The sequence below is a fragment of the Pholis gunnellus genome (assembly GCF_910591455.1).
Source record: "Pholis gunnellus genome assembly, chromosome: 11".
Classification (NCBI taxonomy): Eukaryota; Metazoa; Chordata; class Actinopteri; order Perciformes; family Pholidae; genus Pholis; species Pholis gunnellus.
The window spans coordinates 14,519,729-14,589,943 of NC_136538.1; the positions used below are offsets into that span (position 1 = coordinate 14,519,729).

Here is a 70,215-nt window from a genome sequence, read left to right on the forward strand (position 1 = left end):
GTAAGTGTTCCACCACTCGGAGAGCTTTCTGAGGCTGCGTTTAATCTGCCTAACTTGGTTATTATGTCTTCCCTACACATCAGGTCAGCTGGACATATTCACAAAAGGCATACATCAAACCTGAAGGTGCTTTTCTATGTGGGAGATCGCTTCAATGAAGAATATTCGGGGAATAATAACCTGAAGAATGTTGAGAGAAGTGTTGAAGAAGACTACATCTCCAACCTCAGAAACAACTGTTGGAAGGAGAAGCAGCAGAGTAAGTTTGCAGTAGAGCTCTACCCAACAATTATTGTCATTATTGATTAATCTGCCAGGTATTTTCTCAATTAATCAGTTGAACTTCACAGTTCTGCCACTCTACAGTATTCCACCTTCATTTTAAGTTTGGTGTGTTCTTAGTTCATTGGTGAAATAAAATAACACTGTGTGAGTGAATTAACGGCATACAGAAGGATTATCTTAACATATGTCATATTTTTCGCTCTTTCTGAAACGGTGCTGAAACGCTTGTGTGTACGGAGATTGTTTTTCGTGAACGTTATTGGATGTAGCCTGAGACCTAGCGTGCTGACCCGCTCTCTTGTACTTTCAGAGGAAGGCTTGCTGTACCGTGCTCGTTACTTTGGGGATTCTGAGTCGTACCAAAGGGCACAGAGGATGGGGACTCCCAGCTGTTCCAGACTATCTGAGATTCAGGTTTTATTGGATGGCTAGAAACCACTTGTGCACATAAGGGTAAGTTGCCGCAACCATCACAGTGACATTACAGTATAACGGCAACTGTATTTTTTTATAGCTTATTTAATAGGGACAGGTGCCGTATACATAGACAAACTGAAAGCAGCTACCCAATGCAAGTATCGTAGTGTTTAAGATGTTAACGCCCCTCCTTAGAAGGACTTGTATGAAACCAAGAATACAGTACATGAACTGCAAAAACTACAGCATTTAGCTGTTTTTTATCCCACTATTTACACACTCCATTATTCCAAAAGCATACCAAATGTTTTTGGATTGACTCCAAACTTCCACGGCTGCTGTCGCCATTCATTTAAATTTAACTACTTGCCTCTAATATGTATCCAATTACGGCATTTATTCCACTTTATTTTTGTTGGTTTACTTGTTGACACATGGTATTGCGGTTGCAAGCAGGGACTGACACCTGATACTTAAGAATCAGCTATGTTGTCTCAGATGTCCTGTTGGTGAACTTTACTGCACCAACAGGAAGGGTCTTAAAAACAGGTTCTGCACACAGCAGAATTACCTTGTGATGGCAGAACTTTGACCGATTTAAAAAAAAAAAAAAGCCATCAATAAAGGCAACTTAATAGTCACTTTGATGGATTATCTGTGTAGAGCAAGGGTCAAGTCTCTGCAGGTTGGTTTTAATACTGAAATGAACAAAGACATATGACTACCTGGAAGGTGGGACATACTTGTTTTTAAAACATATTGTATGATTTGAGAAAGTAGTGCACAGCTATGTGAGGTTTGAAATTGTGTAAAACGTGCAAAAATGTCAGTGTGCTCAATTTCTTCTTGCAGCTGTTTATTAACTGATACTGAGCATTGCACACGTGGTAGTGATAATGAATGGTCTGTGTAGATGTTTTTTTGGTTGTCTTTGCATGTAAAAAAATCTAATCGGAGTTGTTTTTGTTTTTCCGCAGGTTTCGTCGGTACTTGAATCTAATTAGAAGAAATCGGTCGGAGCCCACTGAAATTGGAGCATATTTCTGCAGCAAACCAAGAGAATCAAAAATGCCTTACGTGCAGTGGGCAGCAGACCTCATCAGGGAACCTCTCTGCAACTTGGTGTAGATTGACTTCCTGTAGAACTGTGAGAAGCTTTCAGTTGACTGCTGACACTTTCTTACTCTAGTGTCTTCAGTATGGTGAGAGTCCGCTGGGCGTCACGGTGGAAAGTAAGAGCATAGTTGTCTATTTGAACGGTAAACAAAGCTGCTAAGATTAGCTTTCTCTGTCCCAGTCTTTTCTGTTTTTCCTTAAACATTTTGAGAAACCTCATGGCCTTCTCATAGACAAATGTCTGAGCCACTCACAAGGAAAGTGTGTAATTTTTATAGTTCTTAACCAATGTAAATATTAATCTTCCTTTTAACAGTGCAGGGTTTATTGGCGTTGATATCATTTACTATAATGTTATTTTGTGGATTTGCTTGTAGCCTGTTGGATCATAAGTATTGAAAATCGTTGCACAAATAAAAGTAAACCATATTTATTAAATTAACATGCTAAAAATTGTATAAAAGTTTCTTTGAATTAAATTTGTCCTATGGTTAACTAGTGCATATTTTCTCTAAGAGTCTACAGCCATGCTAGCGGTCGAGCGAGGCTGTACTTGTTCACAGCGTTGCTTTAAGCTAAATGTGACGTTGTAATGACAATACTAACTTGTTGCTGCAGGTGTGATGGTTTTCATGTTCACTATTAAAGTCCAGCGTGTGATAATTCTAACATTTGCTAAGAGCACTAAACACAAAGTACAGCTGAAGGTATTCGTTCAGAAACCAAAGTATTTGACACATTTTTACCTGATAATGGCAGAAGATGACAAGTCATTACAATTATTTTGTGGGGGACGTGAACATCAGAACCAGATTTAATAGCACATCAACCAATAATTGTTGAGACATTTCACTTTAAACCTTAAATTTGACCTGGCAATGGCACTACATGAAATGTTAATCACCAAAGATCATTAGGGTTCATCCTCTGGGAACCATGAGTATCTTTTAGTGCAGTCCATATAATTGTTGTCGAGTGGTGGACCAACAGATTGATGTTGCCATCCATAGTTACACACTCGCACACACTCATTTTGTTTTACGACAAGTCATTTTTTCATAAAAAAATAGTTTATTTGTTTATGTTCTTTAGGTTGAAAATACAAAACACACGTTTCAGGTCATATTTGACTATCAAATACACAAGCTGTTCCTTTAAGGGTGTGACTTTACATTCATAGGAAAGAAAGTGACCCATGTTCAGACATGAATCTTTACTGATTTATGTCACCAGGTGAGCAGCTGCCATGATTCATAAGTTGGTTCCAGGGAAAGCCTGATACGCTTGTAATACACTGTGGTAACTTAACTCACAACCCTGTTTGACATTTAACATGTGTTAGTAGAGACATAAGAGATTATCTTAAAAAAGACAACGCTTTAACCCACCAGCCTCCTCCTATAGTCGGCCTACTTGTGAGTTCACTTCAGCTAATCAGGGACAGGAGTGCTTGGTCAGCAGCACTCCTCAATCAGCAGCTCCCCTGAACAATACAGTTTCCTCTTGATGGCCCTAAAGCTCTGACTGAACCTCAGAGTGTCTTGGTGCCTTGCAGATGTCTCTGGTGACTTTCTACCCTTGAAGAGCTTCTGAACCTTTGGCCACAGTCCACTGGCCTCGGGCCTCAGCACCAGGGTCACGTGGAAGGTTGGGACCAGGGTGGCATCCACTGCTATTTGGTCCACAGTACATGGGGAGCCCTGGCCCCCCCTGTCCACACACAGGTCAATGAGTGCTCCCCTGAGGCCGCATGGCTCGCTGACAGCCAGGTGCAGCAGCTCTTGGCTGATATTGTGCAGTAGATAGTCAGGTAAGATGAGTTTGGAGCAGCCCAGGATGTTTGAGGCGTCGTTGAGACTTTGTGTCATTGTTGTTACGACCTCAGTAGCCAGGGCTTCCTCCAGGGGATAACAGAAGAAACTGCTGTCTGATTCTGACAGGGACATGTCTGCCACAGATCCTAAAACAAAAGAAAGCAGGTTAAAGTCTTGTCTGGTTTTGCAGGAATCACTAAAAGCAGGCCTCTGCCTCCATTTAACCCTTTTGTTCTTTGTCAGTTCATGCTCTCTCCTCTAACAAGTTCAAGTCAACTGAAATATAACTAAATTAGATCTTTTGAATGAACACAATGGAGCCTCCTCATACAAAAGCCTGCAACACTCACCAGTTTCACTTCTGCTCCACTGATGGTCAGCTGTGACCCTCTGATTGATCCCCTTCAGCTGCTTCAGCCTCTGCAGCAGACTGCCCCAGGACAGTCGCTTTGGCCCCCTGTCCTCCGCTGGAGAAGGAGGAAAGCTGCCGTCCAGGGAGTGATTGCAAGAAAAAGACATCTTTACAAACAAACAAAAGGATCTATTTGTAAAAAAAATAAGTGCTATGGTATCCTCCAATGGTGGGTCCCCCTCAGAGCCAGACCAACTGGAAAACACACTCTGCAACAATGGAACAAAGCACTATATACACAAGCCAGGATGCCCCTCCCTCTGGATTTATCAACCAATGAGGTTTCAGCTCACGTATTCTGCTCCCCATCCAGCCTGGTAACATTTTTTTGGTCCCTGGGTGAGGCAAAGGCTAAGCCATCTGACCCTGTAGGCACCCGACCCCCAACCAAAGTTGTATTTATAACTTTCTGTTTTTCTACAATAGTTTGACTTAAATGTAAGATTAAACGTCCAACCCGACAGACCAATCAGCACCCTTCGTCGAAATAAAATGAAATGATATTACGACACACCCTCTCAGTTTTGGGACAAAAGATATGATGAAAGAGCTGTGGAAAGATACAGCTCTGTCCATGGCATGCTTAAACTGACACGTAGGTTTTCTGTAGCTGCTCGGGAACGTGCTGACCTTTAATTTATTAATCAATGCGTAGGAGTCAGTACTTTATGAATCTCTCAAAGAGCGACTTTTCGATCCTGAAGCATACTCAATATAGTCCTTTTAGTTTGCAGACCAGTGAAGTTAGGGCCACAATATACTATTGTAATACTTGTTTATTTAGGGTAACTTTTAGGGTAAAACTCTAAAAGTCAGAAGGATTTATATACGAGGAGGTTACCCTTCAATTTATTTTATGTGGGAGAATATTTTTTAGGATTTCCAAAAATTGTTAGAGAAACTGAGAGGCTACCCAATCCTACATTTTCAGGATCAACTCTGGCTCCAGACTTTGAACACACAGACCTAAACACACACACACACACACACACACACACACACACACACACACACATACACGTTGACCCTCCCTCGCCCCTTTAAAACAATCCTCATGTCTTGCTTAGGATCGACATTATCATCATCAGTTGGTCAACGTGTTTACAGTATGTGTTTTTTTGTTTTTCCATTTGTGTGCTTTTTTTAAAATCAATAGTTCACACGGTCTCTTGTGGCCTTCTAAAGCTGTTGCTTTGTGTTTCAGGTCTGATAGAGATGAGAGTTTACGGCCTACTGTATGGACTTTAATGGGGTTCTGCAGGGCAAACGCAGGTGGTATAAAAATAAACGACTTACTGCCGCACACTATGGCTCAGCCCCAGTACCAATGAACACAAACTGGCTATACATTGGAGGATATATGACATCTAGAATTTTTTTAGATGGAGTCAGGATTTTATTGTGTTAGTATTTTTACTCTCACGCTACATCGGGTGGAAACCATAGAGGTGGAAAAGCAGGACTGCGTTTAGTCCTGTTGGGTCTGTCCTCCCTGTTGTAATACACTGCGCGTGCAGATGGGGGCGCATTTGTACCACCTGTAAAACAGACAATGAAGAAGCTTTAATCAAAAACGTATCTGTGTGTGCATGACTGCATGTAAAATGTTTGTGCCTGAGTGCACCTATTGTTATGAGTGAATGTGCCTGAACACACAAACTCTGACATGCATCCGTCTACATGCATGTGCACTTTGATAGTCACAACTGTGTTTATTCTGCTTCTTGACTGAGTCACTGCATATAGAAAAATGTGTCTTTTAACTATGCTGAAGCTTCTGCCCTACACTATTTTGGGGCAAAACATTATTTGCATGATGTCATGGGGAAAAAAATACAATGGATAAGAGGAAATAGAGCTTGACAGGCATTGTGTTTTACAGTTCAAATAGGCCTGAGAGAGCTGTTAGGCGAGCCAGCCTCGGGCTATGTAATTCATATATAATAAATCAGCTACCAAATGGATTCTCAAGAATGGATTTTTTTTGGGAACAATTTGCTTTATCTGAGGTGCTCTGTAGTGCATCACAAAGAAAACCCTTTGCTTCCTATATTAAGAACTATTTGGTGTGAAAGGAACGGGAGCCATTATGAGGTACTTAAATGGAGAATGCAATATATTTACACCTGATTTAGCTCAGATACAGCCCTCTCCTCCAGACTCTTAAATATGCTCATATTGTTAATTAATTCAGGAGGGGGTAAAAGGGTCCCTGGATTGTGTAGCTATAGCAACACCATGCTGTTTGTGAGCAGGGTCCAAGCTGTAGTGTAATAATCTTGGTTGCCTTGTGTTTTTATCATCGCTCATGACATGAAAATTGGGGCGGTGTCGGCCACGCTGACAATATGAATCTAACAAAAGAAGAAATAAAGTATCATTACATCTCCATGATAAATATTCCAGCATTTAGCATCTAATTCCTGTGTCATCTGAGCCCTGTGTTCATCTGGAAATCCTTCAGCTCTGAGTGCAGGACTCACTGCGTCACCTGAACTTGGAGCTTGTACGGCGTTCCATTTAGGTTTAGATTTATTGCTGGAGGAAGCAGAAACAGGCCTGCACTCTCGAGGGAGGCAAGAGAAACTGTGATATTTGGCGAGTTTTGCTGAGATGCACACTCCACAAAGCATTAAGGATTTACACACCAACTTCAAATAGCCAACACTTTTTAGGATATTAGCTTAATGGAGAGTTAGGACTTCATTATTGGTTGACCTTGAATTAGAAATAATAAGTGTGAGGTTTTTGTTTATGAGCTAAGATTAAACCAACTGAAAAAGCCCTTTGACACAAATGTAAGCTGCCTTCCTAATCACATTCTATTTCGTTTTTCTTGTAGTACATACTGCAGCTGCCTTTACAAAGTGTGTACTGTTGCATGCAGTATGCATTCAATTGGGACATATTAGTCATAACATGGAACCTTGAACTTTGACCCTCTTGCTCATATATCGGCCGTGCAGAGAATTGTGGGTGAAAATTGCCAGAAAATCCCGCTGGCTTGCATACTGCAAAATACGACCAGATGTAGTAGGACATTATGGTATTTTTGGCGTACTGCATATGACATACGTGTTGGGACGTACTTACTAAGTATTGTGCAGTATACTAGTATGGTAGTATGGGTATTGGAACGCACAGGTAGCCTTCTCTTGCCCCTCCCCCTTTTTCTCCTCTCTTTTGATGACATATCACTTCCTAGCTTTGGGCCAATACGCTTGCACATTGACAGATAACCACACTCCCACTTCACTGATTAGTGGAAAACAATAAATGTGCGCATGCGACTGCTGACAAAGATCATGCAGAATAATGGCAATTTAATTTTGCCATTTTGAAGGAAACCTAGAATTTATACTTTTTTTGAGAGCATTTTAAAATAATGTTTCAGAGAAGGTTAGCAGGAGTTATATAAAATAATGAATAAAACAATAGGCCCTTCAGAAGCCATATTGACATGCCATTGCCGGGTAAACACAGGTGTAACTAATCACATTAATGATGGCTCTGTTCCATTTAGGTGGACCAGGCCCTGGTATTGTGCATGCTGGCTCACTGGAATCACTCAACTGGAGCAAATTAATTTTTAGCTATTACATCTGTGTTCAACCTGCTATGACATGTCAAAATGGCTGCTGTGAAAAGGGCCTCTATGACGGAATCATGCAAAGCTGACAATTAAACAATAGTGATGCATTGTTCACCTTTCTGACATATCTCATATCAAGTTGTTTTGTCTTGTGATTTTCATTTCAGATTAACTTTCCTCTACTTGTACTGTATAAAACATTTCAATCAAGCCTTTTCTTTTTTTTTTGTCATCGGCAGGACATGAGCACTGAATGCAAATGTATTTCAGGTATTCCCTTGTTTCTCTTCTCTGACTGCCGATTTGACATAAAACATCCAAAGGAACTGGATTATTTGCAGTTTCCAGTTTGTGTTATCATGCCTCGTCATTGATTGAACGTCACACAGACGCTGCATTGATAGGTGCAGGAATGAGAAAGTCGATGCATATATGATGAACCACATGACATCAGACAGAGAAAGGGATCCTGATCATTATTTATAAGTACTCTTACTTGTCCCTGAGTGAAGCTATCTCTCATTTTAGAACCATGTGCATTATTTAGCAATGCTGCCAATGTTTTGCTTTTTGTGTTTGGTTTGGAATTAAACAAGACTTGTAGAGCTGTTGTGACTGCTCTTTGAATCTTCAAGTATTCTGGATATCATTCGTATGTTTATCATATTTTACGAGACTAATGTTAAATGTGCGTTATAGTTTCTATTATTTTACGTTACAGCAATAGTTTGACATTTAGGATTTCTTTGCAGGGAGTTAGATGAGAAGATTAATACCACTATTTGTAAGATGAATATGAAGTTAGCGCTAGTAGCCAGTTGGCTTAGCTTAGCACAAAGACTGGAAACAGGAAAAAACAGCAAGCCTGGCTCTGTGCAACATAATCCACCTGAAAAGTTGAACCCTTGTTGATATGACTTGTACAGTAGCTATTTCTCTTTAGGGTTCCTAAACATGAAACACAAAGCAACAACTTTATAATCTCAGCAGCGTCTAAGTAGTCCACCATTGACTTAGACTCAATGAGTGGCCCATGGCTGCCAAGCATTATCTTATTTCTGAGCATGCAAGGCGCCTGTTCTTGATGACAGTAGTCACCGTCTTTTCTCATTGAGCATCATCTGATATTTACATTTCTTGCCAACACAATTAGATTCCCTGTCTTTGCTTCACAAAGCATCAGACCTGGGGGCCACCACACTCGCATGACTGACAGGAACGTATTTTCCCTATCTTGTGTAAGGGGATTACCTGAAACCCCCTATGGCTCGGTGACTCTAGGATTACCCGGCCCTTTTTTCTTTAACTTGCTCCAATAAATGAGATGCACATTGTTGGCCTGCCATGTTCTGCCCTCCTCTCTCTGGATGCCTGCTCTGTGACTGTCACATCACATCTGTCTGTGGGTTCATAACCGGGCCTGTGCCTGACTCCCAGTGCAGCCACATCAAGGTTTTCCCCTAATATGTGCCTTAAAGCATGCGTAATGTTGATCACAAGGCCATTTTGCTTAATTTAACTCATTCCTTTTAGTTTGATTAATGTCACTGAGGATGAAGCAGGCTGATTGCAGCAGCTGCAGAGCGACATGTTAAAATGCATCAGTATGAACATCACTATGATATTAGTTTATAGAGTACAAACTGAGGACAGTCCAGTTCAAACCAACTACATTATGCAGATTTGTTCTTTGCACACACACATTTACTTTTTACCAATCTGAGTGCATAGCTGTGTTGTAGAAAATGAGCGTCTATCGCATACTATGTGCCTGGATTACACTAATTTTATCACGTCACAATCTCTGCATTGTGTTCAACTTCAACAACTTCCCCTCGCTTTATCTTTGCTCGTAAATTTGATTGCTTTCAGCTGAGAGATTAGATGACGCCCTGTTTCCTGCATGCACGCCTTTATTAAGAGGGCCTCAACGACACTCTCTCCAGGATAAAATAAAGATGGCATCAGTTAATCCAGCATTTCAATTACAAGCTGTGATTTACTGTGTCTCTGGGGACCGACTGAGACTGTAGCAGGGAGAGATACAGCAGGCAGGGCAGATACAGTCAGATACTGTAGCGTGGCACTATACAAAAAGCCCTGCTTCTCGGTATTGTACATCAGAAAGCACCGCCACTATCTGTGGGCAATCTGAACACAGCAGAACAGAGCTCAACAGCAAACTAATCTACTAACCTCCTCTTTGTGTCGTCTCTTTGTCAATCCAAGTAACCGTTCTGAGGCAGAGCGGCAGCTCAGACTTCACCAGTTTTATGAGGTCGTGCTCTACAATTCAGGTATGTGTCGCTGTTATAGTGGCAGCTGTAGGGCAAACGTTTGTCAAGTTATTCTCTCTTCATGCAGGGGTGGACATACTGCAATAAAATGTAGCCTAATGCAATTAACAATCAATTTAGTTTATTCCAGACCACCGGTTCACAGTAAAATCACATGTCAATACAATAGTCCTGCTAATTAATTTGTGAGTCATTAAAGGTTTAATTTCTGTTGAGATGTGTGCTAGAGATGTTGATTTAGCTCATTAATAACATTGCATTGAGGTGTTCCACTTCCAAGGCCCTGGTGTTACGACACAGGCTCCCTGTCACGGCTTACTGGGACAGAGCCCTCGTTAATGTTATTAGTTGCACCTGTGCTTTTCCTGCTATGACGTCTGCTGGGAAAAGGACTATTTCAGAGGCCATTCGTAAAACAGGGATTTTCAACTGGTCTGACCTCATCAAAAGAGTCAGGGACTGTGAATTATACACGTCAAACATAAAGCTCTTTAGATAAAGTTACAATAAATAAATCAATACGTTTTACATATTACATCTGGTGTTCACGGACAACTTTCAAATTAAAACGTAAGCGCAGTTGTGTCGACACGTCCGTCTCCATGACGACTGAGCAAATTCCATCCACCAATGAAGACCAAGTGATGTGGTTGAAAGGTCTGGAATAAGCTAGTACGTGAGCATTAATTATTTAGTATTTTGTTGTATTTCGTTGTTATGTTATGTTAAAAATAAATGTTAGATACACAAAACAACATAATGGAATATATTGCTTTTTTTGTTTTATTCAGACTAGATTGGTTGATTATCAGAAAATTAATACAATGATTTGTTGTAAAAATAACAAACGTTCTTAATTGTGAGGAGTTGCTGCTTTTCTTTGTCTTATGATGAGGGTTTTCTTTTACTGGAGAGACTGTTAGGTATTTTTCACAATTTCCTAACATCTCAAAAACCAAATGATTAATCAGAGAAAAAGGAAAAAGACCATAATTCAGACTGCCCCACATACCAAACGAGCTGTCCCACCTGAGCAACCACGAGTGGGGGTGCAGGGCGTCACGTGACTTTTGAAGGTGCAGCGTGTAAACACCAACCCCCACAATAGAATTCTAATAAATCTGTGACATATTCATATAAACATACCAAATACCATCACATGACACCAGGACCTACCCTGAATTCTCTCTCTCTCTCTCTCTCTCTCTCTCTCTCTCTCTCTCTCTCTCTCTCTCTCTCTCTCTCTCTCTCTCTCTCTCTCTCTCTCTCTCTCTCCCAGCAGCAGAAGGAGCATCCTATAGGCTAATCAGCTGGTAGTTTCAATCCAGCCTCAGCATCCTCCCCCTCCCACAAGAGGAAAGCCGACAGCCGGTGTGCGCGAGGTGTTTTTGTCCGCTACCATGGTGGAAATTACGGATATCGCGTGCCTTCTCGTCCCGCTTGTGATGCTCGTGGGGTCTACCTTCCAGACCGACGCGAAGAGCGTCAAAGAGGCGGAAAAACCGGGAAATTTCATGGAAGACGAGCAATGGCTATCCACCATTTCACAGTACGGCCGCAAGATCAAGCACTGGAATCGGTTCAGAGATGTAAGTCCGCCGTGTTGATTGTGAGATGCGCGGTAATGCGGTATAAGATGCGCTGATAGGGAATATGCACGGCCATTCAGAAACAGTAATAATAGTTATCACACACTTTCTTAGCCTGCATAATACACACAAACTTGGTTCTGTTGTTGGAACATATCCCACACAGTAGAAACACATACACACTTTAGAGCAAATGTTTAAAAATATGACATTTTTCAGTTATAACCACTGAAAGGTCTTTATTTGGATGTGAATTTAGGGCAATAAGATGGGATTGTGTTCTAAGTGTAGCTTACACATTTTGCCTGATTTTGTCCTTGTTTTAAAAGAATTATATGTTCACTTATCTGACTCTTCGAAATTCAGGATATCTAAAGTGATATTTAATATAGCTTTACCAGGATTGCTTGGTCAAAAATAAAACCACAGTTATTACTCTTTCCACTTTTAGTATACCCAGTTAATATTAAGCAATTCATGTTTCAGTCCCACTTGCACAGCAGGAGTATAGACCTATTCCATCATACTGCCCTTAATATGGGTTACCTCAGATGTGTTTCCAGACGTGTCCCGGGAGATTTCACGAACAAGAGAATTAAGCAATTAAAGCAGAGAGGTGGGAATTGATTGATGTGCATATTCACCTACTGACCAGACTGAACTGGGTTGCACGGATTGATTAAAGCCTGCAGGCTATGGACAATGATATATTGCTGTGTCTGTGAATGTATGGACATAATTTTGCCTGCAAGCTCTGTGAAATGATTACTAATGACCCCAACAGGATTTGGACAATAGTGCATTTGGATTATGTTCCTTATAACTCCTGTTAATTGGGTTTTAATAGATCCAGGGTGGTAACTATCACGTGATGGGTATCATTATTGGATTTGAAATGTGAGCAGCTGGCTTCGGCCCCAGCATGCATGAGAACAATGCCAGATCTTCAGGAGGAGAAGCCTTTACGCGTAATAACCATTGCAGAGAGGCTTTAGTGTCATTTTTGATCCGCATTCATACACCTCCTCGTGGACGTCCCTGAAGAAAAGGTGAATCTGTGACTGGCAGCCGCCCCTGCTGGGATCGGATTACTTTGGCTGTTATTACTTGAGGAGAATGTCCTCGGGAACTGTATTAAGGGAAGTAATGAAATTGTGGGCATTGAAAGATTAAGTCAGAATTATTGTGGGATTATAACTCACTGGATGCTGCTCTATATTTACACAGCTTTGATCCAAAATGTTTGAGCGGCAACTTCACTCTGAATTCAGCACATTGTGATTGGCTGTGCAAAACAGCATCCCGCCAGGAGTGACTCAAAACACAAACACACACAGAACATGTGGAGCATCGGAAGATATAAGCGGTTCTTCTTAACTTTGCTTCAGGGGTTGCCATCTAGTATGAAGATGTCACTTGCTCTGATTTCCCTTTTTTTCCCCCTCTTGATTTAACATCAAAGCTGCTGGGTAACACAAACAGTTCCAGTTGCACACTGGCTCTTTCATGTTCATTATTCCCAGAGGTGATTGTCTTAATGTGCGCGTGTCCACGGGCAACGGATACGCTGCATACATGTGGGATCCGTTCTACACTCTTGCAAGTGCATAAGCGTGATTTTGTCAGGGCTGTTGCATCTGTGCGCGTTAAAGGGCAGGAGTGGTGGTGTCTCTGGTGATGATGATGATGACAGGGGAAACATCAGAGCAGCGAACCACTGAAACTTCCGGGGGGAATCGCCAATAGACATCACTTTGATTTCAGCTTGCTGCCGTAGCAACAGCGGTCTCCGTGTTATGGTGTTGAAATGGAGCATGCATCACGGAGGGTTTGATGACTCTATCCCCCTCACCAGTCCTGCTTCATGGTGGAAACAGAGGAAACATCCTTTATTGGGATTTTTTCATATCCTTCAAACTGCAAACTTCTTCAACTGAAACACGATTTGTGCGAGTATTTCCTTGATGATTCAGAATGAAAAAAAATTAATCTGAACGATAAAATGAGCAGTTCGGTCTTTGTAAATGATATGGTTTATGTATAAAGGACTGCCAATGACACAGTTATAGGTTTTGAGATTACACAAATTGATGTTGACTTGCACAGTCCTCTGAGAGCTGAATGTTGAATATTAATCCGACACTGGAAAGCAATAATCAAAGCTGCACAACATGAAAGACGACCTCTTTCATTCTCTCTTTTGCATGTACACAAACACACACACAAATAAAACCATCACACACATAAACACACACAATGCATAGGCTACAGAGCACACACTGTAAATATTTCATATGTATTCTCTTATGAAATGTAAAAGCAGAAGCTGGATAAGAGGCTCTTTCTCTTCCAATAAAAATAGCTCTCACACTTCAACTCAATCTATTTCACAGGAAGACAAGGCGATTAGATTTAATAGGTACAGTCAACACATGATAGAATGGGATACCGTCAATCCTTTAATCTGACAGGTGCACTCAACATTTCATTTCACTAATGCACCAAATCCAGGGAAAAAATGAAAACAGGGGAACAGGGAAGGCAGTCATGGAAACTGAGTTCAGAGCTATAACCCGAACACTTGGTGTTATTTGTTCAATTCTTATAAGACATGAAGCACTGTTGGTTGAAATTAAAACATATATAACATATACATTTCTTTATTCCCTCTATTATTCTAAACAATCAGAAAGTTATTACTAATAATGAACCACTCGACAGCTCTATAATGGATGACTGAAGGATGGAGACGGTTTCTAGAAACAAATTGCAGATATAGAATAATACAAATCCATCATCATGTACTCACTTATATTTTAAGCATCATTTTTTAAGACCAGACACTTAATACAATTTGTTCAGGACACAGAAATTCAGAGCCTCAATTATAGGGACAATTAGATGTCAACTGATCACCTCACCAGTCGAGTCTATTTTCAGTGTGAAATTAAATAGGGAGAGCAATGCATTTTATGCATTGTGGATCCAATTTGGTATGTCTACCAAAGGCAAATCAACAGTAAATTCAATTTTGTTGCTCAACTTTCCTTGTAATTACGATTCTGTCCATGAAATTACCAAGCTATGAAATTGTTCTGGTATGTTTTATTCCTGTTGATTCAAGATAAGCTCAGATATATGACTAAAAATTGAGTTTTATCAGTGTTTATGATGTGATTTTTGGTTCGTATTTTTCTTGTTTTCCCTGCTTCCCACCCGGCACTGCCTGTGCCTGGTAAATCCTTATCTTATAAACACATGCCTCTCCACTCCGGCAGCTCTGGGCCACTCAGTACCAATCCTTCCTGCACCTGTTGTACATTCACTTCAAGAAACTCAAAAACATCACATCCCTGTGCAGTAAATACACCGAATGGGGGAAGCATTTGCGCAAGGTTCTGGCAATCTGGCAAGAACATTTGACGAGAGGTTCACCACAGCTATACTCCCCTGCCTGATTGTAGCCTTAAAGTGGCTCCAATCCAGCACAATTTTAACACTCTGCGATTGTGGGGCACTCATCAGTGCTCCTTTTTATCATTTCACTGTAGCATATAAAACATCATTGTGGCTAATGGCATTTGCAACAGTGGAGCCAAATACTCCATTAAAGACCAGAAGAACAGTAAATTATCAGACTGGCTTTCCTGTCGCGCGGCCGCTCCACTATCACGCTCTCTGATGTTAGGAAAGACTGCCACTGAAGCATTAACGCTATGAATGATGATAAGAGCTTATCAGGAATCCATTAGTCTATCTAGTCATACTTTGTTCTGGCATGAGTCGTTTCTTATCATACTCCAGATTCTTTATGGAGCTGCAATCGTCCGGAGCTGTGTTAGCGTAGCAGATGGATCTCGGTCCCTTCCAACAGTTTTGTGAGAGTTTTGTCCGGACTACTGGTGCGCTGTGTGGTGTCTTGGCCTATAGGTGGTCTGTAATTGAGTGGAAGAAGAAAAAAGAAACAGCTTGTCATCATGCCACGCTTGCAAGGCTACAGCTGCTCCTCACTGCAGTACAATAGCCACAGCTGAAGGGCACAGGTGCCGCAGAGAGACAGGGAGGGGATTTTCTAAGTAGTGGAGAAAGGTGATAAATATCAAATTTCTTCACAAATGCAATTGTTTATAAAACTAAATAGCAGGTGTTACTAATAGCTGCAGAAAAAGAAAGACGCTTTTGTACAACATTCTCCCCTACAGAGGCTAGAATTGCCTGCTCTTCAGCATTTCACATGTATGACTTCTCGGAGTGACATGCTTCTGTGTTGGCTATCTAGGAGTCGGTATGCCAAATAGATTGTTTGCCGCAGAGAACCCCCAACAACCAGGAATCTGCCTGTAATGAGCTCTTCGTGGGATACTGCCAATGACCTCCTGTAGTTAGAAAACCTTTATGTGCAGTATATAGCCCCAGTCATTGGCAGTAAAAGCCCCAAAATTGTTTGGATGGTGCGTCAGTGTGATGTTAGTTTGTATGAATTCAGGTACAAAGCAGGACAGTTTGTAACTCGAGTTGTAGGCTGTGATTCAGGATTAACTCTCATTTGAAAATGTCCTTAAATTATTACGAGACTGTGTGGGGCTTGTTGAGATTCTGTACGGCCGGTTCAATAAATCACAATTGTTTTTTCTTTTAAAGGTAACAATAACTCTAATGGCAGTAGCTGTCCATACAGTAAATGCCACCCAAGTGTTACCTTTGGGCTTGAGCCAGACTGAGTCACAGCCAGCGCAAGATCGGCTCCCATAGGAACAGTAGCTGAGAATTTAGAAAAAGTTAGAAGTGGTTCAAAATATAGTAGCGCAAAACCGGAGGTTTTAGCACCTGGGAGCTAGTGAGTGGGCTTGTTGAGAAAGTGTACGCTGTAATCAAACTCAGAAAAACGCACACAAACCCACAGTGTTTGGAGGAGAGATGCTTGTTTTGAAACGAGCTGGTCATCACAGAACTAAAACATGCTTTGAGGACTGCAATAAGAGCGATACTCAATATACAATATCAATGTCTTACCATTCTAAGAGCAAAAGAGCAAGGAAGTGATTATTAATGTGAATCTATTTTAAGTGCATTAGATATGAGTAAGCTCACTGTACTTGTTAGGCACCAGAAATGACAGCCAGTCTGGCTTTTCCACTTGATGAGCCAGGTTTCAGTCCTATGTTGCTGCTGATCTGGTTGAGACTCTCTTATTACATTGTTTTCAACTCCCCTGTCTCCAATCATTGGCTGATTCTTATCCTTCTTGTTGCTCCTACCGAAGCCACTTCATTGATTTTCCATTGTTGCATGTCTGTTTTTCAGTTGAGCATGGGGTTTTCCCTGAAGTGTGAAGGTTCTGCCTGTGTGTAACAGATTCTCCTGTGAGTTGCAGACAGTTTTTTTTATTCTCTGCAGGGCACTGAATTCACAAGGGCTGGTTGTATTTATAGATAGTGAGTACCGGGTTGGTATGAGTGCACAGAGACACAAAGTACGATTTTTTTAAGCTGCAACTGTAGGTGTGTCTGTTGTGTGGGCATGACTTGTGCATGATGCAAAACTCTAAGGATGACGCAATAAAGTTTAAGATTTGCATCAAAATGTCTGTCAAATCCAGGTTGTAATTGCATTTTTTGTGCAACCTGGGGCATCTAATATATCGCACACACAATCCACATATGGAAGTGCTTGGTTTAAATTTAAATTGTATTTCACAAATCTGAGCACAATCGGGATTTTGGTCAGACTTAAACCTTTTTGTCCTAAGGTCCTCAATCATTCTCTGTGTGGTATTTTCAATTTGTGGCTTAACATAGTATTTGAAAACTCTGGGATTATTAGAAAAAGGAACGCTCTGTAACGATGAAGTCAAGCTTGCTGTCACTAAACCTTCGGTGGGAAATCTCTATGCCAAATTAATGCAGGTTTACGTGGCAATGCAGTTTACAATTGCAGTCCCCAGAGTGGAAATACACCAGAGGCTCTGCAGATACAACATATCACAAAAACAGAGGATAAATCAATACAGAAATCAATCAGGATATCAGTGTAATGGACATATCAAATATTCATCAGATTTGCTTGTATCAAAGTCTATGTTTAACCCAGAGTGTAGAGAGTCTAACTGCTCCTTAAATCCATTGCTTCAAGCCAGGGTAATAATTGGCCATTTTCATGTTCAACTACCTAAGTAATACATTTAAAAGGGTGAAATTATCCACACACAAACCAAAGACATTTAAAAACAATAATGCTTGTAGAAATATGTGCATGTAGCCATGGATGTAAAGTTAGTTCCTAATAAAGACGAATGAAAAATAACTCACGAAGACATTTGTACTCAGAGTGAAGAAATTAAGATTGAAAAATAGGCATGAACAAGGTAAGGTGTAATGTATTGAATTAGTTAAAATAAACAATTCTAAACAATATAGAAAGTAAAAGAAACACATATTGTTTATTTGATTGGTTAATGTCAGACAGTGCCAAGAGAAAGAAAATAATCAAGGGAGAGGAGCAAGACTTTTGGTCACGAGGGAAGAAAAAGATCTATGTTGGAGCAATGAAAAAAGAGGAAAGATAGTAGCAATAGGTCAGGACTCCAACACGCACATTTCTCTATTTAGACTCAGTTAATCAGGCTGACTGTTCGTATGTGTGTGTGCACAAGCATGAATTCTGTGAGTAACTGAAATCGCGTAGCAGTTAGCCGCTAAGCTAGCAGGAGTACCAATGCTAACTGTTCAACTGTAGGCAGCTAATTACGTGTATTGACAGCAACGGCTAGCAGCCGTTTCTCCAAGTTAGCTTCTGTGAATAGTGAATAAGTGAAAGAGTCGAGTGTGAGCTTGGACCCGGCGAAGGATTCAAGTTCAGACAGACAGGTGACCAAGAAAGCTGTGTGGCTCCTCTGATGACGACACATGATGGGCTGTTCAGATGCTACATGGTCAGATAACATATTATAATACGTAATATTTTAGGTATATAACTGTAAGCCTGTCAGTTTTGCATATTGTTTTCAAGCAATTAAGTTATTTTTTGTTATTTAAAGGAGGCTAATTTGTGATATTTGTGTTTTTATTTCTTTTAAGTGAAAGGGTTCACATTATTTGTACATTTCCAAAAAGCAGTCAGTAAACTGTTACTCCTTTTGATTCCAGATACTGGTCTGTGGTAGCCCATCATTCCAGTCTAAAGGTAGTTACATTGTAGGCCTATATTTTACTTTCCCGGTTCCTCCCGGCTCTCTTACATAAGGCTCGCTCTCGACTCCGTCCTGCCGGGGAAGCAGACCAGATTCTCAATGTTTGATGCTCTGCCTCTGCAATCTTTAAGCATCAGCTCAGAGCCCTGTGTGCATGCAGAAAACAGCATTCTTGCGTCTTGTGCCCTGCAGCCCAGCGTGCATGCAGATAGGGGTGAGAATACATAGGAAGAGAGTATTTTTGTGGGGGTTTTGTTTCATCTCAGCCTCGTCTCATGTGATCTGCAAACAGCAGCTGAGTCTTAGTGTGAATCTCAAGGTGGGAGGAAGTGATATGGTGCTGTGTGTAGCATCGCTGCTGAAGACAACCTCGGGGCAATGTAATCTTTTCATTTGATTTGGGGTTATATTTTTTACTACAACGGTCCAAAAGAGTTTATTTCAGTAGTGTGTTTCCACAAGATGTGTGTACATAAAACAGCAGTGCATTTGTCATGTAAAGAAGAAAAAATAGATGTTTGTGGCTTTTTTTCTTGATAGCTGAATCCACTGCAAGTTCTTTTTTCACTCTTTAAGATTGGGATAATTAGGAAGCTTTGCTGCTTGCTGATCAGCCTATCGATGCTTTCCATCTCTGTGAGAAATCCTCATGGCACATGGTCAGCCTCTCCACCGGCATCTCTCGGTGACCCTCCTCTTTGAAGGGGTGCGTGCATTTACCTAAGGACCACTCGCTGTCGACAGAGTTGACTGGGAAGAGGATGGAAAAGAGGAACTCATCAGCAGAAGTGGTGGGCTTGCAGCCTGGTCCTCGATGATGTCTGGAGGGAGATTACAGTGAGGAGGATCTTCAGTGTAGAGTGGCACCCAGTCTCACTCTGCATAACAGGTGACCGTCTGAATAAATCCTCGCCAGCCTGCACGCCTCCTTCAGATGAACACCTTCAGTGTTAACAAGCTGCATTGTGTCCAAAAAAAACATCTGTTTACATTCATGATTCTTCTCAGTTGAGAGCAAAGGAGGAAGTTGTGTGACATAGTTGTAGAGCTTGCCGCCTGGCTTTGATGAAACCTGAACCACTGTTTTGGTTTTCATCAAGAAACAGACACACTAAAATCTAATATTTTTGCATCAATTCATCTTATAAGGTTGATACAGTAGGACTGGGTAGCGCCACAGATTTCCCGAATCGATTCACTTCAGATTTAGAAGGATTCGATTTCCAATTCAACTTGGGATATTTCAGTTATAAAACGGATATTGCGTGGATGCATGTATATGTGTGTGTGTGTGTGTGTCTGTACATATATATACAGTATATATATATATAAACAAAGCCGGCTAATGTTAACTAGCTCTCCTCATGGCGATTTCAACACAGATTTGTTTCCAGCAGAGAGAGATTGTGGTCTGTGTGGGCTGAAATTCATGACCGTCGTGTTTTTATTTTTGATGAATTTACTGAAGGCAGATATTAACGCTAATTGTGAGAGAAGGTCACGTATAAACCTTTATCCGGCAGACGGAGCTCCACATCACAGTGTTATTACTGTGTCCTTTGTTACCGATGAGACAGTGAAGCACTCCGCTGTCACTGTCAACACGAACAAACCCCTCAGGATAACCCCAGTAAAAGCAGAATGCATCTGACAGTTCACATTTACCTGGAAACACCTGGCAGTCACACACACACACACACACACACAATCTATCAGATAGAAACACATTCATTTCAACGGGTTTCCTGTTTGTTCTTCTTTTTGAATCCACCCAACAAGCACGATATCTGTCGCTTTTTGAAGAGATCCTTTTATGTTTGTCGTGACTCTCTGCAGTTCCACTTGAGATGAGCCCAATTTTACAGTTGACATGCTCATCGGGTCATGATCCTCATCCTACAGATATGAGGGATTGTGATCTGTTATTGTGGAGCTACAGGCAGCAGGGTGACCAGTCTGCCAATGCGTGATGTGGAGGGTAAGCTTCCCCGCTCTTAGAGAGGAGATGTTTCCGATGTTAACAGGTAGATCACAGAGCTCCTGAATACAGCTGACTGTTAAGCTCTCATCTTAGCGTCCGCTAATCACGTAGACCTGCGTGAAAAAACGGCAGTTGTTTCTGCTTTGTGAGTCACATTTTCGAGTGATATAACTTCTCTGCCGTGTGCCAAACTTGTCACCAGGCTCTGCGACTCATGCTCACTTTCACTGTGCACTCAGGAGAATTTATTTCCCCTGAATATATATTCTGCAGCCTCTCTTTTATGAAATCATTGATTTTTAGTCCTGTCAGAACTGCAGGACACTTCCCTCATCGGTCCTGGCAGAAACACAACTACAGAAAGGCTGCTAAATAATGCAGGGGCTGAAGCATCAATAAAGGAGACAGGAGAGGCGTCAGATTAATGGCAAGGACGTAAACCCTTTGAGGTCTTACTGATAATGCGTGACTCCATCAGGCCCGACAAGGTTAAACAACATAACCGGCAATCATTCATAACACTTTACTGGAGTGTTGAGTTAAAATCCAGACACCAGACAGTTTACTGGAAAGGGATTTTTCTGTCGCTGAGCAGGGGAAATGAACTTAGAGGATGAGCAGAGCAACAGCAGCGCAGTTTGGTCGGTTTCAGGACTCGAGTGGAGTCCTTGCTAGTGATGAAAATATTTACCTCTGCGAAATAAAACTGTGCGGGTCAAAGAAGGTCTAAGCTCTCATGAGGGCTGCTTATTTCATGTGTTGTGTCAGGATTTATCGCCTCCCTGGGAGCTGTTTGGCACACGCTTCCAGTGCAGTAAATGTTTACGGTGATGAGTAACTCATCTCCAAGGAAGAGGGGGGTGGCTGATTGTAAATATCGTGAAATGACTCATGTTTGTTATTTCAGACGCAGCAGTATGCTCAAAAGAGCTTCACATCTGTACATGTCTCCTGTGGGATGTTTAAAGGAAATACTATACTAATAAATGTGTCTAATTTAGTGCTCATACACTTTTATGATTGTGGAGTTAATTGAAATAAGTTTCAAGTTTCCGCAAGAGAAAATTAGTCGGAAAGGTCCATTCTTTCAATTTTGTATTCACTTATTCTACATTAGTTTAACATCAAAGGCCCCGGTAACAACATTCCTTCATAAGTCTTACTATGACTTACAAGAACATGCTAATTTCTGACAAAGTAACAGTTTTTCTTTGATTGAGCACAAATTCAATTATACAGATTTACAAAACAACCTTCACATATTCATATATATGTTGCCTCAATGTTTTTCTATCTATTTGCACTTTATTATCTGTATTCACTTTATATGTTGGACTGGAGAGAAACGTTTTTTCAACTCCTCTGTATGTTCGGTACATATCGGGAAATTGACAATAAAGCTGACTTTGACCATGACTTTTGAATGCGCTGTATCTAAAATTGACACTTTTCTTCTTAACTAATATTTGCTCCTTTCTCTCCTTTTGCTGTCATTTCACCAGGAGGTAGAGGTCAGTTCTGTCCAGCTTTTCTACACTGCTTCTCCAGCTGCCTTTGTTCATGTGTCTTATTCATTCATGACGCATTTCCTTGTGTTTTTGTGTGTCTTTATCTCTGATTCTCAATCCAAATTTCAAATCTCCTTTAACTTTCCCATTTTTATTAGAATGATTCATGTTCTTATTAAGTATGTGTGTGTCTCACACATATAGGCATCGTGTGCAGATTTGTTAGGCTCATTTCCATACAGATGTACAACTACAGTCATACCCATCTGTTTCTGGCAGCAAGACTAATGTAAAACATACTCAGTGTGCCATGATATAATAATGTAAACTACTTCACTTCTCCTCTATGAAGATGATAGAGTGCTGATATGCTCTCAACAGCACTGCACTCAGGCCTTCATTCTATGCATCTGCTAATACATAATTGTTTTCTTCATGTTTCCTTAGGATGATTATGTCCGTACCTGGGATGAAAATCAAGATTCTAATGACAGTAAGTCTCCCACCATCGCATCTCTTTCTCAATGTGTGGTCAGTGAAGTCCTTGAATGCCTTTTAACATTAACATTTTGATGGAATACTTCCGTTAAAGCATCATGTAAATCCACAGCTAGTTGCCTCTTCATGAAGATAAAGATTAAGAGGTTTTTATTGTCATTGTAGTGATACAAAGAAATTCAGTTTGAACTCACGCACTCTCCTGTCGGGCAGTTTTCAGACTCTCTGTTTGAGCTCGCCATTATCAAATTCTGTTAAATCTTGGCTGCTTGACAGTTGACTCCAAGCCCGGGTGGTTTCTGCAGTAAAGATGCTTTCACCTCACTTGGCAGGAATGTATTTCTTCTGTGGGAGCAAAACACGCTAAACAGACATTAAGAAAGCTTCAAAAGCAACACTCTCAAAACCTAACATCTCTGCATATTGCTTTGTTTGCAAACTACGATCCGCAAACGATGCTTTTGTTATGACCAGTGTGGCTCGCCCAAAATCTAATTTGATTGGACACATATTTGTAAATGCCCGAGTGCAGGATGAGTCTTAAATATTTTAAACCATTTTACAGAAAAGAAAAATACAGGGATTTGATGAAATGAAATTAATTTTTAATTTCTCTGGGACTTTAAAGATGCACATGACCCATAATGCTCACTCTGTAAACAAAGGGATGGGCACAACACCAGTGCTCACTCTATTCAAAGAGAACAGCTGCTGCTAATAATACATAAATGTGTAAAACAGTCATTCTCGATATCTTGTAAAATATGTTTCAGGGATCTTGAAGATAACACAAAGCTTAACAGTCAAAACCATGTATATCCACAAGTATATCAACATATATCGTTCCAAGATTTAAATAAAAAACTGTACTAGATTTCATCTGGCAATTTATTTGACAAATCTTTTTCTGCGCTCAAAATGTCTAATCTCGCACACTGATGCAGTGAAAAGCAGCGAAGGCAAAGCCACATTATTTATTAAAGCCGAATGTCACTGAACTGTGCCGCGGCATGGAGACAGAATCTGTGGCCTGTGTTTGAACCGTCGTGCTTCTCGGACTGTCAGCGGTTCATCGAGTTAGACGGCGCCGTGTATGCTCTGTGGTCGGCCACTCGCTGTCCACACTCGTAGTTGTTCCTCAGCGAAAAAAAGGCTGAAAGATGTTAGCGCTCTGTTTTATCTGCTCGAGTGGGTCCGATATGCGTCCCCCAGGAGATGCTAAACATTGGCTCGACTCCAACCCATCAGCACTTTGTTCTGCTTCCTCCTTTTTTCCTCTTTCTCTGCTGCAGTCAAGCAAGTGAATAGAGGCTGACCGTCGGTGGTCTCCTCCTCCACTCCTGCTGAGACTCTTAATTGAGCCTCTGCAAGATGAAGTCATGACAGAGTCGTGTCCTCAACCATTGTCGCTTGATTTGCGACTTAAATGAAGTCGGCTGAATGGCAGAGTCCATTAGCGCAATTTCCAGGGACTTAATGAAGGACTAATTATGATTTCCAATGAAAGGCCAGAGAGGGAAGTAAAAGCACAAGAAGAGAGCGACAGAGGTGTGAGCTAATATGCCTTGATGTAGTGTAAAGTGGCTGACATCAACATTAATCCTGCCAACTCTAAAGTCATTGTGGTGACGGGGAAAGTGTGGACTGGGGAGATGAAGCAAGTTGACAAGTGTAGGAGTGTGAGATAGGGTGAAAATGAAAATGGAAAGGATGTGTTTGTGCCCGGTTCATCTGTCAAGAGGAAGCTGTTTGTTCACCAGAAAAAAAGGAGGTCATTTCCTACAAAATCACATCCGCAAAAACCTGATAAACTGAACCTGTAATGAGCTGTGTAATGCTGTTATGTCACTTATGTGTCATGTTTATCTGAGGAGCTTCATTTATATTTTTGAATTCAAGTCTGTCAAGAGCAAATACATCCGGAAAATCTTATTTTTATGTCTTGCAGTCCACTTTTAATTATAGTGTCCTTGTTTTAAAAGCACTGGAGGAGTGTTGTACATGTTGTGGCTAAAAGTCTTGACTTCTGTGAAATAAAACTGAACTTCGCTACAGAACAGACACCATGTTCTCTGCATCTTCCAGTCATCTGAGGCAACTCATATTCTCCATATTCAACTTTATTGAATTGTCAATGGGCAAATGTTCAGTGTATGCTCTCTCTCCAGAAACATAAAATGTTTTGCAATAGAAGGTTTTGAGCCATCTGACCCATCCAATTAACAGTAATAGTGCTTTAAATAACCAGCCCAGTGTCCTACCAATTACATTAATATGAGACAAATCTGCATCTTGTGATTTGCATGCAGAGCCAGCGACTAGCGCTGTCATTGCCATAGTTTAGTTCATTTCGTACAATTTAAAAAAAATTACAGAAACATAACCGAGATAAATAATATCACAGTGCAGGAAGAGGCAGAAAGCCCACTGGGCTTATTTGAAGTCTCCACTTATACAATATAAAAAAGTCACAATATTATAAAATACATATGCATAACATACGACTACGTGATATTACTGACAATATATTTTTACACAATATGATGTATAATAACAACAATAGCAATGCCATAACTACAATACGTCCCTATCTTTTATCATACCATGTTTAAATACTGACAATTAAAAGAAAAACGCATTACCATTGGATGATCGAATGTTACAGTGAGAATGTAATTCTGGGTTTTGCAGAATCGTCCTCTGGCATGCCAATAGAGTTGAAATAATAACACTTTTGTCAACCTAGTCGACACATACATTAACTTCACAAGTGGCATCGCTATAACGTAGGTGTTCAATGTGTGTGCTCAGCTATCATGACACTTTTGCAAAGCTTTATATGCTTGCCTTAGGTAGTGATATGAATAGGACTTTTGATTTTACACAGTATAGAGCCCTTCATCTGTCCTTTCTCTCGTTTTGACATGAGTGGACTATCTCCCTCCATTGATCTGCCTTCCTTTATGAGTGGCCTAATGAAGCGAAGGAGCAAAAAGAGGAGATTTGTCCCTCTGAGACATCACTAAATCAGCATGATGTCTTCACGCCAGAGCTCCGATGAGCCTGCAGGCCTCATTTCTTAGCCAGGGCAGCCCAGACTGCCGAGAAGAGAGAGCGAGAGAGAGAGAGAGAGAGAGAGAGAGAGAGCGAGAGAGAGAGAGAGACAGCGCTTTTGAACTGTCAACACTCCTAACACACAGACAGCCAAACGCCAACAGCAGACTGAGGTGGACATTTGCATGCAGGCACCATAGTGGATGATTCCTCCTCAGCCAGCGGGGTGCAGAGTGAGGGAGACGTCGGGGTAATTTGCTGTCGATTTCTACAGTCAATTCATCAATCCAGCAACTGATTGAATAACCTCGCTGTTAAGACGGTAAACACTAAAGGGGAGCGGTTGTGATTTGGACTTGTCAGAACAAACAAGTGTGTATGCACACACCCATGCACAAACACTCGAGTGTTTGTGTACAGCACTCACAGAAGACCTGTGTTTTTTTTATATACATGAGTTTAGGATTTCAACAAGCTTATCTGAGCCAGAGAGGTCAGGTGAAAAGTGTAGTAGACACTTTCTTGAAAATCTATGGATTTGGATCAATGGCAGACACAAAGGAGAAAACATGCTGAGTCCACACTCACAAGGTCTAGGGTTTGATTCCTCTTGAAGTTATTGATAGATACTGTTGCTTGGAGCTCACACACACACACACACACACACACTTCTGCAACTCTCACCTCCAAGCCGCTACAATCCTCCAGGGTCTACTGTTGCCCTTCTCACCTTCACACTCCACAAATGTGTCCAGTGTCACCCCTTCCCGCTCTCCCTCCTCACCACCTGGGGCTGCTACCATCAAATCCAAAGCCCTGCATGTTTCTCCAACTCCAGAGGCCCCCTGATGTATTTACAGGGTACCTATGAGGTATACAAGTATTTAAAAAGCATTGAATTTAATATTCTTATAATAAGTCCTTAAAAATATTGAATTCTACTCGTACTCAAGTTTAAGGTACTTGTAACATTAGTTTACTTGAGGGAAGGGGGACATTTACAAGCTACTCAGCAGTATGTTAAGTAATATAAGAGACATCAATTAAAATTAGCTCCACCTTTACCAGCTCCGACATTAACGTGATGAACACATTAATGCATCAATAATTATAATGCTATAATATATGTTATTATGCAATAATAGTTATTTGTCTATCAAAACAAGGGTTTTCTCGTTGTATTCTAATCTCAAAATGCTGCAAAAAGGCTTTATTTGAGTATTCAAATCCTAAAATTGGGACCCCCTACCTTATTCAAGTTTTATGTTGCGTCACCTTTTTCACTACTCACAGCGAGAGTGCATTGCTGAACCTTCTGATTAATCTGCTGCATGTATTTGTGACCAAAAGGCGCCACGTGTGACCATGGAGTGGGATGGGGACTCTTAATGTGACAAATACAAATAATCTTTTTCATTTTATTTAGTAAGAATACACACGCACAGCTGTTTTGTATTAATTGTGAATAACATTACATGCTTTATTAAATTCAAATACTTGGTAAATAATTATTTTCTGGGCTTTAAATCAATACTGATATTAAATTATATTCCTAATACTTCTGCCATTATGGCTGAGAAATTGGCATTGCATTTCAATGCAAGTGGTATTGAAAAGGTCTTAAAGAGTCCCTGAGAACCCTGAGGTACTCTGATTTAAAACTAATCTTTTTGGAGCCTCACATCATCTTCTTGCTACTGAATGTCTTCAATTCAACATTTTGAGAAATGTGCCTATTCGCTTTCTAGTCGAGAATTTGTTAAAAAGATCAATACCACTCATGTGTGTATGTAGAAAGCTAATGTAGAAAGCAGGGGGGGGGCAGCCTGTTGCTGTTTAGAAAATCTATCTACCAGCACTTCTAAATTTGACAAATGAACACGTATCTTATTTGTTTAATCTTTACCAAAACTGAATCGTAAGAGCGAAAATTTGCCAATCGCCTGCCGGCTCAAGCTTCACATTTAGTGGCGTTGACTTGACAAGAAAGTGAATTTACAAGCATCCATGTGGAGCCATTCCTTTAACAATTAATCAAATGGCTGTATAATTGATGTAGCCGTGAACCCACAGAGACTCATCCCGTGATCCTTCACTTCCTCTCAGCTCTAGCTCTGCTGAGCATTGTAGCGTCTTTAGCATTGTTTTTGGTTTCAAGGCTCGCAGTTTTTCTAGGAGTTGATGGAGCGGAGCTAAAAGAAGAGGGAATATTGGACTTAGATTCATGATGTGGACAGAAACATGACTCAAAGTAAATGCTTACATTCGTCCGTGTCTGCTACATAATAAATAAGTAACTTGCACTATCAGCGGTGAGGATGTTGTATTTTTACAGCTTGTTGCGCCGCTCAAAAAACAGGAGCCAAAAATCAATTGATGCAGGTTTATGTTTAGACCTTTATTCTCCTGCTGTCTCTGTGGGAATTCAAGCCTATTTTTGCATTAACTGGACAAAAAAGACATGCCAGAGACATGTCTGGCTTCAATGCTACTTAGAAGATAGCACTAATGATGTTAAAGACTGAGTGTGTAAATAGGCGATAAGAGGGTTGATGATGAGGATGTGGCCTGAGCTCTTGCTTCTGTTATCCTCAATCTGCAGGGATAAACCTCATGCAAATCTGGACTGTATTAGACTGAAGCACAGGGAGCCTAATTAGGAGAGCTTTGCTGCTGCAGGCATTAGTTTAATACCAAAGCAGAGACCTCCGAATAGTAAAAATGGAAGTAGGTGCATCTGGGGTTGAGTAGAGAGAGGGTGGCTGTGACGAGGAAAATAATAAACACGCAGGTAGAACATGAATGAAGATGTCTGATTTGAAGAGACAAAAGGAATGAGAACAAAAGGAAGATTGATAGACATGATTGCACAACGGGGGTTTTCAGAAACGGAGAGGGAGCGAGCGAGTTCTCAGAAACACCAGATTGAGCTGCAAATCACAGTCAACCCAGAAATGATTCCCGGACCACGGAGAGCCTGTTGCTATGGAAACGTCATCATCGCAAGGCACTGCTTTAATCCGTGGAAGCCTGTTAAGTTAACATGAGGCTCAGGCAGCCACCTTATGCTTCTGCACTCACAACACTACGCCGTGCCAGCATTGTAGCCGCTCGCCACCAACACGGTTCATTTACAAATGTTTTACTATTAAAAAGGCAGGATTATCTGCTCTCTGTGTGCTGCTGCTATGATTCTTACATTTATTTTGCCTTTTGGTTAAATTGAATAGATTAATTGTTAATGCCGCCTTAGGCTGTATCCCCGTTCGTACCTTAATCTCCTTGTTCTCTTTTGTGTCAGGATGTGTCGTAAGGGTTTGATTGGCTGCTGCACCCTGATTCTGCTGATGCACTGGTGTGAATTGGGGGGGGGGGGGTGCATAAGGCTCCACTGTTGACAGTCTAAATGGATGAGGAGTGCATCTGGGCATTAATGCCTCCGAGCCTCACTGTTTGTCAGTTAGAGCAGTCAGTCGGTTATACAACCAGCTCAGCCATGACAGGGGGGTGTATTGTTTTGGATTTGCTTCTCAAATCAGATATCTGTCGGTTTGCTTCAATAATCCTGTGATGTTGGCAGCGCCAATGTATTCAGCCACCGGAGAGGACAAGTGAGGAGATCCAAAGCCTGTGTCTGCGAAATGAAAATAGTGCCATAAAACCGGATACAGTAAGAGCAGGGGATGAATTCGAGCAAACCCCCGTCATGTAGACCGAACCTGCAATAGCAGTCTGTGAATAATCTGTGTTCCGGTGTACTGTACTGACGGAGGGTGTAGGTGAATAAAGGGCGGGGGATGTGAGGAGAATAGAGTGTGACATCTAGGTCGGGCACCAGGGTGCCTGCTAGGAACAGACATCTGTGACATGTGAGCGTGCGTCGGGTGCTGACACGCAGTCCAGCATTATCTGCTAGAGTGTGATGGATGGATGGATGGATGGATGGATAGGGCAGAGTGAGCTAGCCATGCAGGCTTGAACCTACATTGCAAAACGTATTGGTTTTAGCAGGTCACCTATTAAGCGTAATAATAAAATTGTATTCCAATAAGTAAATGAGAAGAATAAATCTGCCAGTGAGGTGTGGAAAGTGGGAATGGAGAGATAATGGGCAGAGAAAGATAGACAAAAGAGTAAGAGTGAAGCAGTGATGATACTTTATTCTAAATCAAATGTTCTATTTTCTTCCCAGATGTAGACACCACCAAGGACCCCTGTCAAAAGGTTAAGTGCAGCCGACACAAGGTGTGTATCGCTCAGGGCTACCAGAAAACTGTGTGCGTCAACCGCAAGAAACTTGAACATAGGTGAGTTTGTAGCCCCCTGGGCAAGAACTCCCAAATCACACACAAAAATCTTCCCTGTTGATGCACGCTAACGTGGGATCAACACTAGCAAGTTCACAGCGGCTTGTGCCGGTTTGGGACGTGATCGTAATAAAGCTTGTTTGTGCACCGGTGCAGTACGACTGCCTGCTGTTAAATGATACGTTAATACGTTCAGACAACATGGAGGAGGGCAGCTTTTCCTTCCTGTTCAGGTTGGTGCTGCCGTGTCTGTTCTCTGAACTAGCACAGCAGTTGCTGTTTCAGCTGAAGTGTTTGTGTGTCCTCCGTCCCGCAGACTGAAGCAGCCGAATCTCCGGTCTCCTGAAGGAAACTGTCAGCCCTGTCCCATCTCCTCCACCGGGCCTGTGTGTGGATCAGACGGACGCAACTACGCCTCAAAGGTACACGGAAACAAATGCATAGCCATGGGGCTGGGAAATAACTCAATATTATCGGTTTATTGACCTTCGGTGGTATAGTTGTTTGATTTTACAAAATTCCGCGGTCCAATTTATTGATTCCAAGCAAAATAACATTAAAATAAAAATCTTTAATGTAGATTTTAGCACTTTTAATACTGGAAATGCAGCACAAAGTGCTAAACAATAAAGAAAGATGGGCATAGAATGAACATAAAAAACCTTAGTGGAGGCAATTTGAGAATTATTAAATGTAAAACTAACGGAATTAGTCATTGTGGGTTTTGTTTTGAGCATTTTCATTGTTGAATATACATTCAGTTGTCAGTTTATTGTGAGCACCAACGCAGTCTAATACAACAGCTCTGCAATAAATTCTACCTTTATGAAGGCTGTAACGTTCAGTTTTAGTTGAAGGTGTTTTAGAGGTTTGTTTATTCAACTTTATGGTCATTTTGGAAGCTATTATTTGTGGTGCCGTAGAATTATGTTGAATCATTATGAGGGGTGTTCTATTATGACTTCAGTGAGGGAAGAGTAAACAATGGAAATATCTGTCAGTATAACGCAACACAATTCAACAGCACCACAAACCACAGCCTCCAAAATGACCATAAAGTTAAATCAAGACTGCTGATAAAGGAGAGTGAATGTCGGACCTACGTTTGCCAGCTGGCCAGAAGCACGACTCTGAAAGAAAGTCTTCACTGTCTTCTGGATATAAAACTGTTTGCTAACACGTTCGCCATAAACTTTATGAGATGTTGAAATGTCAATTCTGTGTTTACAGCTTGTTTCTGTTGCAACCAGTTGGCTGACAAACATGCAGTCTAAGCATACAGAAAAAAAAAAGAAAAATCTTAATCGGTGTGAACTTGTGCATTTTTTTCCGAAAAGAAAAGGCGGTAGAAATAATCACTGTGTGAAGCTGGAGGATGCATTGGCAGTGGAACCGTACAGCATCCCCCTCAACAAAGAAGTGGAAATATTGTCCGCGTGGCTTCAGCATCACATATGTTCTGTATGCTTTATAATAACATATGTTGTGATATAGAATTGCTAAAATAGTCTTGACACCTATTACACACCTAGTATACCAACAGACACAGACATTCATACAGTACATATGTGCACCGGTCAGGCGTTGGTACATATATTCACAGCGTTGGCTTTTTGTTTCATACACATGCTAAAACAATGTGCTCAGCATTGTGGGGTAAATAGTGACATACAACTTGCACATTCAGAGCAGAGTAGTGCGAGGAGACTCTCAGGGGAAAAGCTGAGACACAGAGCCATGATATATAGCCTCAGAAGGACCAATTGGTGGCTTGTGGTGACAGAAACCCATGTGTTTATTGATTTATGCTTCGTCTTCTGGATCACTATTCCTGACCTTGTGTGCAAGCAGAGGTTGGGCAGCACATACAGGAGCAAATCTCAGATTTGAATTAAGGCGTACAGTCAGTCACCTCATGAATATTTGATCTATCTTGCGGCAATAACTCATTTTACTTCACCTTTGTGTCCCCTTGTTCTCGATGACGCCTGTGTGTGTGTTGATGCGTGCATTTGTGTGTTTGTGTTGCAGTGCAAGCTGGAGCAGCAGGCATGTCTTACAGGGAAGGATCTTACCCTGAAGTGTTCAGGTCTGTGTCCTTGTGCAACTGCTGCCCCTGCATCCATGGAGAGTAGACACGGTAAGACCAAATACATGCAGAAACTATGACAAAAAATATATATATTTGACATGAATTCATTACCATACAGGGCTTCACATCTCTTTTATTCTGTATGTCACAATCATCCAAAATACATGAATAGGTGCAACAAATATCATGTTATTCATCTCCCTCTGGCCTCCACAGAGAGCTGTACCGGACAGGATCTGGCTGATCTCGGGGAGCGTCTGAGGGACTGGTTCCAGCTACTGCAGAGCAATGCCAAGCAGAACAACAACAGCAAGACTGGGGCCAGAACCACTGCAGCCAGCACCACATCGGGTTAGAGCTACTATTTCATAAATCCAGACTTCATAAAGAGGGAGTTACAATACTACAGTCACAGGCTGCATTCTATAAAAAATGATTCAATTGGAAAAGCAAAAAGAAGTACATCGGAACATTTAAAAAAAATCTGCTTCACGGTTGAGCTGGTGCTGCCTCCACCTTCATGTTTGCTGCAGCTCTTCCTGGATAAATCTTGCACCCGATTGCTGGATATCAAACACGTTTGAAAACAGTTTCGGGGCTGGACACTCCTAACACTTTTGGGTGGACGGATCAAGATAACATTTCATCACATGCTGTGCCTCAAAGCAAAAGGAATGGAGCCTCGGGACGTGTTCGGCCACAAGTTAGTGCCCGATAAGCACCAAGTCTTAACCGGGCTGTAAAGTGAGAAGAAGTCAATTCTTGTAAAAATGTTGATAATGATGCAGTTTTTGTAGATGGAACCTTTTTTTTTTGTTGTTGTGGAAACCGGGAACATAATTAAGAAAATGATTTGCATTGGAAACAGGAGATAATTCTGAGCACACTGGCACGGTTTCATTTTCCATCTGTGCAGCTGTCTCTTGATAAAAATGAATGTTTGTTTGTCTGTCTTTGTGTTTGCAGTGCTGGACAGGAGCCTGGTTGCCAGCTGTAAGGACTCCATAGGCTGGATGTTTTCCAAGCTGGACACAAATGGCGACCTGTACCTGGACCAGGCCGAGCTGGCTGCCATCAACCTGGACAAGTACGAGGTCTGCATCCGGCCCTTCTTCAACTCATGTGACTCCTACAGGGACGGCAAGGTCTCCACTGCTGAGTGGTGCCTCTGCTTCTGGAGAGAGAGTGAGTATTCTGGGGAGGAGGTGTGTGTGTGAGAGTGTGTGTGTGTGTGCGTGTGTCACTGTCACAGAGTCACGCGCCCCCGTGCTGACATATTCCCCTTGCATTCAAACTTTCAAGGCGCTCAACTGCCCCTCAGGTGTAGAAAACTCTGTGTTATGTGCTGGTCCGTCACTATTTGTCTTCCTTCTCCTCCTCTCGTTCCCCTGAGGGGTGAAACGGTCACCACAAGGAGCTAAAAACATTCCTGCTGCTTGTTGACAGCCTGGTTCTCCCACAGCTCTCGGAGACTGAGCCCGTGAGCCACCCAGCAAAGCGGTCCCACGCTAATACAGTTCTTTGATTGAGAAGCAAGCACACTTGAGTTGATTAGAAAACACTGATTAGACTCAGAAGATATTTCAATTTTGACTGTTGATTGTTTTTGGCAGATTGTAGGTAGTTACTATCTCTGTTCTGTGTCTAAATGTGGCTAAACGTGTGTTTTGCTCTCTATTTTCTGTCCTTTTTAAGAGCCACCTTGCCTGGCTGACCTGGAGAGGATCCAAGTATTAGACGGCGGCAAGAGAAAGTTTGGTACGGATCTCGCTTCTTCATTAGAGCATTTAAGCCCAATTGGATCTGTCTTTCTTGGTGGAGGGATTTCATCCAGCAGATGACAAGCAGGAGGCGGGGATTAGTCCCTGATCAGTCTGGTGGATTAGAACTTGATGCTGACAGACGGCAAAGGAAAGCAGCCACCAGTGTGTCTTACATGTATGTGTGAGCGGGTGAATATGTGAACGTGCGTGTGTGCACGCGTGTGCGCACCGCATGTTTGGGCTGGCTGACTGGGCTCTGAGTCAGGACTCTCCAAGGACACGGAGCATGGCTGCCAGCCCGACGCTCAGATGTTCCCTTGAAAGACCGGACAGTTCTGTTTTGCCCCGTCTCATTTCTGTTTTTCTTTTCTTTTTTTCTTTTGTTTACATTATTCTCTAAAATGTTTAGCGTAATGACAGATCCCTCCATCTCTGAAGAGTATGACAGTTTACTCTCCTTTAGGCAAACGGCCCACAAGATGGTGATCCATGCACCTACAGTATGTTGTGCTTGGCTTTCTGCACTGTGTGGACACAGGCGGTGTTTAATATTCACGTAATGGTTCAGAAATTGAAAACTTCCCAATCTTGTGTCCCTCCCTTATGCCAAGATGATTAGCTCGCCACCCCCCCCCCCCCCACATCCACACTATGCTGACTTAATACTTGCTCCCTGTCTTGCTCCGTGAGCATATTTGTATTCATGGAATATGGAATTGGCTGCCACATACGCTGCATGCATTACATTCTCACCTGGCCTCGGCGCCGCGTGCGATGAGGCACCATGCAGGATCATCTGCTTGTGTGTTGAGGTCGCTTTTGCCGTACCCGACTCTTATTTGTTTGTGTTTTTGCGTGTGAACGCCAGGTCGATTCATCCCAAGCTGTGATGAGGACGGCTACTACAGGAAGCAGCAGTGTGACAGGGGAGAGTGCTGGTGTGTTGACCAAAACGGAGGAGAAGTCGCCGGATCTAGGATGCGTGGCAAGCCAGACTGCGGTAAGTCCCCCAGGTTTCAGCTGTCAATAATAGAATTTGAAATTGAAAGCGGTATGTGGCAGGGAGAAAAAAACTCTCAACATGTCCGCTGCGGATTGGCCCACTTCTCTACCGCACCCCCAACATGCCTTCTGCACAAGGCTTTCTTTATGTCAAAGGACTGAGGCCCACTGCAACATAACTCACTGCAGGGACCAGTGCCACATTCATGTGTCCGGAGTCATTTGCATTCTAAAGCGTCGCTTTGTCGCTGTGAGAAAAGTCTTTCAAGATAAATGAGGGCTGGTTGGACTGAAACCTGCACTTGATAAGAATGGCTCCTCTGGCAAGGTTTAGAAATAGCTATAAAAATCCAGACAAAGTCAAACATAAGCCCCCCTTTTTTATTTACCATTGCAGTCAATGTATTTAAATTGATGTCAGCATTTCTCATTGATTGAAAGAACTTCATCAAAGTTGAGAGGAAGAGATGCTGAACAGAATTTATTGCAATATAAAAGATTGCCAAAGTGGATTATTAAATCCCCCTGCACCCCCCGCCCCCCCCCCCGCCCTGCATGTTTTCTGCCCGTCTCTCTACAGATGATGAAATGGCATATTCAGGTGATATTGGCAGTGGTGTTGGATGGGAAGACGAGGAGGAGAAAGAGGCTGAGGAGACTGCAGAGGAGGCCGAAGAGGAAGAGGGAGAGGTGGGGGAGGTGGATGATGGGGGCTATATCTGGTAAACGTGTAGTCCAAGCTCTCTACGAGAGCATCTTGATGGTCCTGAACACACATACACACACACACACACACACACACACACACACACACAAACACACAGATCCTGCAAAGAGATGGACGTGGTGAAGCTCTCACACTCAGAACAACACTTGCTTGTGAAAAAGCGAAGGGAGAGGGTTGCACGGGTTGGGAGAGGGAATATGCATATGTTATGGCCGTATTTAATGTTACAGGATGTACTTTAAACAGGCAAGGGAAGGGGACATATCACTATTAATTATAGATCTAGAGAATTTTGTCCCTCATACTTGTGAATCTTTGTTCTCTTCTGTTGTAAGTCCTTTGAACTATCTTTGAGCAGTCTTAGCTGATGCATAGTGGAGACTTTAAGCAGTTGCAGGTGCTTGTCATGTGCTTGCATTGAAAAACGTAGAAAGACTGAGTGCATTTCAATAGTCCAAATTGGCCTCTTTCATCTTTTCTTTCTGCAGATTAACAACATTTAGATAACCAGTTTTGAGTTCAGGCAGGAAACAGGCGATAAAGAGAGGAAGCCACATTAGAATATTGAAAAGCACCCTTTGACTTTACCGTTTTTCATGTCATTTGCTTCGGCTCATATGTGACAGTAGTCATTCATGACTTAGTGAAAAAAAAGGTTTCTCACGCATCACTCTTTCGCTTGTATATAATGTGTGTATCAGAAGACAGATTGTCACCTATTAGTCCTGTTATCAATGCCTTGAAAGACTAGCAGAATATACTGCTTAGTTGACAAGTGTACATCGTATCATAATGTGGATCAATTATTGTGTTTAATAAAAAACATTGAAATAAAATAAACTTGTTTATGTGGCCCAGCCGGCCACCGTACATGTAAGTCTGTGCATTTGTTCTTTCTTAATTTCTTGTCAAATTTTAGCACCAGCAATGGTGTTGTGCAGCATGTTTACTGGACCCTTCTCACAGCAAACCTTTTGACTATTTATAGCAAGAAAACCACAGCTGGAACTAATAACATCAATAAGTGTGTGTTTATGTGTGTGTGTGTGTGTGTTTATGTGTGTGTGTGTGTGTGTGTTTATGTGTGTGTGTGTGTGTGTGTTTATGTGTGTGTGTGTGTGTGTGTGGTTGTGTGTGGGGGTGTGTTTATATATATATAAATAGAGATAGATATAGCGGTTTTCAGCAGGCATTGGCCATTTTTAGCCGACCAAATGTGTATTATATTATTTTTTTAATCTGTGGTTTCCTCATTTAAACAAGTCTTAAAACACTGACTCTTAAAATATTGCTATTATTACAAGTACAATCTAGCAGTTAGGTGATCAACTTAACCATTTTCAAACAAGTTAAATTACATTTTTGAAAACAAACATTATAATAGATAATGATGCAGCCCATCTTAACAACTACCATTTCAAAGACATAAATCGATGTGTGAGCACATCTTATTGTCAGCTCACTTCTGCTCTTGCCTTACCTCCCTCTGCAGTGGAGTGTAGCTTATATCTACGGGAAACCAGCAGAAATGAAATACAGTCTGCACATCAGCACTTCTAACAGCACAATGCCTATAGAAAAACTCTCCTCAGCCCCCTCGGGACATTGCTGAAGCCTCTCCACTGTGACCTATTCAGTCTGGGAACAGTGAAATAGAAACCTTACAGTTAGATTCAGTGTATATGCATATTCTTGGAAGCCCGGGCCAAGAGAACTTGTCTTCGCATTGTAAAAACTGACAGTAACCAATCCTCTGAAATGTCATTTCTCAGTTTCACATTTCGGTGATAATGGAAATCCGGTAATGTCCCAGTGGGTGAAGCCGTAAATGTGTTAGCTGTGAGTGGGCATGCCCGCCAACAGATGTCTGAATACCTGATACTGACAGCACGTCTGTGGCTACCCAAAGGGACCAATCATTTTCAGCAACCTATCAGCAAGTAGTGCTGATTATTCTTCCCGTTTGGTGAAAAACAAGCCATATGTAACAGAAGCAGATTGAAATTAAAACACATTCAAAGTGTAATGTCTTTTCTTCATATTGTAGCTGTTAAATGACTACAGCTTAAATGGTTTAGGTGAAACCTGATGCACTTGTTCTCCCGTTGTTTTATCTGGTGCTTTGTGAATTTACATAGGGAATAATATGAATATTAAATCCTGCTTTATTCAGCCCGCTCGCTCTGAATTTCTCTGGTATTTTAGTTATGTGGGTAATTTGTGACAATTGTGTACATAAATGTACCCAGAGTACACCGAAGTACCACAAGAATAAACAATTTTATTGATAGAATTACATTACAGTATAATAAAACTATCTCAGAAGGTATTAAAGTCAATTTAACATCAATATTTCACAGTTTACTGCATAATTCTGGGTGAGAGTATGAACATTATAAATTAATGATTTTAATTGCATTTACTCCTTCAGACTGACTTTGTAACAAAGTGAGGAATGAAACAGCAACGGTTTAAAAAATTACACATACTATCAAACTTCATTATTTAATATGAGTATATACACATAATCCATATGGATTTAATCATCTAATCCTCTTCTCTAGCATATCTCAAGCTGCGGGGGTCCTCAGTTATAGTTTGCTTTGTGCACTCTGTAGCCGCCACACTGCGCTGACTTCTTTTTCTGTGCTATCCAACGCCCTGAACACATTAACATCCTTTGTCTGGTGAAAATGCTGCAACAATCTCTGGAAGACGCTCACTGGGATGCTAAAGTTGAGGTGCGGGTAGGTCACTTTGGCAGCGAAGTCCCTTGTGTTGCTGGACACGATACCTGCAAAACAGAAAATAATCCTTATAGTCTTAAAAATGCATATACAGCAGTGCAGAAAGAGCGATCTGGTGTGTTTAGCTGCCTTCTCTCTACACCGGGGTGCATTGTTACAGCGTAGTTTTATGGTCATCATGTGCCCCCCACTGATCAAAAGGAGTACAGGATTTTGTAGTTGCAGGGTTTCTTACCCAGCAGCTCTCCTGAGTGTGTCCGCACCACAGCACCCCCGCTGGTCCCAGCTTGTACTGCACAAGTGGTCTGAAGCATCACAGGCTGGTCCTTCCAGTTGATGGTTTTGGAGAGGACACCACAGGTCAGGGACGGACCACATCTCCGGCCCAAGCCACCATATCCCACCACAACTACAGATTCCCCTGCAGGCAGTCAAACCAAGCTGAACATCAGGCTTATAACAGTTTAATTGGGCCAAAGAGACCCATCTCTTCTGGCACTGACTGTAAATCCAGATGTTACTCCCAAAAACCAACTATTTTGACTAAACAAGACTGAAGTCAAACCTGGACTGTAACTCTGAGCCATGCAAGGGACCACAGCCTCTGTGACGGAGTCCCTCAGCTGCACCAAAGCCAAATCATAGGACGAGGAGGCTTTGGTGGCAAACAGCACATCACCCACGACATCATGGACTCTGTGAAACAGAAGTGGCCAAAACAAACAGCAAGCGTTACATATTCTGCATTGTTTGTACCAAATCAGTACAAAGTGTGATCAGAAACAATACAGCGTGTTGAAAGATGAAAAGGAATTTCACGTTTTGATGTAATAATATTTTAATAAAGTTAAAATAAAATAAACTTTCTGATGTGACTGAGCCATTGTTAGGGTTATTAGTTCCACCCGTGGCTTTCCTGCTATAGTCAAAGTGTTCAGATTTGAGAAAGTTTTTTTGACAGCCCACATTTAATTATTAAAAAGGGGTTCACGTGTGATGTCACCTGTCCCTGTGATGGAACTTCAGGTTGACTGTCGACTTCCCGTTGACGACGTGGCGGCAGGTGACGACCAGCCGAGGGGCGACGACCACCCCTGAGCCCCAGAACAGTCCGCTGTCCACGAAGCACACAGTGGGGGATTTCACAGCTCTGGTCTCGTGGGCCGCGGCGGACACGAGGAGGCCCGCCTCTCCCGGATGGAGCCAAACATCTCGGAGTGGATCTTGACCTCTCGTGCAGCGGATGATGTTCCTGAAGATCGAGTGGACCGAGCAGACCAGCGTGAGGCCAATCCACTCGTTCGCCTTCCACCCAAACGGAGACACGATCAGTCCGAGGAGACGCACGTTGTCCGGGGCTTTCACCGCGAACAACCCTCCGCCCTCTGTGCCCGGTAAGCAGCGGGCGTCTGTGAGGATGACGGCGTTGTCCTCCCCGGACAGGTTGCTGACGATGCCCCTGCTGAGGCTGCTGCCGAAGAGGTCCAAGCAGAGGGAGCCGAAAGGTGAGCCGCACGCAACAACCGGGCAGCCTTTACGGAGAGACGAGCCGCTCTGCCAGGGTATGGTCCCCGCATTCGGGCCGCTGTCTGCCGCCGCCACGCTTAGCTTGAGCACAGCGAACCAGCTGAGGGACTTCGCGTCTGCGATCAGCTCCTCGTCCTCCTCGTCCACGTGGAAACGCCACTTGTCCGCCTCTTGGAAAACTGCCTGGAAAGCCCGCCCGAACTCCAGACAGTTCACCAGCATCAGCAGCTCGGCCGCGACCTCCCGGTGAGGTGTTGTTTTGCTCCGGGAGGGTGAGGACAAGCTGACGCGGATTTTAAGTTTTTCGCTGAAGCTGCGCGGCGACAGGAACCCGTGGTCCGAGGAGAGGGACTCTTTGTCGGTGGTGAAACGGGAAAACGGGAAGCCCGTGCATAGCACTGTACCGGACTGACGGTGGACGATAACTCCGCTGCAGCTCACGGGTTTCTTTGCTGAAAAAGCCTCAAACAGCTGGACGACACAGCAACACTTCTCCACCTCCTGTACCTCCATGCTGCAGGTGAACTTTAACCGCGCTACTGCATAAGTGACTAGAAGACTCTGGAGACCCGTTGAAAGGCTGCACAGAGTCCAGTAGTTACACAAGACTCCATACTGTAGTGGTGTAGCAAACTGACTCCGAGTTTAAACTTTAACTAGTCTTCTCTCGCTAATAGTATCCACAGTAGTGTTTACAAGCGTGAACTCTGTCGTCTAGCTTCCTGTTTGAGTCTCATTGGTCCACGAGAAAAGACCCAACACCCACAGAGTAATATGATTGGTCTGAATATTGATTATCAAGCTCTGAGCCAATGGGAGACAAGGAGGCGGGAAATATGTTTATTGTGCTCCATTGTAGCCTACCCGTTAATTATTTGAATGTTTTGGGGATCATTTGAAAAAATTAATGTTTGGAAATATCCTAAATGACCTTTTAATTAACTGTAATATCTAAAACTTGGCGTTTTAATGACAAAAAAGTGAAATAATTGCTGCCGGATAATTTTTGCTGCCGGATAATTTTTGATACTATGGTGTAGTAATACATGTGAGAAAATAGATACACATTTGCAAGACAAGAAAGATTTATAGGATTGTCAAAAATATTTATTAGGCTCAAACTTCACACGTTAAATAACAATATGACCTGCCTTTTGTAACGGATACATTACGTCAGAGTTCAAGACTTGGTGTAATATGAGGCAGGCCACATTTTTATTGCAAAATATAAATAAGAGCTTATATACAAAATAATGTATAATATTGCACTAAGAGGTAATTGCATGCATATCTTTTGCGTGCCCTATTTTTATGCACCACCCAAGTACTCTCATAATATCACTGCATGTTTTGAGCAGCCACTAGTCACAAAGTACTCGAGTTGTTTCACAGCAATAAACTATCATGAAAACCGGTAGTTTGGCATCCACCACATCACCTGGCTGTGCTTATGCAGTTTACATATACTGCAATTATTAGACACTGTTCTGTGCTATCAAATAAAGCTCATCACAGCAAAATGTCAGTTAATGCACTTGTGGTCACATTCATATGATTGGCCTGCAGTTGTAAACCCTTTAAACAATTAGAAAAAACATGAAATCGGTAGAACTGTCCGTATCCTTGGAGGTAGCAGGCTCCTGTCTTAACACTTTTCTTAATAACAAATATGGCACCAAATCTCTGCAGCACTTTCGAGAAAACCTGTTTTCTTGGATGAAAAATCTTACGGTTCTTCAAGATTCCCATTGGTTTGAAATAAGTAGGGTAAACATAAATATATAATTATAATATTCACTCTCAATCAAGGAAGAGTAACCTCAAACTCAAAATGTTAACCAAATTGACCTTCACTGTAAGTCTACACCAGCAGCTAAAAATAAACCCGGGTCAGAAACTGGTTCACAGCGACGACATGTTCTATATGGCAGACAGAATTCTCTACAGGCTTTACATAAAGGTAGAACCCACACCATGAAGATTATTCTCCACACGCAATCTGAACAAGACGGATGATTCATTACTTAATCTTTGACTCGAACGTGGTATGATTGATATCGATTTCTTTGAACTCACGAAGAATACAAAGTATATTAACACAAAACACTCGTAACACATGTCCTACTGGCACAGTTCAAGTGCTAAATATGGTATAGGTAACAAAATATCTCCATGGCAGGTGTTTTTTTTAGTGGAACATGTCTTTCTGTGTGCAGGTAGCATGGTGAATGGGGTTTGTTAAAAGAGCATGAATCAGTCAATATACTGGGATAGCCAGCGGAAACCGTCTCCATATCCTTGTCTCTTCAGCACACTACACATGTAAACCTCCATGGGCCTCAAATTCAGCTCCTTCAGTGACACTTTGCCCTGAAAAGAAACAAAAGGACACATTTCAACCTACTTTACCATGGACAGAGAACATGTACGATATCTTAAACCTGATCATCTTGAAAAATAACACTTTTCTTCTGTGCTGAAAGGGTGGTATGATCTGGCAATGCAACATTTGTGAAGCACACTGTTATTATTCAGTGAAAATGTCCCAGAACGACCAGGCAGCATGGACACAAACGTGCTATTTAATGAAGTCCTATCAGAGAAAGATTATAGGAAATATGCTGTTTCAGTGTTTCTACTGCTTTCCAACATACAGATTCCATTCACATCATTTAATCCCTCGTGTGTTGATTACCTTTCCAGTCGTGTGTCCATGAAGGCCAAAGATTCCTCTGAGGCCATCCTCACTGATGGCCTCGGGGCGGTCTATCTTATTCCCCAGGATGAGAACCGGGACGTTTGAGATGGTTTCATCCGTCAACAGGGCCTGCGGACAGAAAGGGTTCAAATATACACCAAAGAGAACTGCGTTGAGCGTCATATACAAGGGAAACCAATACAATTAACTTACATCCAGTTCAACTTTAGCCTCTGCTAGTCGCTCATGGTCTGCACAATCCACTATGTAGACCACACCGTTTATGGCCGGGAGGTAGTTCTTCCAGATCCTTCGTGCTGCGAAAGCGACACAATGTCAGCATGTACGTGCACACAGCTGCCAGGACATCAAACTGCATCTTTGTTATTCCTACCTTGTGTATGACCTCCCAGGTCAAACGTTGTAAAAGTCATCCCAGCTATGGTCAGCTCCTCGGAGGCTGAGGACAGAGGGGAAGCACTGACTTTAGACAAGCGATGGAACAAAACTGACTACAGAACTGGCGGCATGTCAAATCGCTGAATGTACTTGGATGCAGCGTTGGCACGTGTTGTCCCAGCCGGTCGTCTCTAAGCATGTGCAGGAGTGTAGTTTTTCCAGCATTGTCTAGTCCGAGGAACACTAGCTTGCCACTCTTCTTGTACAACCCTGAGGATACAAAGCAAACAAACCATATTCATTTGAAATAAGATCACTGTAAGCTGAAGGAGGAGGACAGACATGGGAATTCTACTAGATCTATGTTTGTACACATTGACCTCTACTGACAAAGGGACAGACAGTTATTTAAAAATGACAAACATATAATGTTTCTGACAATGTTGGGAAGTTTGCTCTCTGGACAGATCTCATCCATGCTTACATTCAGTGTGGTTCATGAGTTATAGCTATTTTAGTTTGGGTCAGTCAATTTATTTTACATGACGACAACGTTCTGGTGCTTAAGGCTGGACTATATTATTAATATATGTGCAGTATATGTGCAGTACTTTACCTAATAGTTGCAAGACACTGCTGAAGCTCCTGTAGATCCAGTCAAAAATAAAAGACATTTCTCTGGACTGCCTGTAATACAGATCATATATCATTATTTTTATTATAGCACATTAATGAAGAACACAGCCCAGGACAGTGATTAGTTCAAATGCCTGTCGGACCTTAACCGAGCCTCCTCTGCCCTCATAAGCATACATGAGAAGATGAAAACAAGTCACAGCACATCAAGACAGAATGAGCTAGAAAATAAGTATAGCATTTAATGTAGCGTTGCAAAATGACAGAATCTAGCACTGAAGCTCATTGTTAATCATTATTCCCGACCCTGGATTACGCTGCTGGTATGTATAAGCTCTGCGTAATCACACAAGCTTTAAAGCACGAAAGGAAAGGAAGACAAACTAAATCACAAACAGGCTTCAACAGATTTTTAGATGTTGTTTCTCAGAGCTGTCTCACTAAGTTACACTGATCTTCCTTTGACTATTTTTATGACGGGTTGTGGCAAGGACACTTGATCTCGGCAGTCGCCCCCTGCTTCCCCCTCTCACTCACACACACACACTCTCTCTCTCACACACACACACACACACACACACACACACACTCACACTCACACACACCTGTCACTCTATATGAGACTTGATGTTCTTGTTGCAATGAATAGTGAGGCCTTCAGTGACTAAGGCTTCGGCAAAATACCCAACTGTTGATTACTTATCATCCAGTGTTTCAGTATTGGGTCCTTTTCTAAACACCAAACTTCCATTTATAAAGTACGACATTTAAATCCAACGTCTACGGAATAAACACTGAAACACAACAGGCAACGTGTACTTCAGGTAACCCTCTATAATGTCGGTATTCATGAAATCGCACCAGGTTTTCATGCAAATCTCAAACCAGTATTACAAAATAAATATACATTTATTACAACATGAAACAGGCCACAAAAGTCATGATTGGACTCCTCGGAAATGTTAGTTTCAGCGATTTTACTGGCACAGTTGGGCTTATCACGTGAAGCTCGTAGTAGCGACATCAGCTGTCATACAGTAAACAATGATACAATGATCAGCTGTTATTTAGTAAACAACATACGCGCAGAGATGTGGAACTAAACCTTCATAATGTCAGTAAAGTGCTTCAACAAGCAGAAAAATACACTTAAAACGCGGAGACTGAAACAGCGTCAGCCTGACATATAAATTGGGGGAATTACCTTTGTCTGTCGTATTTAAGAACTGCCCGTCAGTTGGTTTTTGGTCCGACCTGTCCCGTCGACCGTCATGTAGCCTACGAGTTTGACAGTTAGCCGGAAATACGTCACTAGGATGGCATGTAGAGCGCGCGGGAGGCGGGGCTCATGCCAGTAATAATTTTCTTAAAAATGTAACATAAACTCGCACTGCTGTCTTTCACAACAGGATTTGAATTGCTAAGTATTTTGGGAATGTTTAATACGTGATTTTATACAATATTAACACATGCAATGTTCTCGTCACAGGTACAAATGAAATGCTCAAGCACAATGTAAAGTTATGTTAAATATGACAATGTATTTTGAATGTGAGGTCCAAAAAATGTACTTCATTGTAAATGTTGTGCAACAAAATTCCCCGTGTGGACTACTAATACAAATCTGGAAATAATTTTGCTATTATACCTATTTGTTTGCCTTTATTAGTCCATATAAACTGTTAAATAAAATAAAAAGGATGGGCATACGCCTGATGGTATAGGTTCATCACAAATAAATGAAGACAAAGGGATTACCTATTATAACATACATCACAAAGATTAAGTATAGCCGTAAATAAATGCATCAACAAATAAAAGTAATGTAGGGTACTGAACACTAGGTGGCAGCCTTATAACAAAAAGAGAAGTTCAGTCCAAAGCAGTTTTTTAAAGATAAAGCAAATTTCAACTTGATTTCCTTAAAATTCTCTCCCTAACAGCTCTGCTCATTAAACGTGCAGTTAAGGCAGCAACAGAGAAACTAGTACTCGTCTCCTAATTCAGAATAGATTCTGTTGCAGACAAAGAAATCACACTTTGATGATAATTTAACCAGAGAAGCTTTATTTAAGCAGTTCAGAGTCTCATACATGATGACACAAGTAGCTACAAGAGTAGTACAGCACATCTCCAAAGACATGTTAAATAAGAAATGAATTGGTCAAGACATGATTACTTTTTTACTTTTTCTACAGTATCAAACCATCTAACCATCTACAGGGAAACAGCCAGACCCAGACATCCCATTGGTTCCCATTGGTAAGACCATCAAGTACGAGATGAGCCTTTCACTCTGATCCAATCCAAACCGCTGCTGGTTTACTTCCTCTCATAGTAGAACCACTTCTCTACTGCAAATCAAAACGCCAATCTCACATCAGATTAATCATGTTCAGCAGAAAAAATATATTATTTACAGGAATGTTTTCTTTGAAAAGCTACCTGATGAGGGGATGGGTTCTTCTTTTCCACAAGGACTCGTCTAAAAATAGAGTGAAACATCAGTTATGATGGAGGAATAAGGTATTGACATCTGTCGTTGTGTTGGAAAAAAAAGAAAAGGGAAGAACAAAATCGTACTTACTTCACCAACAACAGCTTTAGCCTCCTCCACTGAACAGCAGTACGGGCTGTCACTGGCCGACACACACGTGTTTTTGCTGTATTGCATGATAAGACACAGTCATTCATAGTTTAGAAGCTATAATTTAATACCCTTCAGTTAACAGTTGTCCTGAAAAGCAGCTGTAATTTCAGCCGTGGTCAAAGTAGTAAGAACAGTGTTCACCAGATCAGTTCACCAGCACTGCTCTTTTGGGAAATGAGGGCTTTCCAGAAGTTGTGAGTGCACTTGATTACTTCAATGGCAAAGTCCTGAAACACAGAAAAAAACGTGCTTAGAACAATCTGTTTATAATTACATTTAATTCTAGTTTAAGTGAAGTTTGCACATGTTTGGCACGAACTGCAGCTCACTGAAAGTACGTTTAAGATGAATCCAAAACCATTAGTCGGTAAAAAGATAAAGCGGAATAAGGCCTGTTAGGGTGGAGACCTTGTCTTTGAACTCGTCGTTGAACGCAAACCGGTTCTCCGGCTTCCCGTCTGGCACTTTGTACCTCCTGAACCAGTCCACCGTGGACTCCAGGTAACCAGGTTTCAGGCGCCGGACATCACTGATGTCTGAACGAGGACAACATAATGAGTTCAGTACGACGGATGGGAGGACTGCTACGAAGAAGAAAAGAAAAGAGGGCTCTTACTGTTCAGGTCGCCGGCCTCAGGGTCCTCCACATTGATTGCAATCACTTTCCAATCAGTCTCGCCCTCATCAATCATGGCCAGGACCCCGAGCACCTTCACTTTGATCACCTCCCCGCGGGAACACACCTAGAGAGGACGTTTGAGTTTGCAGTTCATTTTCTGTTGGCCTCAGCAGTGTTAGCCTTTTTCAATTAGATAAATGTACACCACAAACAATGAAATCGATAATCACGGCGCCTTAGCGCCCTAATGAAAGGGGACAAACATCAGCTAGTGTTGTACCTTACTGCCGATCTCACAGACGTCAATGGGGTCGTTGTCACCGCAGCAGCCGGTGTCTCCATCTTTGTGGGCGGGATCTTCCCATGTCTGAAGCGCCACACAACAAAGCATGCCAGCTGAATTTAAGTACAATCAGACAACATTTGCCGTTGTACATTTTAAATGATGCAAGATTCATCTAATGCCATCACAGTTTTTCGGGGAGGACACGTTGGAATTGGAAAAATAAAACCACTAACCTGAGGAATGGCTCCGTAGTTCCATATGTAGCCCTTATGTGGGAAAACATTGGCAACATATCGCAACTTGCCCTTCTTCACATCTTGCTTTACTGGGTTCAAAGGGTCTTTTGTGGCGATCTGAAAATAAAATAGTGTTGCCGTTACTTTTAAAGAACTGATTAGTGCTAAAAAGACCAAAAAAATAAAGTATTATTTTGTTTATGTTAAAGTGCATTTGTGACGTCTTACTGCAACCGAAGAACTACACATTTGAATCTAGTTGCAATACTATACATAGCATGACTAGAAATAAATGTACTGACGTTTAATCACGATGTTTGAACTTTCAGATGACGGATTAACCTTTTAGTTAATGAAAACATGTTAAACCCCGTTGGATAAAATGTTTAAGACATTGTGATTATCCGACACTCATACCTCCATCTTTGCGTTTGTCCACCTTGGTACTTCGACAACCACGTGGAAGATGTTCTGTAAGAGACAAGAATACTTATAGATAGATAGATAGATAGATAGATATATACATACTATACTTTATATACTTTAAATGTATCTTCAACTGCTCTGAAATAGTATAGGACACAACAACTGCTGATATAATGTGCAACATTCTGGCTTTTCCCGACATTGCTTTGGTCAAAACATTAATAGGATAATTGTTTCATAACGATAAGATAAAACCTAATCTACTGCAATCACATGAGGTATTGACGCAGCACCGAGAAGATAAAGAGTAAAGGAAATAGACTCTGACCTTTCTCCTCATTTAAACTACGTGTTCGTGGCAGCACTACCGGTTACACGTTAAGCAGTGGGTTTATTTAAAGGGTACACAAAATACATGTATGTATTTGTAAAGGGGACAGATGCTACCGTACCTGCTTCTCATCAGCGTATATTGGTATGTCATGGAAGGGTGAAACGTACTTTCCCTCGGCATTCTCTGTGAAACAGATGAAACAAAGTATGAACACAGACAGAGGACAAGCTGCTCTTATCTGTCTCTTATCAACAACAAGTGTCCTACAGCAGAACACACAGAGTCATATCATCAGGTGGAGTGGATTTGCCAACAGAGTTCACATTTTTTTCAATTCTGTTTACTTTCACTTCTAGCTGAAGGAGTTACATGATGGGGGGAAAAAAAACAGATTAAAGTTGATGTATTTTTGTGTGTATAGCATGGCCTCTCCAAATTCATGGTGCAATGACAAATCTAAGGTAGTACAGGCAGTAAAGTAGTACAGGCAGTGTGTGTTTAAAGGACTGTATTTTAAAGGCTTGACTTGGGCTTGTCTTTAAAAACTGTAAAAATGAAGTATATAATGTGTCTGTGCTATTAAAGTGAGCATTTACGTCAGCTTAACCGGTTAACAGCTCACATTTCTGTGTGTATTAATACCAATGTGGTTTATTAACGCCTTATAATCAGAGAGGGCGTTGCCTCAACAACTCAAAGATTTTTATGCTTTTAATGCCCGATGACGTGTTCGAGCACCTCGTCAGATTTTCCCAAAGTCCACCGGAAAGAATGGTCTGCGATCGGCTTTACGGTGACGTTGTGTCAGAAACCACGTCATCTTGGTCGGGACACCGGTGAACCCGGCGAAACTGGTTTGCACCAATTAAAATGTCTCAAACCGAGTAATTAGCACTATGCGACCAAGTGGATGTTCGTGTCGGAACATGAGTCCAAACTATCACTGATAGGATGAAACAAATCAGCAACAATAGTGAATAAGTGACACGTGGGAGGTCGCAGAGCGAGCCGGTGGGGTTTTGTGAAAAGACCTCGAAGCAGCAAACGATGAGAACAACTTTATCATTTCTACTTACTGAAGAATAAGCGGTAGCTCAGGGAGTTGGGGTTCCCCCTCTCTTCCACTGTGAAGCTCATGTTTGGGTGCAGGTCTGCTGGCTCTGGGATGCAGGATCGGCGGCGGAAGGAGACGTCCGCGTTAGGTAGTAAGGACAGTTGAAAGAGAGGGCACGGCGCATGCGCGCTTTTGCTTGTGATGCCTTCAGAAGCTATCGGAATTATCATAACTTAGCAGATGAAAATACCAAAAATGTGGATAAAAACATAATTTAAGACAAAACCTATGGGTGAACAGCGATGCCAATGTTGTCATATGATACATGATATAATATGACACACATATCTGGTATTGTGGTTATAAAAGTATAATAATACAATGTGCTGACTGAGTATATTTTGACATTTCCAGACCCAGTCCTTTCTTTAAATAAAATGTTGTATGAAACCACAAATAATTGAAAAGCACTCCCACAGTCAAATCTGTGCAATATATATCTATAGTTGGAATGTCAAGCAGTGATCTATGTTTAAGTTAGTATATTACTTATCTTTAACCTTCTGAACCCCAAGCAGTCACATTTTACTCTCTGTGGCCTAGATTTTCCCAGGTCCTGCACCTCTATAGAAACAACACAATCATAGCTAAAAGTAGAGAGAACACAAAAATATATGTGTGCACTATAACACAGTTACCATGCCATGAATGTTAAAAATAAGAAAAAAAACACAAGTTGAATTTCTTTGAAAATATATTTTATAAAAATGGGAAAACAATGAAATCCATGTATCCAACCTAGCAGACCTAGTCATAGTAACATCACCCATTGGGACTGACGCTTTGAAGCCTTGAGTTCGGTGATATGGCCGTCACCATCTTGGCTTTTTCAACCAGAGAACTGAAGTTATCACATCACTCACGCTCTGCAGCAGCGACCATAAAGCATACTCCGCTTTATGGTCTATTTTACTCTAAATGGGAACATAATTTACTAAATAAAAACCAGGCTGTATTGTAGAGGACTTAAAACTAAGGGTAGAAACCAAAACATAATATTTACAATGTTTACAATAAATCAAGTGCAGTATGAGTCATTTTCTCATGACTTACTCTCGAATTTTATGTTTTTTACAGTATATTGTTAGAGCAAACGGTTTATTTGGGGCGAGATTTTAAAAGAGACATGTAGACTAGAATGTGTTTGATTAAATATAACGTTAAGGCAAGCTTTGTTTTGGTTGCTTTTTCTAATGGGAGCATTCTTCACACATGATATGTTCAAGGACCGTCGGAAATTATGTAAATATTACGATAATTCTTTTTACAGATTCTGGCTATGATAAACGGTGTAGTTTTGGCGATTGTTTTAAGAAAACATGCTTTTCAATATTTCAATCTTTTGGGGTTCAGAGGGTTAAATATATCTAAACACTGAAGCTTTGAATAATTACAACATGTATGTCCTGAGTCAATACAACTTGTCTGTTAGCTTTTAGTTATTTCATTATCACCAGCTGCTGAGGTTATGATCTCACATAACTTATGGCTTGTGCATCTGCATCAAAGACACTTATAATTATAGGGTGCAGAAAGGTCTAAGTGCATGTTGGGAGAATTAGTGAACTGGGGAAAAACAAAAAGCAGAGCAGTCCTGGTATTCCATGTCTTTATAGACAGATGGAAAAATTGTTTGCATATATAATAAGGAAAGAAATGTGCCTAAAACAATCTTGATTAGTCTGGTCGAATTGAAGTTTAAACTAGATTTGAAACAGTAGTTTCAGTTTGGAAAATAAATTATCTAGTAAATACATATTATAATTATTGATCATAATTGTTGTTGTAAAATGCTACTTTCCATCTTCTCAAAAGTGTGTGTGTGTGTTTTCAAATAGTTCAAAATTTGACGGTCTCTGACTGTGGAAACTTCATATTTTTCCACCTGTGAAAAGATTACGAGACGCACTTGAATGCAGCCTCGAACATGCATTGACAATATGTTCTAAAGTAAACGTATAATCAGGACAATGTACCCATATATTAAGTAAAGAACTCATTGCAGAAAAAAATGGCCCCAGTAACCACTATGCATTAATGTAAAAGCAGGATTTAACTATTGTATCAGTGATCATTTTTTTATTCTTCTGTTTACTGCAACTAATAACTATTTATATTATGGACCAATCTGCTAATCATTGTTTCCAATATTGGATTGATTGTTCGGTTTGATAAAGTTATGAAAACAGTGAGATATAGCATCACAATTACCCAGAGCCCAAAGTGACACCTTCACAATACTTCTTCTGTCTCACCAACAGTTCAACTTTGTCTCCAAACTTTAAAAAAAACATAAAAAATAATGATACTGAAAAAAGCTAATACTCATATTTGAGGCTTGAACTATGAAATGTTTGGCATCTTTGCATTAGAAAAACATGATCAAATAGCCAGTGTATTTTCTATCTATTTGGCTAATTGACTAAGCTGTAGGCTATATACTGTTTGGTAGTTAGTAAGTAAGTAAGTAACTAGTAACTTAAGATTTACAATAATTGTATTGAAATAAAAATAGCCTGCACAATATTTCCCACAATAATGAAAATGAGAAGATGGAAATTTGTGCTACAAGTGCCTCAAATATATTCTGAAAGCAGCCTAGGCTACATGAGTTGAGTAAATTAGTTGTTCCACCACTGGTTATTATTAGCGTTAGGGAATTCAAATAGTATGATTACACATGGATTTTCCAATGATTTATGCTCCTGGATGAGAAGAATATTCAGGTTAATAAAGATGAGGCCAGTTATATTGTGAAAGTTTTATGAATAATGGGGTTCAGGTAGGGATAAATCTGAATCTGACGATCAAAGACAACAGTGTCACAGTTCCTACCAAGCCTGCATGATTTCTAAACGAAAACACTAAAAAAACACTAAAAAAAAAGACACATGTGTTTATCAAGGAATACAAAGTAGGCTGATGCTCCGAGCCGCTGACGTCACATCCGCCCGCTGCTCGTCGCGCTTCCTGCTTTTGCTGAGGGAGCGGACGGTGCTGACGGCTGGGAGGACGACAGGAGAGACGAGAAAGCTTTCTAGGAAGACCAGAGAGTGGGAAACGGCCCCCGGGTTTCCACCGTCCGTCGGGAAAACAAACACCTGCAATACTTCTTGTAGCTGCTGGATTTGTCACCTCAACGGCGCTGAAAAAATGTCGACCAGTCGTCAGCTTAGCGAGTGCAGAGCCATCCCGACCAGGACAGTGTTGATCAACGACACAACGCAGCTACCTCATGACTACTGTACCACCCCTGGAGGCACTTTCTTCTCCACCACTCCCGGAGGTAAGATGATCAACACCCAGCTTCTATTCACGGAGGAAACGGAGGATGATGATCGTCGGTTTGCACTCTCACCGAACCTTTAACGGTTATGTCACCGTGGCCTGCAGGCTGCCTTGTCATCACGATCAAAACAAAAACAAAGCTAAGCCCCGCCCCCTGGGCTCTCTCGCGGCTGTCTGATTGGCCGGTTTGCAGCGCAGAGATTCTGGTGAATGCATCGTGCTGTTAAGGGGGAAATGTTGTGTTTGACACCCAGGTGACAACCAACAGCTTTAAGCAAATCATTTATATGTGATTCATATGATTCATTGCAGTGTATAGAATATGTGTACGAAGGTTGAAGTGAAACCAGAGACAGCCTTTGGTCACAGCAGACATTTTGACCAGTCAAACACAGGTGTTACTGATCAAACATAATTGCTATATTGCATCGCAATAACTGCTGTAACTGAGCCATCGTTATTAGTTACTTTTCTTTTTGTCTGCAGTGAATCTGGTTAATGTGGGAATAATAAAGAAACAAGAGTGCTGTGATTTTTGACATTATTTATGACTTTTTTTTTATTGTCAAAGCCCTGCATCTACCTCAGAATAGACTGGAACTGGCAGAGGTGTTCAACTACAGACTGATTGTTGAAATGTAGACGTGTTAAGACAAGGTGGCTTTAATCCGGGCCCTCTGGGTGAAGGCCAGCATTTTGACTCTCATCACATTTGACGTGGCCCGCATTAGATACTTCCTCCAATAGAGCACGAGTAGCTGAAACTTACATGTGCTTTGTTGCAGGAACCCGGATCATCTATGATCGTAAGTTCCTACTGGACCGGCGTAACTCTCCCATCGCCCAGACTCCCCCAGCTCACCTGCCTGTCATCCCTGGGGTGACCAGCCAAAATGTCCTGAGAGAGAACAAGAAGAATGAAGCCAACAACCACATCAACAACCATGACGGCAAGCCCACAACCGGTAAGAGTCACAGCATGGGCCGAGGGACCAACTTATGTAACAGGGAGTGTTGTGTTGACATAGCCACCAGTCCTTTTCTTCTCAAACATGCATCACACAGTGCACCTTTTTAATAACCACCATGATAATTAAACAACCCAGACCTGTTCCAGACATGCCTCAACACCTTCTTGTCTTCTGTGTTGCTTTCCAGGTGATGATGCTCAGTTTGAAATGGACATCTAACCGACTGGAACCGCACCAGCAAAAGCAAATGACCTGGCATCCCGTGTGCCAGTGGCTTGGCTTGTAGAAACCAATGTTGTGAGCCCTCATGGCAGCCATCTTCTTTAGCTCTCTGTCTCGCTGCTGAATGTAATGTGTGTAAACCCATCAGTGTATCATACAGACAAACCACACGATGAGGGAGCCGGCCTGAATATTCTGTAGCCAGACACTTTGTCCAATTAGCAGATTGCAGTGCTCATCTTCCAGCTTTCTGTGAGTCGGGATCTTTAACAGAGCACACGATAAAACTGAGAATATTCCACGTTAATTGCGAGAGGAAGTACTGGCCTTAGAATCAGTCAAAATCTTTGATATTCATCGCAGTCTTTGGTTTTGTTTTGAAGGCCCTTGTAAGCATGCTATTTAAGTGTCTTTTTGGTTTTCTGAACTACTTGAAAAGCTCCACGATCTACTACCGGTTGTTTGGTCTGATAAGCTTCCTGTGATGGTATGCAAAGGGATGCTGCTCTTGTTTTTATTTAGCAATTAGATGAAGATGCCATTCCAATACTTCAATTTCCATTACCAACACAAGCCTGTGCGAGTTTCCAAAACCTTTTTTTAAAATGAATTTTAGGCAGTGATTTTGTAGTGAATTAACTTTCAGAACACTAAAACAATATCAAGCCATTCAATCATCACTGATGTGACCTTGCTAGTATTGTATTTGCACATTCCTCTCCTGCTGAGAAAAGTCAATACACTTTGTCTCCAGCTTTGCAGAAACTTTTTATTCACAATTTGATCGTTCTAAGAAAGGAGGTTTTACTCTGAAACATCTGGCAGGTGTTTTTTTTAAATATCTAGACCAGATAAACATTTAGATTATCGTGCAAATGGTTAATATCACAATGGCAATTTTTGGGGTGAAAAACAAGATTTTTGAAACACTTGAAAAATATCCAGATGTTTTATATGCATTTTATTTTTTTATTTAGTTTCTTAGTATCGGGGGTATTTGTTTGGGTGTCAGCACTGTGAAGCCTTTGAATGAAGTGTCAAAGAACCAGAAGACATTGTTTGCATCGGGCGTGATCATCTACAGCACAGATCTGTCCCCAGTGTCCTTAACATTATTCCTTCCATGTGTCCTGTCTGTCCATGCCTTACTTTACATCAAATGCAGAAACTACAATTAGGTTCCTCGTCATCAATTTGTACTTTCCAACAGATGTTTATTTTTTCACTGTAACATTGAACAGGTAACATTGTTCTTGGCAATTTGGCAAAACAAATATGTTTTATGTTTTTTTTTTTAATTATAATTAGAATATTTCCTTCCCCAAGCAGCTGTGAAGTTGGGTGGCGGCATACATTTCATTTTTGGATTCTGAAGTTCAGATAGCGATGGTTTAAAGAATAATAATTTGTTTGTGTTACATCACAATCATAGTCATGTCTGTTAATTGTACCGTGTCCAAGTAGCAGTGCTTTACTTGGACAATAAATCACCAGGAAGTTTCCAATTGTACTCCAAATTCACTCACAACCCAGGTTTGTTTCTCTACATGAGTGCAACGGCTGAAATGTCTATCAAAGGTTTTCTTTTTTTCTTTTTGGCTTTGTATTTAATTCTGGCCATGTTTGGTAACAAATACATTCAGGGGTTGCTTGAACCCAATTTGCATTGAACATTTTTGGCGGTAAAACTTTGTATAACAACATAATTCAGATTGCAGATTTATTTCAAATCAGTTTGGTTTCGACAATGAGGGCTTAACATTGTGTGTTGAAGGAGATTTGAAACAAATCTTACTGTAACTTTCCGCTCTTATTTTAAATGAAACTCTGATGCCAGTGAACTCTGTTGCTGCAAGATCAATAAAGTTCTGTAACAAAAAAAAAACATGTTTTTTAATTATCTGTTTGGTGTGGTTTTAGCTATTTCTAATGTGACAAAAACACGGATGGAATTGTTTAACATGACTAAGTAAAGGCCAATATTCTTACAATGTTTCAATACGGAGCAGGAATCTCTTCTGTATATTTTTACCACAATATTTCTCAGTATGTTGTCTCAGTAACACTGACTCATACTGTGCAACAGAGCGGAGCCTTCTTTCCACATCTGAAATGTCACATCAAAAGTACTCATGAACAAACTAAAAATAAAACCTCTTCACACACACTTCGATTCATTTTCCTATTCACGGGACTTTATTTGGACAACTAACGGTATGGGGAGCAGTGAACTACATGTGATGTTCTTTGATTAATTGCAGAATTAAAATGAATTTACACCACTGCAGTACCAAATCAACTGTCTCGTAGCACTTCTAATTGGTTTCTGGATGTCCGGGTAAATTAAAAAGCTGGCATGCATAGTCTGCAATGTACTGTACTCCATGGAAGCATAAAGGCGGCAGGGAACATACACAGTGCACAGAGGGGGGTAGGTGAGGGGTGGAGTTACGCACATTACTGACGTCCAGCGGACTAAAGAAGAACCGCAGGTGACGGTTCCCTACTTGTCAGTTTATCCACAGTACTTTTACACGTTTACAATTTACACATCTAAACGGCCCAGCTTGTGTTTTTACCTCAACGTTCATGAATTGTATTGATCTGTCAGCATGAACGCAGAAATAAAAAGTAATGTTTTGGTGGCGGAGAAAAAACATCAGACTTTGCCTGAATACGCGAACGCTATAGGTTAATTATTTGTAATGTATTCTAAGGACCATATCACGTACTATCTCTATATTACGTTTGCTGAAAGAATAACAATAAAACATTTCCACCTAGTTCTTAGATTATGTTTTTATGTTTTTACGTCAGGCAAGACAAGTGCACACTCATTTCTGTGCAGGCATTAACCCGGTCGCCTACTGGTCCTTCCTCCTTTTCTACGTCCCTGAGCGAGCCCGGCGTCAAGATGGTGAGTCTGGTGGTAAAATATAAAGTATAATCCGTTGATCATCGAGGCCATCCGTCCATCTGAACACATTTCATTCCCTATAAGTGATGGTTTAAGTGTGCGCTATAGTATAAGCTCGATATTGATGAGGTTTGACGATAGCTGAGAGGAAATTCAGCGGCACCATCCAAATGCTAACCCAGTTGTTCGTCAGGACGCTATACACACACACTGTATTTACCTCCTTTGGGATGGTTCATGTACTTTCCTCTATGTGTTTCCATTAATTTGTGTTCCCCACGAATTCTCGTTTAACTACACGGATGCTCAAAGGACACACTGAAGTATTTAGACGTGTATTGGTTGTCAATAAAGGGACGTGAAGTCCTAGCTTCCAGCTAACAACGTTAGCATACACTACACTGGTAGCCATCGCCCTCATGTTACATGAACAGGGAAATTAAACTGCGGTGGTATTGCTCAGCTTTATCAACTGGCACATGGTTGTTTTAGAGATCGGGCTGCATCGAGGCCGATACATACGTTTCCTGCTTAGCTAGCTATATTAGCTAGTTAGTCAAATGTGACAGCATGTAGTGATACCTGGTGAGGTCAGCTGCAATCTACTGCTGGGCCTGTTTTTTAGTGTTGGGATCAGTAGTTCCAGGCTGGAAATGAACTAGTTGTTGAAATATCATCATCTTCTGCTTTCTCCCATCCTCAGAATGACACAGTGACAGTCAGGACCCGCAAGTTCATGACGAACCGGCTGCTTCAGAGGAAGCAAATGGTAAGTGTGTTGAAACACCTCTGCAGTGTTACTTGTGCCAATGCCACCATGAGATGAGTTTTTCCTGTGCTAACGGTCATGTATTCACTCTCTCTCTGCAGGTCGTCGATGTCCTGCATCCCGGCAAGGCCACGGTCCCCAAGACTGAAATCAGGGAGAAACTCGCCAAGATGTACAAGACCACCCCCGATGTCGTGTTCGTATTCGGCTTCAGGACTCAGTTCGGTGGCGGCAAGACAACAGGCTTTGCGATGGTGTACGACTCCCTAGACTACGCTAAGAAGAACGAGCCCAAACACAGACTGGCCAGAGTGAGTCTTGAACCATTGTGTCCGTGTGAACTCTTTGATAGACGATGGTGTTTGATGGCAGACGGCATCGCCTTTTCTCAACTTTTCTTACACGTTCTTCAACAACACGCAGCCGAATCGTCTTGACGTTCTATATTGCAGAACTCATGATTAGCTGTCATTAATGCATGTTATGATGCAGTACACATGTATTGTTGTTACAAATGGCTGCCACCAAGTAATGTGATCATTGTGACGATATTCTTAACCTCAGTAGGTTATGATATGCTGAAGTATGAAGTAAAATGAAACGCGTGTTCGTTTGTGTTCCTCAGCACGGTCTCTATGAGAAAAAGAAGACCTCCAGGAAACAGCGCAAGGAACGCAAGAACAGAATGAAGAAAGTACGAGGCACCAAGAAGGCCAGTGTGGGCGCTGCTGGCAAAAAGGTATTGTGACCGTTTTTAGATACTTGCTACCAAATGAGCAGTCACTAAGCATGCGTAGTCTCCGATTGGCTCTGTTAACACAATGGACTCGCAGTGTTCCTGTGATAGTATGCCGTTAGGAAATAGAATGTATTTATTGTCAAATAAGACATAATTCATTTCAGAGCAATTGATTTATTTCTTGACTTTCATTGCAACTATTCGTAACCATTCCTGCTATTTTTTTGCTAACAACTTTTACTATTTTGAATTTTCTTTTCCATCTTTTCAATCGTATCACATGTTCTGTGGGAACTGTAGAAGGTAAATAAATAGACCAACTGTAGTACGTAGATGATCCAGGAGTCTCCTACCGTTACACCCTCACCTACCCACCCGAGAGCCAAAGCCGTAGTGCTTTATCCCTGGATGTACATGATGCATCACATGTAAAAGGATTTGACCCTATAGTCAATACTTACCTGGCTCACCCTTCTCCTTACTAATTACTAGCTTGACCTGGAATCTAGTAGTGTTCTAGACCGTGTTTTGAGAAGCTAACGAGTGTGTTAGGAGATCCCACAGCCTAAAGAGGAAATCACTTAAAACTTAGTGTCTGTGAAACCTCCTGGTGTAGTTTTTGTTTCAATAGAACCCTAAATACTCTTGTTCCCTCTATGGCACAAGTCACTGTTCTAAAGTCACGTAGAATCGATCTCTGAATTACAACACAGCTGCTCTGTAAACAGCTGGACTGTAACAGAAACGGCACAAACTGTCTTGTTAAATATTGGCACCGTCCAGCCACGTCTACCATAGCTTTCATTGGCTTGGTTCTGACTGACCTGTTGAGTACAGCTGCGACAAATCCATTCAGAGATCTTTTCTATTCCATGGTTTTATTTTCAACATGTTGACATTATTTTGTTCCATCTTTTGCTCTTGATTTTGCTTCCCGTGGATTTCTTTTGCAGAAGTGAAGTGTCAGTGTGCAGGTATAGAAGCTGAACAAGCATGATGTGCCATTGTGTTGCACATCAAAAGCTGAAAGACCTGAGCTGTGCATGCATGATGCACCTTACCTTCCCCTCGACTTTTCCTTCAGTGCCCCCCCCTCTGTTTCAAACTCCCTGCTAATAGTCTTTTCCCTCTCCCCTGGTCCTTTGTACCACGATAATGGGCATATCCATTAGGCTTTGCACACTCTGCCTTACATTTACACAGAGACGAAGTGCTTTGATAATGATTCACATCTCTAGTTGATAGAGGCAGAGCTTGAGTGTAGCATGTGGATCTTAGTTTTGTAGTGTGTTGAGTGTGGGTCAGTTGAGCTAAAAGCCTTTCAGTGTGTGAATCTCCACAGAAATGTTCCCTGAAAATGTTACTCCAGTCATGATGTTTTACCAAGCTTCAAACTATGATGTTGGGCTTAAAACTGTTTGTTTTGCCCAAACATAGTTAACATTTGTTGTTCAGTTTGTTTATTTGTTGTAAGAGTTAAATGTGCTCTGGTGTTAATTATGCTGTTCTCTCCCCCCACAGTGAGCCCGGACAACCAGGGAGGGTCTCCGTGCTCAAGATGTTCTTGTATATTGTCATCAAATAAACTTTGGAAAAAATTGGAAAAAAATGTTTATCCTTGGGTTTATTCATTTGAACATCCATTAATTTTGATGTATTTTTGTGTTCGGGTTACATCTTTTAAGGCCCACAGCTGTAGAACAGGTCTGCAGGTTTAAGGGTCTCTGTGTAAACGTCTGAATTTCTGTTCACAGCATTCAGTACTCGCAGTGACTCCAGTTGTGTTTGTAGACTGCCATCCTCAAGTAACTTCCATCACTTTGACATCGGTGTACTTTTAGATTTGGTTTCATATTTGACTTGAACAAACTAGAATGTTGACAGTGACATCGTGTCTCTGCAGGGACATTACTTCTCAGCAGCCAAACTGATTTAATTCTCAGCCATTCATTTATATACCATTTTAACTGGGCTTGGTAACATCAAATATAAATGACCTACTGGGCTTATAAAGTGCTTGTAACTATTATTTTTAAGCATAGTCTTCTTCACAATGTGCTGACCACTTTAAGGATATTTGTCTCTATCTTAATTTTCTCTGATTTTTAAGGTTTGCTTTTCTTATTGGTAGCTTTTGTCCCGTCATGACCAGTAAACTTGATGTGAAAATATTAGTGTTGCACTGATGCTTTAAATAGGTTTAAGGATTCAGCTGTAGTAACCCAGATGTCCACACGAGGACTCTCTTCACTGATGAAAATGCATAACGAGTTGGATGCACTGAAGCAGTTACTAAAAGTATTTACCAGTTTGATCAAATATTAATCAGTAGTTCATCCTAGAGGCGAACCCCCTGATGGCTGAAGCACAGATAAGCGAGTCTCTGCGTGGACGTTCACCATTTTCTGTTTATAAACACCGTTTGGAACAGAATAGATATCCCTCTTTGCTGCGTGACCTTTTGGGATAATTTGCATAGAAACACCCAGAGAGAGCATGTAAAAGAAGTGATTAAAATGCCAGGGAATGGTCTGTCCTCAGGGTAACCCCCCCGCCCCCCACTGTCTCTTGTTATTTTATGGATATCAGCATTTCCTCACGTTGTGGATGCAGGAACTGCAACCAGGTCTGCCCTGAAGAAAGGTTTCACACATGGGAGAAATATTTACTTCCCTTAAGAAGCTGGGGAAGTACATACCACATAAATAAAATAACTTCTGACCTTCACTTTCTTGCAGGTAACACCCTCCTCAAGCATTATTATTTGGGACTGCACTGAAGCTATATTTAACATGTATACAATTGTCGTCATCCCTGCAATTTGACATATTTCCATACCTCGACTAAGTCTTGCATGTAGGCCAGAGACTTCACCACCAGAGTCCTCGGTGCCTCCATTACAAGGAGAAAAGGGAAAACCAGTGGCTTGGAGGCACTTCCATTGACACATTTTGAGTTGTGGGCCCTTCTTTCCCAGTCGAAGGGCCTATATATACACCCAGCATTCCCTGTGGGCTTTGCTTCAATCGATGCCAGCCGGCAAAGATTAAATACTGACAGTTTATCAAGATAATTTCAATAGAAACAGGAGTTACTGTATCAAGACCCCATTGATTAAGTGGACAGTGACCTGGCATGAAGGTGAATATATTAAAGGAAAATCCATTTTTCCTTTAGAGCACAAGGGCATCTAACATGTTGGTGCCCAATTAATTATGCTTTATTTTTTTTTGCCTTGTACAGAATCTTAAACCCTCCATGACCCAGATAATAGCAGTAGGCAGATTCATTTATCTCAGCTAAAGTGTGTGTTGGGGCCACTGTGGAGGATGAGAGAGTGTGTGGGTTGCATAGGTGTGGAGGAGGAATCCTGTGCAGGGGACCTACAAGGAAAAGACAGTGGGGTCTCCCACAGCTCTGCGGAGCTCTGCTGGTGTTCGGTTGTGGGAGGTTTGACATAAGTGGCGCTCTCAACCCAGGGTATGGTAGCAGATGGTGTTGGGAAATTAAGCTCCTCTCTCCACAGCCCCGTCGGTCCGTCCCAGGAGTCTCTGCCTCCCTGTCTTTGTCTCTCTTCTTCTTCCGTCCCTGCAGCGTGTTTCTATTCTTCTTGCTACTCTTTCTCTGATATCTACACCTCCTCCTTGTGTTTCTGTTGTTTGATGAGTGAAAATCAGTTTATTTCCTGTGCTTTTTATTAATACAGGGAAGGAGGATGACATCCTTTTGGTAACAGTGTAACAGGAAGTAACAGGAAGAAATAAACTGACAAAATAAATGGGTTAGAGTTGTGCTGGGCGATAAGCTAAAGGGGTTGAGGATGGAGATGAGAGATAATTGGTCAGGCGATGATGTATGGTGTTGAGTTGCGGCGCAAATGTGATGCAGGCTGGTATGTTTGCTGGCACACTGCACGCTGGCTGCAGCCTCAGCGTCAGGAGGCCGTGCCGAGGGCGTCCCGGGACCCCCCGTGCCAAATAAAACGAGATAAAAGGAATATATTCACCTCTGATTTCCTTTTCGGGCAGTAAGTAGTTCTGTAATGAGACTATTTCTCTGCCTGCTTGTACAACAAAAGTGTTTTTTTGCTGTCGGGTTCATGATAGATGGCGAGCAACACATGCTTACGCCCTCGCAACAGGTGCAGTTTTAATGACCTGTCTCTCTCCATGCAGAGAGTCGAGTTGTGGCATTATAAGGAGAAAATGGACAGCATTCCCACATCCATGCAGATATCAGTGGCTGCAATGGACGTCAAAGGCGATGGCCTTGCTGTTCTCCACGTCAGAATATTGTGTTTGCTTATTTACCAGTTCGTTAATGTGCAACAACATGGTTCTAAACTGGATATCATACAGCGATTTAGCTTATGTTTCTCTCCTATTTAATGTTCTACCACTTGCAAGTTTATAATTGCCAAGCTGGCTAGTGTTTGTTTTCCAACCATCAGCTCCAAACTGTATGTTTTCAATGGCATTGTGAACATTTTTAGCAAGGGCCAACTTGGTGCTGTAAAGTGCGGCTGGGCATTCGAGGATGCTATGCATCTTAATGAGGTATGTCTCTCTTGTTGGCCTCAGCAGGGGAATCATCACAGCTCATTTTGCAGTCCTGCAGTGTCCTATCAGCTTTGGCAGCCTGCACTAAGTTCACTCCATCTGCCAGTTGCTAGGTGCTGATATATAAAATGATCTGCGCCTTGGTAGCCCCTGAGCAACAGGGAAGTGATTTGCTTTTGAGGACAAACTGTGTTTCGTGAATCCTAATTATCCTCTTTGCATCGCCAGACAAGACATGGTTTTGTCATTTATCCCTCTCTGGAAGCAGAGGAGGGGGGGGGGGGGGGGGCAGAGACTGCAGCAAACTACATCTGCCCAAACAGACAGAATTCCCATGGATATGCTGTATATTTTCTGAAATGCAACAATGCCATTTCCCATCAATCCATTTTCACAGGTTCAGGGAGAGGTGAAAAAAAAGAAGAAGATACCTGCCGTCTAATTCTGGCACCATAAACCGGTTCGCACATGTGAAAAATCACTTCTCGGTCTCAATCATGTGAGGTGTATTGAAACTACTCTGTGGCCCTTTTTTTCAGACGGCGAACATGCCGTCTGAGGCTCTGCGGACATCAGACATGGTGTAAAAGCGTGTCAGCCCACCTGCCTTCACACCATCAATGTCCTCAGGAATTCTGTTCATTTCTTGTCGCCACGGAAGGGCTGTGGTACACCATGAAGAAAGGGGAGAATAATGTGGATGGTTTTTCAGAGGAGGAGAGAAATAGGGGGTTTGGCTGAAAGGGAGGTAAAGGAGAGAGGGAGAATCGTGAGGGTGCGGTAATGAGAAAGGGCAGCAGATGTGAGTGACAGTATGATGGAATGCTTTGTGTGATAGCCATGCTGTAGTCTCCAGACTGGGAGGTGTGTTTGTGTGTGCGTGTGTGTGTGTGTGTGTGCGTGTGTGTGTACGTGTGTGCACGTGCGTGTCCTTGAGTTTTAGAGAAAGGATATCAGCTTTGTGCAAAAATGTAGTTATGTGCACATCTTTTTTTCCAGGCGATTCATCATAGTCCATCAACTTGCAGATTCAATTGAATTATACCAAATGCTTTAGAATGCAGCACAACTGGGAAGCAGCTAGTCTGGCTCTGTCTGCCTATACCTGCACCTCTGACACACACCAACCAACACTTTCTATCTCATTTCTTTAATGCTCGGACAAGAAACGGTCCAGCGCATAACCTCCGTTGTGTCGTTTTTCACACTTTGTATTTTGTGCTGATTGAACAAACGAGAGATATCATGATGTTTATGAGCTTTAGATGCTGGTAGATGGATTATTTATTACCTTTTGACAGCTTTTTTTAAAACGTCTTTATGGCTTACGTCTTCGCAGTAAGCTAAGCTAACAGGTTTCTGGCTGTTAACCTTATATTTATCAAAGTCACTAATTAAAATATTATATCTCCAAAAACTGGAGTGCAAATATGGCAAATTGGGGTTTTACGGGAGTCTATGTGGCAGACTATTTCTTGGTTTCGTCTTTATGCTAAACTACACTAATAGACTTATGGCGCTGGCTGGAGCTTCATATCTAACAGATTAAAATGCGAGTGGCTCATCTAACTCTTGGCAAGAAAGCAAATAAGGGCATTTTCCAAAATATATAACTTTTCATATAAATATCTTGATCCCCACTCTTGAAATGTCAATTACAGTCTTTATCAAAGGCTATAAAATAACATCTATGTGAATCCAGTCGTGATGAAAAGCAAAGAGAAATTACATCCCACAAACCCAAATGGTTTCTAACTTATCCTTTTCATATAGGGACATTAACCGCATATATGAACACATTTATAAATGTAATTTATGAACAAAATGCTCCCTCAAGCACCAGCCTGGTCCAGTTTTCAATGAAACAAATTTCTCTTGTGGGTGCACAGCAGTTTGATACAGTCTCTGTATATCATCAGAGAACCTGGCCAGATTGTAATGGACTTAATTCCTTGTAAGGATGGGCCAAGGTTGTGTTTGGACTGCACACAGTACTTGGCTGTCCGTATGGCTGAGTTATTCTGCCATTTTTCAGCCCGTGCACATTCCTCCACTCATTGGTATTCCTGTTAATATTACCCTCTTCAATCAGCAGCAGAGAAGCTCTGATTAATGGCAACAGTGAGAGCAATCTCCCAGTGATTCATTAAACAGGACTGGCATGAATAAAAAGGGAGATTTGCTCATATTGCCTCTCAGATCCCATAATATGTTCTGTCCCTGGAAAAATCCATAATTCATGGGGTTGTTAGTGGCTCTCAACATATCTACGCATACAGTGCATGAAGCTATATGAAATGAATGAGGAAAAAGTCAAATTTATCGTCTCATCAACTCATCATTATTATATCTGGTCATAGTTATAATAATTGATGTTTAAGTTACGGATTTACTCACTGGTCTTTTAACAAGTCCAGGTCATTAAAATATAATACATTTTATTATCCCTGTTCATATTTCACTGATCATCTCGTCACCGGTACATTTTGTGGTCGATGGCCTTGACAAGTCTTTTTTTTTTTAGAAACAGCTCGAGACTAAATATTTATTCGCAGAGAAAGTGGCTGTAAATATCAGTCTTACCTTTTCAAGGTGAAACATTTTCTAAAATGAAGCCATATTTTAATCCGTATTATCTTTGGCTTTTAATGACATTTAAACATCTATAACTCGCTCCTCTTTAACCTCTGCTGCCAGCCCAGAGAGAATCACTACGATATACTTTTCCTACGGTGACTTTCTGATTGTCTGTGGTACTAAATCGTGATAGGTCACTTTATTTTTCTGGTAGTTTGGATAGTGTTCCACTATTATACTGTTACATTTCTGTATTTGCTGACTCAAAATAATGGGATATATGTTTCTATTTTATGCATCTAAAATTGATTATTTGCTCAGTGTGATTGCTGAGCAGCTCCAATGCAGTTCCAGCATTTGTACAATTCTGTATGCGGCGTTGCAGTCATAGCTTTACCTTTATTTAACTAACAATACAAGCTTATCAATATGATTTCAATTTAAAATTAATTTTTTGTATTACTGTTTTTATTCACAATGAAATAAATGTGAAATACGTCCTATAAGCACCATAACAAGCACTGCTAAACACCATAAGGAAAAAGCACTATAATCTCTCTAATGTGCATTTAAGGATCATAAGTTAAAAATGTTTCTAAAACATTGTTCGCAAGCTGATTTGGAAGCCCAAAGAGACATCCCCGGCACCTGAACCATTGCACGAGACAAATCCCCATCTCCAGAAGATCACCTCGGCGCTCCCGTCCGCCATATTATCACGGATTGATTCCTATCAAACATTACCCCGGCAAATGTGCATGAGCATGGGCCATCAGGCGAGTGTCATTACTGCAGCTCATTTGCGGGGTAAGAGACGATCGGATGTGACAGGGGCGGAATTAGCTTTGTGTTGGCTCTCCGTCACTCTCGCCCTAAACTGCTGCTGGGTGGGGGGAGCATGATTAAAAGGGTATATAATTCCACCCCGCACATTAAAGACCCCGTGCCCCACTTTCCCTCCCACCTTTACTGTACAGCACACAAAGGCCGTAGCCCTTTGCTGCTCTGCTGTAGCACATGATGCTGCGATGGAAGCCTCTCCTGTTTCTGTTGCCTTTCTTCTTCAAGGTGATTGCTGATCTGAGAGATAAAATGGATGAAAGCATCCAGGCGGAAAGCCAATCATATAGAGGTTCTCTGTATTGCTTTTTCATTACAGTACACCTACATGAAACGTTTGTAAGCAGCCAGTGTAACTGAGCCGAGGCCATGTTTCTTTACACTGGCTCTATGGTGGTATCTTTTGCACCGAGCAGCCTGCTGTCTCATTGAGCAGTGTTAAAAATCAATAGGCTCTGACCTTACCTCTGTCAAAGGCTGTGTTGGAGACCCCATCAGGACACAGTGTCCTCCACTGTCTAAGTACGAGCACTAGTCGACTACTAAAGCCATTAGTCAACGCTGTGAGTGGCAGTCGACTACTTGTGGACAATACGATTTTAGATATAACAGCAGTATCTCAGCAGTTAATGTGGCACACATTGATGCTAGAGTATTAACACATATTCCTATCTCCAGTTTTTTTTGCAATATTTCCACTGTTGCTAATTATTTCATTGCCAAGCTTCTGAATGCTGCTCAGAACAGCTTGCGTTTCGTGTGTTTTGCCACACTAGCAGCATGGCTCTAGGGACGGCAACATCAGCTCACTCCACCACTTTGGTCCGGACTGAAATATCTCAATGCCGTGAAATGTTGCACAGACATTCACGGTGTCCAGTTGATGTACTCCCAACGACTTTGGTGATCCCCAGACTTTTCCTCTAGCGCCAACATGAGGTAAACATTTATGGTTTTGAGTGAAATCCCAACATGCCTCCATGGATTGTCATGTTTGCGACAGACATTAATGTTCCCCTCAGGCTATAATTGAAATACTTTTGTGATCCCTTTTCACTCAGCACCATCGTCAGGTCAACATTTGTATTTGTCCAATACTTTATGACCAAATACCGGAATTCCCATCAGCCCCAGCTGTTCTTTGTGTTTCTTGCTTTTTAGAAAAATGCCAGCATGCTAACGGGCTGAACTTAAAAGGTGAAAATAATCAGTATTATACCTGCTGAACATCACAATGTTAGCATTGTGTTTGTGAGCATGTTAGCATGCTGGCGTGAGCATTTAGCTGAAATCACAGCTGTGCTAACCTACAGCCGCGTACATAGCCTACAGAGCGTGGCTGTAGACTCTTAGTCTTCATTTAATATTTGCATCCACATGAAACCAGCTCAGCTTACATGAATTTACATTTTACCACATTAGCTTTTAGTGAAATGGATGAACCTTAAAGTAAATACAACCCTACAATAGGTTGCCAGCCAATCACCATCATTCCAGAGGGACTGTAAAACCAGGTGACATTGGGTCAGCCTCTAATCTCAAGGTTACACCTCAAAAAGAGTGATTTCTCCCTGTGTCAGTATTTCAAGTTGTGTAGATGGATTAGGCTTCGTGTTGAGAAGCCCATTAATAATTAAGAGGAACCCAGAATATAAGCTGCTCCCTGTTGTGCAGTCGACTGCACTGGTGCAAAATAGAGCTGAGGATTGAGGAGAAGGGGATGAATGGTGAGAAGTGCTTATGAAATATGGATATCAGGAAGAGAGCAGTTCAGGAAAGTTAACGTAGAAATGCTCAATCATCGGTTTATTGACGCAATGTAGGACTCAGAACAAATCACCCATCATTCCTCAGAAGCTGCATGTATTTCTAAATCAAACATTGTGGATTTTGTGATTAAAAATCATTTTGCTTCAGTAGTAAGCCTGTGATCATATGTACTGAGGGTCATGTGTAAATACAGTTACCGTTGGCAGTAAAGGTTGTAATATATGACTACCACACACTGATATGCTCTCACTCTCTCTCTCTGTTGCATCACATTCATATAAGACTGCAGTAATTGCCTCCATAGAGCATCGTCTTATATATAAACACAAGGCTCATTATCATCCACGATTACTTTGAGCGCTTTCCTGTGTTTGCCGGAGAAGTGGCAGAAAACGGAACACCTAGGCAATCCCTAATGGCTGCAGAAACGTATGCATGATTTCATGCCTGCTGGCGAAGCTATTCTAGGAGCAACAGCTATGATTAGCGTCCCAGCGGTGATGTTTATTCCCAGTGAGGTTCAACCCAGAATCTCAGACATCTGATGCAAAGACTTCACATAAAACGTGATCAAATAAAATGAAAAGAGATTGTGTTGCCACTGCGGAGTTTATGTTTACTACCAGGGCAACATTATTCACTGAACGGTATTATTGCTTCGGGCTTTGTGGGATATATCTGCCTTCTTAAGTATTTTAGTGCACTGAAGAAAAGCAGTGAGAAAAGAACGAGTCTGATCTTGAATGTGAACCCATGCCATCATGAATATTTACTTAATACTTCAAAAGACCAAAGCGCCAGGATACTCCTCGACTTTGGTTTTTATTAACTTGAAATGAGTGCATTATGAGCTACTTGAGTTGCTTTATGCCAAATGTTATATGCTCTGTTGAGCAAATGACTATGAGACTTTCACTGGCCTCCGTTGAAGACAAGACCACAATATTAAGATTTAACATCACTGCTGACATAGGTTGGAGGAAAAAGCTGTTTTGTATTCCCTCTAGCGCCGCTGAAGACCAGCATCATACAAAGTAGGGAGAGTAGCACGCCATCAATGGGCTGACTGGCCGACTGGCTCTGGCGTTCAGCTTCAAAGAACCGCCTGCAGGCATCGTTTCTAATATTGTCTCAGAGTCTGTGTTTTTCACAAAACTACTGATGCATGAGTGGCCTGGAAAAACAGAGAGGAAACATCAAAAGTGCTTTTGAAGTGTAGACCACAACTAAGCGTTTCCACCTGAAACCGCGATTGATACACGGCCATCATTTGACAGACAATCTTTTTGGGGGATTATGTTTCTGTCCAGATAACATTTAGATCGATTGAACGGTCCAACGCATGCAGATGATGTGCCTCTCAGGGTGATTATGCACTTTCTCTATGCATGCTGAGGGAGCTGTACCAAGTGTAAGGGGGGGGGGGGGCAGAGCACCTCCTCTATCGCTGGGGCGAACAGCTGTGTTTGCCTATGCGTTGTTCATGTCTGGCATGTTAATCAGCAACCAAAACAACAGTATCAAAGTGGAGGAGATATGTCTAATTGTATCATCGTGCAGCCCAAACACGCAGCAGTCGCAGCAGTGTGTAGGTTTCTCCCCCCCCCCCCCCCCCCCCCCCCCCCCCCCCCCCCCGACCCACCTCCCTTTTTTCTTCTTCTCACATACTACCCACATGCACGTATGTCATATAAGCCAGGGGCTGGGTGTTGCAGAGAGAGTGGCCCTCAGTTTGGGTGTGTAAACATCTGCAGTGGCACGCTTTATCATCACAGCATAACACAAGACCCCGGGCATTTCATGCAGCAGGAAGCGTGTGAGTGTAAGCTGGACTTGCATGGAAAATCACAGTGACCATTAGTTACGAAGGCCTTTTCTGGTGGAATTCCTGTCAATGTTTTTTTTTTCTTTTCTATTTCCTCACATCATCGCATAGTTTAGTAGATAGACGCATAATCCATGGCTTTGTGATTAAAATAACTGCGGAAAATCATTGTTATTGTGTTATTTTTTTGACCCCTACAATCACCGGGAGAGACAGACATGAGAGTCAGCGCTGCACTCTGGGAAATGACTGTCACGCTCCGGTTGACTTCCATCTTTTATCCCCTCAATCCCCGCCATGTTATTTTCTGACTGTCATTCTAGATTGGCCTCACAGTACAGTAAGCCTCTGCTCATATCTAATTGGAGAGGCGAGAGAGACCCATCTCAAGCCCCGGGGTGTCCCCGAATGTGGCTACTTAAG

The 70,215-nt window shown here is 41.7% G+C and overlaps 8 protein-coding genes across 8 annotated transcripts in view; 4 read left to right on the forward strand and 4 right to left on the reverse strand.

Annotated features, from left to right (window-relative positions):
• Positions 1-2,314, forward strand: part of dnajb12a (DnaJ heat shock protein family (Hsp40) member B12a) — a 4,174-nt gene extending 1,860 nt beyond the window's left edge. The window contains exons 7-9 of the mRNA XM_079168846.1: positions 84-259; positions 596-738; positions 1,680-2,314. Coding sequence (XP_079024972.1) covers positions 84-259; positions 596-717 — 298 coding nt within the window. The 3' untranslated portion in view covers positions 718-738; positions 1,680-2,314. The remainder of the gene's footprint in view (positions 1-83; positions 260-595; positions 739-1,679) is intronic.
• Positions 2,315-3,130: 816 nt separating this feature from the next.
• LOC306703428 (DNA damage-inducible transcript 4 protein-like) lies at positions 3,131-4,151 on the reverse strand (the record flags this gene model as incomplete). Its single annotated transcript, XM_079169405.1, has 2 exons — positions 3,131-3,778; positions 3,983-4,151. The coding sequence occupies 2 exons, from the start codon at positions 4,149-4,151 to the stop codon at positions 3,273-3,275; spliced, it is 675 nt and encodes a 224-aa protein (XP_079025531.1). The 3' UTR covers positions 3,131-3,272.
• Positions 4,152-11,333: 7,182 nt separating this feature from the next.
• On the forward strand, positions 11,334-35,789 carry spock2 (SPARC (osteonectin), cwcv and kazal like domains proteoglycan 2; the record flags this gene model as incomplete). Its single annotated transcript, XM_079169373.1, has 10 exons — positions 11,334-11,522; positions 22,648-22,693; positions 29,945-30,059; positions 30,376-30,481; positions 32,091-32,199; positions 32,368-32,502; positions 33,118-33,336; positions 33,847-33,909; positions 34,783-34,914; positions 35,497-35,789. The coding sequence occupies 10 exons, from the start codon at positions 11,334-11,336 to the stop codon at positions 35,640-35,642; spliced, it is 1,260 nt and encodes a 419-aa protein (XP_079025499.1). The 3' UTR covers positions 35,643-35,789.
• Positions 35,790-37,904: 2,115 nt separating this feature from the next.
• Positions 37,905-40,587, reverse strand: tysnd1 (trypsin like peroxisomal matrix peptidase 1). Its single transcript, XM_079168536.1, has 4 exons — positions 39,394-40,587; positions 38,956-39,086; positions 38,626-38,811; positions 37,905-38,437 (listed from the first exon to the last, which is right to left on the reverse strand). The coding sequence occupies exons 1-4, from the start codon at positions 40,428-40,430 to the stop codon at positions 38,235-38,237; spliced, it is 1,557 nt and encodes a 518-aa protein (XP_079024662.1). The 5' UTR covers positions 40,431-40,587; the 3' UTR covers positions 37,905-38,234.
• A 424-nt stretch (positions 40,588-41,011) lies between these two features.
• sar1ab (secretion associated, Ras related GTPase 1Ab) lies at positions 41,012-44,946 on the reverse strand. Its single transcript, XM_079169282.1, has 7 exons — positions 44,855-44,946; positions 43,631-43,701; positions 43,165-43,284; positions 43,010-43,075; positions 42,829-42,932; positions 42,613-42,744; positions 41,012-42,287 (listed from the first exon to the last, which is right to left on the reverse strand). Exons 2-7 carry the CDS (start codon positions 43,686-43,688, stop codon positions 42,171-42,173), a joined length of 597 nt encoding a protein of 198 aa, XP_079025408.1. The 5' UTR covers positions 43,689-43,701; positions 44,855-44,946; the 3' UTR covers positions 41,012-42,170.
• A 750-nt stretch (positions 44,947-45,696) lies between these two features.
• On the reverse strand, positions 45,697-49,413 carry ppa1b (inorganic pyrophosphatase 1b). Its single transcript, XM_079169362.1, has 11 exons — positions 49,278-49,413; positions 48,320-48,384; positions 47,859-47,912; positions 47,439-47,558; positions 47,200-47,286; positions 46,917-47,043; positions 46,709-46,836; positions 46,442-46,527; positions 46,238-46,313; positions 46,096-46,135; positions 45,697-46,004 (listed from the first exon to the last, which is right to left on the reverse strand). The coding sequence occupies exons 1-11, from the start codon at positions 49,336-49,338 to the stop codon at positions 45,973-45,975; spliced, it is 876 nt and encodes a 291-aa protein (XP_079025488.1). The 5' UTR covers positions 49,339-49,413; the 3' UTR covers positions 45,697-45,972.
• A 2,877-nt stretch (positions 49,414-52,290) lies between these two features.
• Positions 52,291-55,792, forward strand: eif4ebp2 (eukaryotic translation initiation factor 4E binding protein 2). Its single transcript, XM_079168671.1, has 3 exons — positions 52,291-52,601; positions 53,389-53,568; positions 53,762-55,792. Exons 1-3 carry the CDS (start codon positions 52,469-52,471, stop codon positions 53,791-53,793), a joined length of 345 nt encoding a protein of 114 aa, XP_079024797.1. The 5' UTR covers positions 52,291-52,468; the 3' UTR covers positions 53,794-55,792.
• Positions 55,793-56,658: 866 nt separating this feature from the next.
• On the forward strand, positions 56,659-59,807 carry rps24 (ribosomal protein S24). The gene is made up of 5 exons (XM_079168595.1): positions 56,659-56,713; positions 57,417-57,482; positions 57,584-57,793; positions 58,108-58,221; positions 59,743-59,807. Exons 1-5 carry the CDS (start codon positions 56,711-56,713, stop codon positions 59,743-59,745), a joined length of 396 nt encoding a protein of 131 aa, XP_079024721.1. The 5' UTR covers positions 56,659-56,710; the 3' UTR covers positions 59,746-59,807.
• Positions 59,808-70,215: the final 10,408 nt, after the last annotated feature.

Bases quoted from the DNA above. Each gene is read 5' to 3' on its own strand.
- tysnd1 (XM_079168536.1), bottom strand. From the start codon at position 40,430: ATGGAGGTACAGGAGGTGGAGAAGTGTTGCTGTGTCGTCCAGCTGTTT. The intron at 39,087-39,393 runs GTGACATCACAC...TCTGTTTCACAG, and splicing joins AAGTTCCATCACAGGGACAG to AGTCCATGATGTCGTGGGTG. The intron at 38,438-38,625 runs GTAAGAAACCCT...TCTGTTTTGCAG, and splicing joins ACACTCAGGAGAGCTGCTGG to GTATCGTGTCCAGCAACACA.
- sar1ab (XM_079169282.1), bottom strand. From the start codon at position 43,688: ATGTCTTTTATTTTTGACTGGATCTACAGGAGCTTCAGCAGTGTCTTG. The intron at 43,285-43,630 runs GTAAAGTACTGC...TTGTATCCTCAG, and splicing joins CAGTGTCTTGCAACTATTAG to GGTTGTACAAGAAGAGTGGC. The intron at 42,933-43,009 runs GTAGGAATAACA...TCGCTTTCGCAG, and splicing joins CCTGGGAGGTCATACACAAG to CACGAAGGATCTGGAAGAAC.
- rps24 (XM_079168595.1), top strand. The intron at 57,483-57,583 runs GTAAGTGTGTTG...CTCTCTCTGCAG, and splicing joins TGCTTCAGAGGAAGCAAATG to GTCGTCGATGTCCTGCATCC. The intron at 57,794-58,107 runs GTGAGTCTTGAA...TGTGTTCCTCAG, and splicing joins CCAAACACAGACTGGCCAGA to CACGGTCTCTATGAGAAAAA.
- eif4ebp2 (XM_079168671.1), top strand. From the start codon at position 52,469: ATGTCGACCAGTCGTCAGCTTAGCGAGTGCAGAGCCATCCCGACCAGG. The intron at 52,602-53,388 runs GTAAGATGATCA...GCTTTGTTGCAG, and splicing joins CTTCTCCACCACTCCCGGAG to GAACCCGGATCATCTATGAT. The intron at 53,569-53,761 runs GTAAGAGTCACA...GTTGCTTTCCAG, and splicing joins TGACGGCAAGCCCACAACCG to GTGATGATGCTCAGTTTGAA.
- ppa1b (XM_079169362.1), bottom strand. From the start codon at position 49,338: ATGAGCTTCACAGTGGAAGAGAGGGGGAACCCCAACTCCCTGAGCTAC. The intron at 48,385-49,277 runs GTAAGTAGAAAT...TCTGTTTCACAG, and splicing joins GAGCTACCGCTTATTCTTCA to AGAATGCCGAGGGAAAGTAC. The intron at 47,559-47,858 runs GTATGAGTGTCG...TTTTATTTTCAG, and splicing joins GGACAAACGCAAAGATGGAG to ATCGCCACAAAAGACCCTTT.